The following is a 72,089-nucleotide window of genomic DNA, read 5'->3' as shown; positions in this document are numbered from 1 at the left end:
AAGGTCTATCAATGTTCATTGACTTTTGAAAATTTATTAGCTAGTTTTATTTGATAAGAAGGAATTTCATTTTTGAATATGAGTTTTTGTGTGGGTATTATATTGTAAAATTAGAATGAACTATTAAAATTGTATTAATTTTATATTTATATAGAAAGGCGAAATCAATAATTTTGTTCTTAAGGTTTTTGTATCACACACACACACACACACACACACACACACACACACACACACACACACACACACACACACACACACACACACACATGCATGCATACATATGTTTGTGTGTGTGTGTGTAGGTTTTAGTCAAGGTTTTATAGCCTATGCTTATGTAATAGAGCTTTTGGATTTTAGCCCGTAACTCTTTGTTCTTGTTTAAAAGTTTTGAAACCATAAACTCTACTATAAATATAGGTAGCACTATATACATACATACACACACACACACACACACACACACACACACACACACACACACATACATATATGTGTGTGTGTGTGTGTGTGTGTGTACACACACACACACACACACATATATAGAGAGACAGGTTTTAGTCAAGGTTTTATAGCCTATGTTTATGTAATAGAGCATTTGGATTTTAGCCCATAACTCTTTGTTCTCATTTAAAAGTTTTGAAACCATAAACTCTACCATAAATATAGGTAGCACAACATTGCATAAGAACTTGTAACTCAATATTTTAGAATTTGAATCCTTATTAAACAATGAACTAGAATATTTCTTAATGAACTCATTTTTTGAACACTTGTATCATACAAACAATAATTATAACTTGTGAGTGACAATATGTATATTGACTTATAGGTAGGAAGAGAAGTTCATCTTCACCTAAGATGTCAAGATCTTTGTTAAAATCCTTTTCTAGCTATACACAACTCTTTTTATTGGGAATTTCAACTAATATAATGAAGCTTCTTCTAAAGAAAATTATACTCAATGTGTAAGATATATATAAAAATCACCTTTAGTATAAAATTACATTAAATGTAAATCATCAAATGTAATAATATATTTTTCTTAAAAATTAATTTTAAAATATTAAATATAATATTGTTTCTATCAAGAGAACACACATTACTTAACTTATTGAAGATCTCCATTCATAAGTCAAGCTCAAAACATCATCTCAACTTAGTTTTGCACACACATTCTAATTTCCACTACCTTTTTAAATCAACACTTCAAATAATGATACCCAATTGTGATGCCTTTTTATCTTTCAGCTCAAATATTTGTTAACAAGTCTCCTTACACCCTATTTCATATGTGTATTTACATTTTACAATGTCTTCAATCATATGAGCACAACAACATCATTAATGGGGCAATACCCTATCACTTGTATTCATTTTAAGGGTGTTTAAAATTGACCATAAATATGACAATAGTTTGCCTGTATTAGGGGGTGGAGGAGATGACAATTAAGAGGGTTTATAGAGAAAAAGGGGTGTGTAATGTCTTAGGTGAGTATTGGAAGGTATATTTACATGTAGTAGGATGTGAACATCATCTCCACCTAAGATGTCAATATTATTGTTCAAATCTTTATACCATCCTATAAGAAAAAAATGTTGGGTATGTTGAGTAATAAGATAAAATTATTTCTAGAAAAAATATACTTATTATGAAATCTTCATAAAACTCATCTTTAATATAAATTAATATATAAACAAAATATTTTTGTTAGAAAGATTTAAAATATTTAATATACAAACAATTTTTATTTATTAGAAATTTTCATATGTGAGTCAACTCCAAAACACCATCTCAAATAAGAAAAAGACTATATTAGAAAATTAGATTACCAATTATATTGGAGGTTTTGTGGGGATAGGAGGTTAGCAAATCTATGCACACAAAATGAAATGCTTGAAATGTCTTGTAGTTATAATGGCATGTTGAAGTCTATGTAAGTGCAGAATATTTAGTTACAAACACATTGGAAAATGTATTCCAATTTAATTTATATTCAAGCTTTGATGTTTCTCTGTTCAGTGAATGCAATCTCAACTTCTCTACTCTCAAAGGCATTAAGGGAGTTCCAAATAAGAGATAACTCTTAAATGAGATTATCCCTTTAACAAGATTCAAAAACATTTGGAGGGTAGAATATTATATGCATTTAGTGTGTATGATCTTATGTACTCTTTTACATTCCACTCGAATGTTTACATTCTTATATTTATTGAAGACAATCTTCATCTACCTTTGTATCATAAATTATTGTTTACTTTGAGATTATAGAATTACAAAATGAGTAAAAGTAACTTCTAATTTTTTGCTTTTACATTTTTGAAGTCTACTTTGAGAATTTTTTTTCTTCTTTTTATCATTGAATTATTGTCTACCTTAAAATGATAGAATGAAAAAGTGAATTACAAATCCAGTTCCCTATGAAATGACACATTGATGCTTGATTTGTGAGATTGAGACTCAAGACCTATGCAAATAGTTTGATTTACCTCGAGAAAAGAACACAATAAGAACAAGAAGAAATGAGTGATTGACTTGGACAACCCAGATGGGAAAATATCAGATTTGATAAGAATATAAAAGCTTTACAAGGATTTTCATAAACAGAGTCATGAATAAACATTTGTGTGGATCTAAGAAGAAAATATAAATTTGAGAAAATAAAAATAAATAAATTATAAACCCTTAAAAATTTATAATTGTATAATAAGAATGAAAAGGTTTTAGTTCTTGGACAGATATTATATGATCATTTATTTAATTTTCTATACATAAATATTACTTAGTGTTATTTGATGGAACATTTTTACAATCTATAACAAATGATTAAATAATATTAATTTGTAGAATAATAAATAATTAATAGAGTATAGTCTCTTCTTAAGAACTATTCAAGGCAATAAGACCTTTTGTCTTCCACATCTACCAGACTTATCTATAATTGTTTAAGATTTTATAATATTTTTTTTCCACTTGTTTAGTTTTATGGTTGTAGTTAAGATTTTAAAATATTTTATGCACTTTTTTGGGTGTATAGACATAGGTATTTATTCATTGCATTTTAAAGCTTTTTGATGATTATCAAACATGACATTCTCCCTAAACCTTTCATAAATAACATAGTAAATATTTTCAAATCTTTTAGATCAAAGATTTGCACACATCAACTATCTGAAGTTTGTTTACATAAAAAATTCAACTAGCAGATTAATGAACACATGTTAACAAGAGGGATTTCCCTCAAACATTTTTTGAAAGGTTGGTTTTATTCTATTACTCCCTTTTTAGTGAATTAGTATTTCATTTGATGTTTAGGTTGAGCTCCTCAAGAATAAGCTAACTTATAATTCATTTCAGAAAAGTTCCCAAGATTAGATCTTATAACATCTTCTCTTCTATACGTGTTTCTGTAAATTTTCCATTATCTTTTCAAGCACCACAATTAGAAAAATAAAATTAGTAGAGAGAGCCTCTTGAACGCTTACAAAACAAACATAGAAAGAAACCACTCAAAAGAGAATCAAATGTAAGTGAAGGAAACTCCAATTTACCATGCTAAAACTACATTCACGTGTTTTTTTATCAGTCTAGAAGAAAATTTATGAGAAAGCTTATTTTAACTATGCAAGGTACTAAAGAAATTATATAATAATCATAATTAGCTCTTGGTTCCATTTGATGATTTAATATCCATGCATTAGTGTGCAATCTTGAATCATGAAAGAAAGTTTATTATATTCTCATGTTGAATCCAATTTAACTTATAATTTATTTGAAGTGTTAAAGAACGAACATCATTGTTTAGTTTTATGAAAATAATCTAAATGAATTAAATACATTAATTCTTTCATCAAAAGTTATAAGCATTGGGCATCACAAGAAAAGGTTCCATATATATTCATTATAACAACACTTATAAAGAAGGAAGTGTTATATTTAAATGGACCTTGGAGGCTTTGATAGTCATTAAAATAAATGAAGACTATTATAAAAAGCTACCAAATAAAGACTTGAAAAATCTAGAATACAATGACAAATTGTATAAAAAAGCTTACTAGGAAATTATTTCTATTCCAAAACCTAACATTTATCACAAACTAACTCAACTATACTTCAAACTATAAGCCCAACTTGATCATCAACCCTAACATTAATTCTAACCATAATTCTATGGACAATCCTTACCCTAACTCTACCCTTACATCAAATCATATTTCTAACTTCAACACCAAGCCCTAACCTTAGACATAAGTATACCTTAATACTAATCATAAAATAAAATTAACCCTATATATAATTTAAGCTTTAAGCCTAAGCCTAATTCTATCTTTAAACCCAATCTAATTTATAATCCTAACACAAATCAAATTTTTTGCATAGAATTAGGGTAAATAATTAGAGTTATGGTTGTACTTTAATTACACTTAAGGCTAGGGTGAACATTCAATTAGGCTTTTATAGTTAGTGTTTAATTAGAATTAAGAAAAAGATCTAGTTAAAACTCAATTTAGATCAGGATTACCATCTAACTATGATTGGGATTGAATTAAACTAATACCAAATATTTTTTCCTCACTAATGTTCACATGAAAAATGTGTATTAGTAAAAATATTGCAAATACATTGCTTGTTACATCTCATCTATAATCATCAGAATTAACAAAATCAACAACGCTATTTCAAAGAACAAACTCTGCATATCAATGACATGTCTCAAATATTACAAAAATATACTTGTAACCTTCATGGTGACTTACTACATAGACATTCTTACAACCTTTATAGTGACTAAATACATAGGCATTACCATATCTCACTACACCCATTAAACTAAAAAGGAACACAACTTCGATGTCGGAAACTAGAAGAAAATCATATCCCGATCATTCCATTCTTATTATTCACATTTGACAATAGAGGTCCACATCCTCCACTTCATAAAACTTTCACAGTGGAGACTTGTGATCAAACAATGTATCCAAAAATTGTCGAACTAATAGTATCTCGGCCAAACAATGTTATGATTTTTATTATAAAGATTTTGATATACAGACAAGAATATAATATTGTGTAAATGATGACATATATTAAGATATAAAGAAATGAGGCATTCCACCTTTACTAAAAATGTCAAGATTGTTATCTAAAGTAACATGATGTTACTCATTTTTACAAAGTGGAGCAAGATGTTTGATGTCAACTTTGTTCTTAATATAGTGTATATATGTAACTTGTAAATATTTAATTACAATGAATAGTGAATTGGATGAGCAAAGGTGGAAAAATTCAGAAAAAATCTTCCAAATTGCTCAAAATAATAAAGACAATTTTTTCAAAACAACTAATTGCAACTGCCACTACAAATTGATTGGAATTAGGTATAATAGTTAATATGATTAGAGTAATCTCTGTTTGGACAACCACCTTCAAATCCCATCCATTCTTCCCATTCATCGAATCCCATGTCACCCTCATCAGCATAATACTCTTCTTCTTTAGTTGCCTCCATTAAAGCAGACATCACAATCTGCACACCATCAACCAGAAAAGAATTATGAGAAAAATCACAACAATCATAGATAGGCTACAAACATAAAATAGTAAAGAAATATATTGCAAAAATTCAATGTTAAAAGTTACCTGATAGGCCTCATTGATTTTGTGAAAACTTACGCCAGAATTCTCTCCTTTACGTACATCAGGATGATACTGAAAAATAACAAAACACGCAATAAGATCATTCTCTGGAATCATAAATAGGTCTCTTAAAAAACTAACTTAAATCCATTTTGCTTCCCTCTCCCAAAATCTAAAAATCTTGTCATATAACCCCAGATAGTCTCTAATTTAGAAGAAAAACAGCTTGCAAGAAGTGACGTGAAAAACAAACGAACTGGATATTTCATTTAAGTACCTGCAGGGCAAGACGTCGGTAAGCTTTCTTGACATCCTTTTCCGTGGCATTGGCATTCAATCTGAGCAACTTATATTCCTCTCTCAATTTCCCGCAACTAACAGACGCCATTGCCCTCACATTTCTTCTGCCCAACAATTTTCTGTGTTCCCCATTTTTTCTTCCAAACAGGGAATTGAAATTCCCGCTGAATCCCACCTTTCCAACCGCAACAGCCATAATCGATTCCAACCCCAAATGCTGAGAAAAAAATAAAGATAATCTCCAATGCAGGCCTCAAAATGCACAAAAGTCCTCCCTAGTTGCAATTGCAGATAGAAAAAGAATACATCGCAGAATTTATGCGAGCAAGAATCGATTCCCCGATAAGATCCAGAGCGTAGAAAATATGAATTTGCTGAAACAATGGAGGTTTAAATAGAGCTGGAGGAGTAAAGACAAGGGGAATAGGACTATAATCAGAATTGAAATAAGCTCCAATCAGAAAAATGTGATGGATAAGGAATGAATGCGTGACGTAATGTCCGGAACCATTAAAAATTTGATAAATTCAAACCAGATGCATGCCAAGAATACGCGTTATCTGTCTCTTCATTCTTGACGCAGCTAAAACTTTATACATTGTAATTCCAAGAACAGGGATATCTTGTATTTAAGGACTCTTTCTTCATGCCACGTGTTCCACTTTTGGAGCGTTCATATCACGCGGGAGACGAGGTGTAGACTCTTTCTTCCCTTTGGAGACAGACATTGTCCACACGGTCGCCCCTACCTTCCCTATTTTTAAAATAGTGGAAAAAGAAATGGAATGTTTCAATGTTTATTTATATGTCTGTAGATTATTTAATAAGTCAAAAAAAATGGGATGTTTCAATTATATGTATATAATTGAGACATTTAATATATTATTTTTTAAATCAAAGAAACTTTGGTTAAATTATGATTGGATGAGGATTATTATTTTGTTGTTGATTACTATATGTACTTTTAATTGTAAGATGTGTATAGATAGTTTTTTTTAATGCTCTATGTGAGAAGTATGGTTAAAGGTAGGAGAGAGGGTGAGTTTCCTATGATGAACTTTATTTGGTGGGTTGGGTCTTTGATATTAAGGGGAGAGATTGATTGTTTGTAATTGGTTTTGTTGCTAATGTGGTAATTGTGTTATTGATCTCTTGTTTCTCCATAGGTCAACACCCTTGTTTTAATTGTTTCTAGTATAAAAATATAGGTCTATAAAAATAAAAAAAAAACTTCATTTAGTTTGAGCGTTGTGCATGCTTTATTATTTCCATTAACTTTTTAATTATCACTTTGAATGAAATCCAAAATATTTGACCTATTGTAATCAAATTAATTAGTCAAATATTATTAAATTTATTATGTATTCATTTTAGTTAATTAACAAATATAATAAATTGTAAGTCTCGTTGTTGTCTGGATGTTGCTTTTAAATAAATAGTTCTTTATTATGACATGTTTTAACCAAGTTTCAACATTAAGAATGTATTTACATTTTAAATACTAATCTACTAGAACTAAATTGTTTTTGTTTCCAAATAGATGTTAATATCATGTTCTCTCCTTATTTCATTCATAGATTCACAATTTGTAAATATAAGCAACCCTATAAACAACATCCAATAGTACGAGTCTACATTTCAAAATTGGTTTAAATGATCTTTTGTCAATCTTATAACATGAAAAATGTTATGCTATTTTCTACCTCAAGATTTAATATGTTCCTATCCATATTCATTTAATATAAAGAAGGATTGTGAAATTTGTTCATTTTAATGTTGACATTTCAATAAGTAATTTGCATTGTACTAGTAAAATAAATACTAATCCTCGGTTTGTTTAATTTGATTAAGAAGGATTATATATTTAATTAATTTTTATGTTTAGATTTTTTAAGTACTTTTAAAGTAATTTGATTAGTCTTGTCTCAACTCACTCCTTGCCAACTCTAACTTGGAAGTAAAAGTAAGACCAAGGAAAGGTAGGTCGAGTTGCAAGAATACCCACTGTAATACTAGGTTATGAGGAATAATTGTTTCGTATAATTCAATATGAATGGTATGTTTAGGTTTTAAGTACTACTCTATTATAATTGCAATTTCTTTCTTTTTCAAAAATATGTCAACATCACGTTCTTTCATCCTTTATCGGAGTTTGCAAATAGAAGTAGTCCACAAAAATATTCAATTGTATCAATACAATTTTGGAACTTGATTTAAGTGGCCTTTTGTTAATCTTATAACCTTTTTAAAACTTACTTTTAATATAATTTTAAAAATATTTTCTACCTTAAATTTTGTGTAATCTTTGTCCATATTCATTTAATACAGAGAAGACAATATTTTGGATCACATATTAAATTTGCATAGGCTTAACATGACCATATCTAACCTTTTTTAAAATTGTCATAACTCAATGACCCATGGAAATTTTCAACTATTTATTTTAATTCTCTATGTCATTCAATATCACAACTCCAAAGGTGTTCGTAGATATTTTCTCCAAAATACTTTAAGTTTAGATGATGTTATAATGCATGCAAATAGAGATTTTCATTAATCTCCTTTATATCAAATTTTTAAGAGAAGCATCAATATTTTAAGTGATTCTTTGATTAAGAGGAGAAGTTGAAAGAAAGAAAATCAACTCGTCAATGACTAAAAAAAAAGGATAATGTGACATATGATGGGAAGAGCAAAATATATATACATAGAAGCCTTCCCTAAACAAGAAAGATAGACGAGGTGAGAAGGTAGGAGTGAAAATCTAACCCTCCAAATGTGCAACACTTGTAAGATCACTAAACAAGTATGTGAAAAAATGTTGAATAAGAATGCACTAGGTGTTTCAAAAAATGAGGACAAACGTGCATCAATGATATGAGGTGATACAAAGGCATAACTTAATTCAATCTAGGGGTCAATAGATAACTATCAAGAAAGCTACTTTTATAACTAGTAAAAATTTGATTCTATTTACACTAATACCCCTCCTTCATACCCCTTAAGTGTAACTTAGGAAGTAATGTATGTATGATTATGAGATTTATATGCTAGACTATATCATGTACTCATGTAAATTCTTGAGGAAATAAAGAAAAGGAAAAAATCTAGTGAGAATAAAAATTGTTTCTAAAGACAAATGATACAAAAGGAATAAATGTACAATTTTGAAGAAAATAAGTGATGAAAGAACTCAAGATAACATCCCAATAAATACTTATAGAACAAGTATAATAACATTCCTCCCATAGGAGAGAAAGAAGAGGCCACAATTATAAAACAAGTATAATAAAATTCCTCTCATAGGAGAGAAAATAGAGATGGTCTTGCGACCTAACCAAGAGATGTGAATTAATGAACTCCCTCATATTAAATTATACATCCTAAAATTTTCTTGATGTGAATTTGATACTAATGCATATCATGATGAGTAGGTTCAATAAAAGTCATGTAAATATCTACAAAATTGATCATGCTAAGAGCTAATGTAGGTGACGAAAGATTAATATCTTAAGACGGTGTTAGTTCATGTATTTTTTTGGAGAGTCACCTTTATTTTGGTTTCCATTTTCTTTGGAACCATTGGATTTGATTTCCACTTTAACCCAAAATTTCCTAAGTACATAGCATGAAAAGTTGTCCTAAAGCTAATTCCTCCTTTTTTTTCTATAGGTCAAAACCTATTTCATTTAATTAAGTTTTGAACTTTTGAACTTCCTGAACTTCCAAACCTCTTTGAACTTTTGAACCCATTTGAACCTTCCAAACCACTTTGAACTTGATTCAAACCAATTCAAAATGGTTCAACACTTCAAGAGCATTCTTTTGAAAGATGAGTAGGTGGGACTCGGTAAAAGAAAGTGTCAAAGTTGAAGGAGGTTGAACATCGTGAATATGAAGGTGGACCCTACATACGTCCTGATGAGGCAAGAAAAATAAAAGATGTCTCATGGATTAATGATAAAAATGGCAATTATGATGGATTTTAGTTATCTAAAATCATTAAATGGAAATCTTTCGCAAAAAAAGGCTTAAGAAATTGAGGAGCTTTAATATGTGTCAAGGTAATTATGACGAGGTAAAAAGCAAGAAGGGTGGAAAGATGTTTATTTATGGCAATCATTGTGAAGAGCCTTATCATACTGAATTGCTAGACAAGTAAATCTTTCCAAAATGCCATCCTCTGTATTAATTAAGTATTCACATCCTTTAAACATACTTACATTTAACGATAAGTCCATTTTCAGTTTGAATACTAGCTGTGGAGATACACAGGATATAGAGTTTAGGAGGTTTAGAAGAGTTACTTCCACATGTTCAAGCTAATTTCATGACATTCCTTCACTTCAAGTTTCCAGTTCTCATCAAACTTCTCTTTGGGCTTAATTGAGAATTGTAATTTCTTCAAGAATTAGGAAAAATGAAATTTTCTCTACATGTTTTTGGTAACAATGTTAGTGTGGATTGCAAGAGTCCCTTATTAATTGATACAAATTTAAGGGGGGTCAATATAGATGATGTTTGTGATAAAATTTAGTCAAATGTGTCCAAGCTAAATTCATGGTGGAAATCATGGATAGTGGGATATTACAAGCTGCAGTTTTTCCTCAAGCCATTACCAACCCTGAACTAGTTTAGGAATGCGCTAACTACTATGACATTAAGTCTCGATGCATTCAGAGAAATTATGAAGTTTTTTTCTTTTAGTAGACTGAGACACCATCACCTCCATGTTCAAGATACCACATAAAACATTTGTTATTTTATCCTTACCCAATCCTTTGCCAAGTTCAATGAAAATTCTTAAAAAAACCATGTTGTCATAGCCCATCATTGGATTAAGAAATTCTACAAGGGAGGTTCATGACTTCCAAAAGGTTTAAATAAATATCATATGAAGCCTCACATTCATGATTTAGTGGTCTTGTTACATAGAATCAAAAGTTAACTGGAAGTATACCTTTTTGAAGACTGGATGTGTCATTTTATTGATATTATTCTGGATGGAAAACAATATCTAGATTGGGCTAGAAGTATAGCAAGTTCTATGAGGGATCGATTGAAACTAGCACAAACCATAAATAAAGACTTTTTAATATCTTCATACCTCATCTATTTCTTAGCCTGTACTCAAAATCTCACCCCCTTGCCACATGAACCTTGGAATGATGAGGTCTTCATATATAACTATTGTCCTTCCCTACAAAAGAGCCAAGTACTGATTTATTATAGAAGGGTTCATGATAGTTTCCTTGGTAAACTGTGTTCTGAATTGGCAAGAAAAGGGGAAAAAAGGGTCTCTCTAGAATCTTTGTAATTCATACAAGTATATGGTAGTCTGCTCATCTAGTTTCTTAGGTTCACATACCTTAGGGTGGGAGGATTTGACAAAGAACCTTTAAAATTTCCCAGATTTGCTCTGGATTGTTTTATTCTAGCCAAGGTTTGTCATCAATTGGCAGTAGTAATAATAAAGTTTTTACCTAAAGATAAAAAGGACAGTTTTTTTCCAGCGGGAATCAACAATCTTTAATGTAAAAATCTAGAGGATGCTATGAATATTGGAACTGATTTAGGTTCTTTTGGTTTCAGATTCTATCAAGCTATACAAGGGTTCGACAATAAAGGATTTTTTGGGAGAGTCCTAGAAGTGGGGGATCATTTCTCACCTATATTGCACTTAGAGGATTATTGGGAATATTGCTTGAATGAAAGAGAAGTTCAAAGAAGGAGCCATTCAAGGATGGTGTTATCATAGGATTTGGCCTTTAAATTAAAATTGAACCTTAAGGGAGTTCAAGAGGATGGTTCAGAAGTCATTGAACCTAAATATCATAAGCAACAAAATCGTCCCCTATCTCCTATGGATTGGTCTGAACCCAAAATTGATGACATAATGCAAACAACCAATGGTGTTATTGAATACACCAAAGCATGGATTCATCATAAGAGGAAAGAAGGAACATCCTAGTCTCAAAATCAAGATACAATCCAATAATTTCCTTCTTCCTCTAGTGCTAATACAATCTTTTCCACTAATTCTACAAGTAACAAAAATGATTCAAAGGTAGAGATCACTAAACCACTTCAAAACCAACCTGTAGTAAAAAGGACAAGGTCCAAGTCAAGTTTTGAGAAACAAGGACAGATGGTGACACCGAAGAAAATCAAAATAGATCTTGATGTAGATCAAGAATTAGGTGAAGGTTCAATGGATAATGAATAAGTTCAATATCGGACAAGGAATGAGAATTGTATGAGAAAATACCCAATCTACTTATAGTTGGAAATGCACCCAAGCTGCCTATTAATGGAGCTAATAGCAATGAATTCCAAAGGCCAAACCCCAAGGGAATGACGTCTAGAATGTCACAAGAGAGGATAGATGTCCTCTAATGCCAAGAATAGATCCGTAACTCACGCATCCAATTTCTTCTCATATTCAACTTGCCTAACAATAGCCACAAACTCTCCTTTTATTCCTACTTCATAGGGTCGACCACTTTTCACAAGCGATGTGGGATAAATAAAATAAAATATAATAAAGTAAAAGGCTAACAGTCACACAACTATACAACTACTAAAGTGAGGACATTACAATCTGCCTCCCTTGAAATTGCTTGTCCTTAAGCAATCTCAGTCTTGTTTGCTATAACACCTACTCACTCTCCCAAGTAGCATCTTCCTTTGGCAGGTCTCTCCATCTGACTAAATATTCTTTAATCACCCTATTCCATAGAGTCTTTTCCCTGGTATCCAGAATAGCCTCAGGAAATAATACAGGCTTTCCCTCCTCATCCAATGGTGGAAAATATGTAGAAGGCACAACTCTCTGACCAATGGCTTTCTTGAGCCTTGACACATGAAACACATTATGCGCCCAACTACCTTTTGGAAGCTCAATCTTGTAGGTAACCTCGTCCACCCTGCTAATTACTCTGTAGGGACCATAAAACCTAGGCTTCAACTTCTCTGCTCCGCTCTTCTTGATTGATGACTGTCTATATGGTTGTAGCCTTAAGTAAACCATATCTCCAACCTCAAAGTTGTGCTCTATCTGGTGTTGATTAGCATACAATTTCTACTTATACTGGGCTTGCTGTATATTCTCCCTAAGCACCCTCGAAATATCTTGACTATCCTGCAAGAAGTCTTTGGCTTTGGGTACTCTACTATCCCCCAAAACTAGATCCATGAAGCTAGGTGCTTCATAACCATACAGTGTCATGAATGGAGTCATCTTGATGGACATATGATAAGTGGTGTTATAATAGTACTCTCCCATATGTAGCCATTTGACCCAAGCTCTCTATTGTGCAGTCACATAGTTCCTCAAATATCCTTCCACCCATTTATTCACAATCTCTATCTACCCATCTATCTATGGATGATAACTAGTGCTAGGTGTAAGATCTGTGCCACAAAACCCAAATAATTGCTGCCAAAAAGAACTCATAAATTTATTGTCCTGATCACTGACAATGAGACTAGGTAGCCCATGTAACCTAAATATCTCTCTGAAGAAAATATCGGCCACCTGTGTTGCTATGTAGATAGATGGAATAGAAAAGAAGTGAGAAAACTTTGTCAACCAATCAACTACCACATAAATGCAATCTCTCCCTTGTACTTGTGGTAACCCGATCATGAAGTCCATAGAAATACTTTCCCATTTCCTATCTGGAATGGGAAAAGGCTATAACAATTTTACAGGACATGTGTGCTCTTCCTTATTCTACTAACAAACTACACACTCCTTGACATGCTTTTAAACGTCATCCTTGAGCCCTTTCCATGTGAACCACTCACAAATCTGCCTATAGGTCTTAAATACCCCTGAATGTCTACTTGTAGGTGCATCATGAAATGCCTTTAGTATTACCTCCCTAAACTATGATGAAGGAATCAAATATATCTTGTCCTAGAACTTGATCAATCTGTCCATCACCGCATAACGATCATCTTGTATGGTGCTTGCAATCACTCCAGAAGCCCAAGTGTCCCTCACATACTCTAATGTAATCTTATTTCTCCAATCTCCTATAATCTTAGCTAGAGAACAAGTATGAGGTCTCCTAGATAAAGCATCTGCCACCACATTCTTCTTAGCTTTGATAAAATCAATGTCAAAGTCATAAGCCCGCAACTTCGTAATCCACTTCTATTGTCTATTATTCAAATCACGTTGACTCATGAAGTATTTGATGCTGTTGTGATCAATCTTGATAAAAAACTTCCCCCAATTAGGTAGGACCAAAACTTGGCCAATGCATGCATAATAGCCAACATCTTTCGATCATAGATGGAATAGCTCCTCTCTACTCCACGAAGCTTCCAACTCTCAAAAGCAATGGGATGCTTCTTCTGCATCAAGACTGCCCCAATCCCATCACCTAATGCATCATAATGAAGCTCAAATGGCTTTGTGAAGTTCAGTATAGCTAATACTAGACATGCTGACATCACCTTCTTGAAATGATCAAAGCATCTCTGAGCTGCCCCTGTCCATGGAAAGGCCCCTTTCCTGGTAAGGTCTATCAAGGGTGTAGTGGTTTGTGAAAATCCCTTAATAAATCTCCTTTAAAACTTGCAAAGACCAAAGAACCAATTAAGTTGTGTAAGGTTCGTAGGAGTAGGCCAATCAACAATAATTCTAATATTTTCAAGATCTACTCAAACTCCATTTGCGCTGATGATATGCCTAAGTTATAGTAACTCAGTCAACCCAAACTCACACTTAGATTCCTTTGCATATAGTGACTCTCTCCAAAATGGACACCACCATCTCAAGATGTCGTAAATGCTCCTCTTGAGTCTTACTGAAGACCAAAATGCCATCAAAGAAAATCAGGACAAATCTCCTAAGTTTCCCTCTAAATACTTGATTCATGGAACTTTGGAACGTAGCAAGGGCATTGGTTAGCCTAAATGGTATACCCAAAAATTTGAAGTGGCCATATTGACATCGAAAAGTTGTCTTCTCAATGTCCTCCACCCTTATCCTGATCTTATGATACCCTGATTGTAAATCAATATTCATAAAAAAATGCACCATGCAACTCATCAATCAACTTGTCTATCGGTGGGATGGGATATCTTTTCTTACTGGTCTTCTTATTTAATGCCCTGTAATTGATGCACATGCACATCATCCCATCCTTCTTCTTTACCAATACTACTGCTAAAGCAAAGGGGCTCTTACTAGGCTTGATATGCCCCATCTCCAACAAATCCTTAATCGTCTTTTCTATCTCATCCTTGTGTTTCTTAAGATTAAAATAGGGGGTAATCATAACTGGTTTGGCTCCCTCCTTGAGTTCAATAAAATGCTCCATTCTTCTATTAGGGGGAACCCCATGTGAAATCTCACCAAAAAATTTAGCATGCCTATCAAGTATCTCTTGGATATCTAGTGGATGACTCTTCACTTGTGGTTCCTGTGAGGATAGCATAGTAAAACATTTCATCACCCACTTTACATCATCATGTTGAAAAAGTCTCTACATTCTCCTTAAGGAGATTACTCTGCAACTCCCATCTGAAAGTCCTCTAAGTATAACAATTATGCCCTTGTGCTGAAACCTCATCTCCAATTTTTACTCAACTAGCAAAGCCATCCATGTCATGTCGAGGATGACATCATATTCTCCCATGTCTACTACATATGACTCATCCTTTAATTCATAGCCATCTCCAAACTTGATGTGAAGATTAAATATCTTCTGAGTACATAATAATTTGTCACCATTAGCTACCATGACTCTGAACTCGATGTGCTCCTTGCTCTATAAACCTCTCTTGGCTACCAGTTGTGTATTTATAAAATTATGTGTAGCCCTAATGTCAATGAGTGAGATCACTTTCTGCCCTTGGATAGTACCCCTAACCTTAAATGTGATTTCCTTTTGAGCTCTCGTTAATCATGCCAATGACTTCTCATCCTCAGGAATGTTGCTCTCCTTTGTAGTGCTATCCTTGTCTAAATCAGAGTGTTGATCCTCCCTCTCTGACTTTGACTCCTCTATTAAGAAATACTCCATTTAATTTTCCTTAGCCTTGAGAGGACACTTATGAGATAAATCCCAAGGCTCTCTACATTGAAAACATAGCTTCTTCCTTCTCAACTCATTCAAGGTATCATTATCCAAGTTATTATCCCTTTTTGGCTAAGCATCCTTGTGAAAAGATTTTTTCTCCTTCTCCTTGTCCTTCTTCATATATGCATCCTTGTGTTGAAATCTGCTCCTAAAAGAAGAAGGTGCTAAGTCACGAGCCTTCTTAGTAGCCTCTTGTAATGTAGCTAGGTCATGCCCCTTGACCCAAACCCTCAAGGGATCTAAGAGTCCATCCATAAACAACACTACTAACCTCTCTAAAATATTTGTTACCAACATAGCTAACCTCTAAAATTCATGGATATACATCTCAACTGATCCCCACTGCTTGAGTTGTGCCAACTCCTTAAACTATAACTCGGGATCTTTGGTATCAAATCTCTCTATGAGTCTCTTAGTGAACTCCTCGTAAGATGTGATTTGAATATATCCCAGGGTTACCATGCCATGGTGCCACCACTCATGTGCTGGACCATCCAAATGAATAGCATACTTGATAGTCTCTTGCTTAGGCATAAGATTCAGCTAGAAGTATGTATCTACCTTCTACACTCAAGCTCATGCAATCATCTTCCCTGAAGCATCATAATAAGGTAAATAAAGTTTCCTAACTTTATTTCTCAGCTCAAAGTTTTGATTTCTCCCTCCTAATCTAGGCATGTGTCTCATCCTCAAGTCCATATAATTTTTGAGGGAAATATCCACCTGAAACTCTAGTCCACTAGCCTCCTAGTCCCTCTTGAACTAATCTTGTAACTTGATAATCTACGGTTCATTAACTAGTTGAATTGGATCTTTGGGTGGGAAGGTGGGCAGAAGAGGTCTCGAGCTCACTGTTCGAGCTAGGTGTACAACATGTCTAAAGTTATCAGCCTCATTCCCATTGTTTCCATGTCCATTATTACCATTAATGTTATTCTTAGGACCATTTTTGTTGCCTCAGCCTCCATTATTATCATTGCCCCTATTGCTATCGTTTCCCCCATTGTTATTCTTTCCATTGTTGGCATCACCTAGATTAATATTGACGCCCATCTATTTAGCCATAAGCTACAACACCATATCCATTCACCTATTTTTCCCCTATTGCATACGTTGCCCCTCCTCTAATGTACCCAGTAACCATCTGAATATTACCTCCTCCTGATCTAGACCGGTATTACTACCTCTTCCTACACTCATAATGTTGTCTTGTTCAAAGAATATCTCCTTTGTGTTTTTATGACTAGATTGTATGCCCCTCTGCACGGATGAACTAGACTGTTTGCTTTACAAGTTTGAACTCCTACTTTGTCTTGCTCTGGTATTGCGAGAATTATAAAGCCCTTGTCACATGCTCAAACATAAATGCTTAGCCATTTTAATTTTTGATTTTAGTGTTTTGACATTTTGTCAAACACTATTCCCTCTATATGGCTGTCCCAAATTCCCTCTAAGACCTCCATAGGATGGTAGGACTGATAGCTTTGATACCACTATAATGGGCACCCTAGAAATGTCCAAAAAATTGAGCCAATTGTTGATAGTGGTTTTAATGTCTTTGCATAGATTTGAAACCACATAACATGAACAAGAAGGAATTTATGAAAAACTGAAGATTGAACTACTATTGAAATAATAATAGTTTTCAAGCTAATAAAATAAAATGCATAGCAGACTTTCCAACTCACTAATCATTCCAACATTATAACATGTTATTCTAGTCATGACTTCCCAACTTGCTGCTACACTAATATGAATAGTGTCGCACTATAGTGCTGGTATAGTAAAAAATGCCTTCAATCGGTCCAAGACCCTCATAAAAAAATTCCTCCACAATGGCTAAAGTATTAGACAAGGAATAAGAATGGTATGAGCAAACACCCAATCCACCTGTAGTTGGAAATGTGCCCAAGCTACCTGTTAATGAAGCTAATAGAAATAAATTCCAAAGGCCAACCCCCAAGGGAATGATGTCTATAATGTCACAAGAGAGGATAGACATCCTCTAATGCTAAGAACTGATATGTAACTCACACATCCAATTTCTTCTCATATTCAACCCGCTTAACAATAGCCACAAGCTCTCCTTTTATTTCTACTTCATAGGGACAACCACGTTTTACAAGCAATGTGGGATAAATAAAATAAAATAAAAGGCTAAAGGTCACACAACTGGACAATTGCTAAAGTGGGGACATTACATTCAAGCTACCTTGGATAGCATTTTAGAGGTTCTGGATTCATTGAGCGCACCCATAAAATATTTGGCAAGGGTCGAACCTTCCTCAATGATACCAAATTGGTTGAATAATTTTGTTAGCAAGAAAAGAAAGTTCAAAAGCTACTATCTGGGAGAATAATCTTTCCCATCTAACACACCTCCTAGGTAGATAATTTAATTCCGGTTTGAAATAAAAATGGAGAAATCATATTATGCATGGATTTTCAACACTTGAACAGAGCATCAATGTAAGACAACCATCCCTTACCTTTGTTGTATAAAGTTCTAAATATTATAAAAGGGGTGTAGATGATGTCCATCCTGTATGGATACTCTGGTTATAATCAGATCATGATTAATCATGAAGAGTGACTAAAGACGACGTTCACCACTAAGTGGGGAACGTTTTTCTATAGAAAAATTTCCTTTGGGTTGATCAATGTTGGGGCCACATCCCAGAAGGTGATGGATGCAAATTTTGAGGGATTGGTCAACAAATGCATAATCATCTACATGGCTGATTTGACAATCTTTTCCTGGGACAGGAATGATCACCCTGCTCACCTTGCTAAGATTTGTGAGAATGTCGATAATTCGGTATCTACCTAAACCCCAAGAAATGCATATTGAGGGTTACTGAAGGAAAGTTAATAGGAAATATTGTCTTTGAGAAGGGTATCACTATTGACCTTGAGAGAGTGGAGGCTCTATTAAGTTTACCGATGGTTGGCAACAAGAAAGAAATGAGATATTTCTTCAAGAAGATAAACTTTGTTTGACGCTTCATCACATGATTTGCTGAAGTAGTAAGACCCTTAAACGACGTGATGAAGAAGGACAAAAAAATCAAGTGGAGTGTGGAGGCAAAGAAGGATTTCAAACAAATAAAATAAGCAATCACTGAGGCACCATTCTTGGGAAGTCCTTATTATGGCCTCATATTTTATATTTATTCCTTTGCATCCACACACTCTTATTGAAGTTTTAACCTAAAAGGTTGAAGGAGAAGGGAAACCTATTTCTTTCATGAGCTCTCCCTTTAATAATGTCAAAGTGCAGTAGTCCACCTTAAAAAAAAAAAGCATTTGCCCTTGTCTATGTAGTAAATGAATTTCAACACTATATACTTAGTAGCAAAGTGCATGCAATTGTTTCGGACCAAGCTGTCAAATCTCTTCTCATGTAGAGTGAACTTGGTGAAAGACACGAGAATGGATGGCTATCTTCCAAGAGTAAAACTTAGAAATGCAGCCCATGAAGTTGGTTTGTGGGAAAGGTTTTTCAAAAGCTAAGGCCTCAACTGATCCCCAATTGGAATGTCTAACCTACAACACTGAAACTTAAACTCATGACCTATGGTACATTGGTTTAGTAAATCTCCTACTCCACAACAAGTTTTTAGAGGGACTCCTAGCCCATAAACACCAAACACTTTGGTTTAAGAGTGCACATTTCAACACCAAGAGTAGGACCCTATTCCGTAGAAACTTTGAGGGCATATGTCTTAGGTTCCTTGACCAGGGGCAAACAAAGAAAATAATAGAAGGATTTCATGGATAGTTCAGAACCGAACATGGTTCATCTGACACCACAGCCCACCAGATCCTCTGGGATGTGTATTATTGGCCTTGTTTGTTCCATGATGTCCATAACCATGTGATAAAATATCACACTTTCCAAACTGTTGCTTCTAGGGAGTGGAATCCTACAATGCCTCTTTAACCCATTTTTGAGGCCAGACCTTTCACCCAATGGGTATTTGATTTCATTAGGGAGAATTCATCTATTGGACACCAACATGTATTGACTACTATAGACTATTGCACTCGATAGTCCAAAGCTATCCCTTCCAAAAATAATATGATGAATGTGGTCATTCATATCAGGGAAGAGAACATCAATATGAGGTTTGGAATTTCCTTCACCCTTGTATGCAATAACAACACGATGTTTGCCTCTACCCAACTTTTAGAGTGAGCCTTTGAAAGGAACGTTACCTTGAAATATTCAAGCAACTACTATTTACAAGGTAATAGAAGGGAACACTTGACCAACAAGAACCTTCTAGAGGTTACTAAACATCTGCTGGAGAGAAATCCCCGGGATTGACACAACAAGCTTTGATTTTCTCTTTGGGCGAACCACATTTGAAATAAGGCCGCCTTTGGGACTTCTCTATTTTACCTAGTCTATGGCCAAAATTTGGTGTTTCCCATGAATATGCATATTCTAGTCCTACAATTCATGAGGGAGTTCGATGAGTGGGATAATATTGTGGAAGTCCTTCTTAATATCATTCTCCTCGAAGAATAGAAGGATGCAACCCTCGAGAATTTTACCAAACACTAAGTAGTTGTCAAAAAATGGTTTGAAAAAAGAGCCCAATTCAAGGCTTTTTAGATTTCAGACCTAGTTCTTCTATTGGATAAGACCCATGAGAAGAAAGGTAAACATATAAAGTCCCAATGGCTCTCACTTGGAACTTATGAGATCACAGAGATCTATGGGACTAATACCTATCATCTCAACACATTTAGAGAACCAATTCCATTGCCCATCAATAGATAATTTCTCAAAAACTATTTTGAGTATAGTATAAGGTTGTTCATTTTCCCTTTTTGTTGTAACATATGTACAATTTATTGTAAATAACTTTTTCTGGTGTATCTCTGCGCACACCCTGTAAATTCTTGTTTGTCCCCCTTTTTTTGTTTTTTTGGTCTTGCCTCATTGGCCCTTGTAAATAAGTTGACTCAGGTCTAGGTTTCTTGTTGTCAATTTTTTGGTCTTTTTTTGTTTTGAGGGACCGTGATTTTTGTTCCTCCCAATAGGTGTGTATGCTTCACATAACAGTCTTTAGCTGAACTTTCCTATGGCATTCTATTTTTTTTTAACCCAATTGTTAGAATCTCTATACTCTATTGTTACTAGTAGAATACTTCAAGTGTTAGCTCATGATATGATCAACCTTCATTGAACCCAGAAACTCTGCTCTTGTCTACAACTAAATGGTCAACTAAGTTGGCAATAAAAGGGAAGATAAGAATCACTATAAGGATATAACAAATAAATCAACCTTTCTTGGAATTGATGAAAATTTAAAGCTAAGTGATATCATGGGAAATGGGTATCTGTTTCTTTGCACAATAAAAAAGTATTTAAGGATGGTATGGTGAAATAAGCACCCCACCATAAACAAATTAAATTTTCCATCCAGGGAAAGGAGTACCACCTCCCATGTCTTGAAAATATTAGATCAAAGAGAAGGAAGGAAAGAGATCCCCAATTCCCAAACAATGCACAATATCCAATAATAACAAAACAAACAGATTCTAGAATGAGCTTAGTTTCTCTATTTTCCTTAGGAATTGAAATGATATACCCCCTTCAAAGTACACACTCCACTGTTAGACATTAGTAAAGTTTAATAGTTATGGTGAGTTAAGATGTTCAGGTCTAGAGTTCACACTTAAAGGAATTGATTTCATAGCAATAAGGCACTAGTTATAAAGGATAAGTATTGGAATTCCCAAACATAATGCATTTGCCCAGTTGAGTCACCATTTGTTATGTCCTGCATACACGTCCCTACATTTTATGAGCAAAAAGTTGGGTCTACTCTTTTTGCTTTTGGCTTACGTCATTTGGGGTAGGTTCCTTTGTTTGGTTTCATTTTTTGGTGTTCTAGTTTCCATATCCCTGTTCAAGATATGGTAACCTTGTGTGTGGAAGAAGGAAGTGAGGATTCTCAGCCTCAAGGCAGGAAGTCCTTGATGGTTGATGTTAATTTCTGATGATCAAAAGGGGCCTTATGTATGTTTACTTAGTTTCATTTCAAGCCATACTGGATGTGGAATCTATCCAAAGGTTTTGCAATGAAGTACTTTTTTTGGATTTTCACAAAATATGCAGAAATAAAATGGGATAGGGTTTAGGGATTCTATTTCACTTCTAAGGGAAGTGATGGCAATAGATGGTATTCCAGTGGACAAATTCCTCAATTTACCAAGCTTTGCTTCACCAAGTTATACTACAACTACGCATGAACTAGTGCAATCTTCAAGGGTTATGCAAAAAGATTTTCAAGCCACCACATACATCATCATAAAGAATAATGCACATGAATGATAGAAGGTTAAACATATGCATGAAAGGGGTTCCGACTAACTTTGCATAAAGATTTAGAATTACTAAAACATCAAAAGTATGAACCAAAAGAATTCATTATTACAACATCATCTTCTCTATTGAAATCACAACACTTTAACTAAAGTAAACTTAATCTAAGTGAGGGAATTTAAGAGAACAAACAAGCACAAAGACACATCAAGTATTCACCAAGCTTCAATGAAAAATCTATTATCTCAGTAGCTCATAGCAAAAATCTTAGAAAATCCTCCTTTATAAATGAGGAGTGAGGCCTTTATATAGGTCCTCGATTACAATAGATGGCTTAGATGATCACAATAATCGATGGCCCAGATTGTGCCACATCAACCCTAATTAGGGTTAGGGAAAAGAAAAGGAATCTACATTAATGCAATAAGGAATCTACTACTATAGTGGCTAATGAATGTCCACTATTTGTGCTTATTTGGTAGGAACTAAGGTGCAATGAATGACCACTAAGAACACCCACTATGCATTAAATGCATATATCATTGATTCCCCCACTTGAAGGCATGGAATCAATCTAACATTGTCTCCAACTCTTTTGTATTGATGCTTGGTTCCGACTCTTGCTTGAATTCCAAAACTGCAATTCTTTTCGCCTTTCCTAAACTTTCCTCCCAATCTAGTAGTAAGTCTCGTGGTGTGCATGGTATTCAAGAAGATGGAAAAGTTCTCAAGATCATCTCTTATAAAAACATTCAATTGGAATAACTCCTCTAACTTGAATTTCAAATTATTCATTGTCATTTCATCCTCTACCAATCTCTGTGATAACGAGGATGCAATTGTGTTGGTTACCCTTGTTGGAATGAGTTAATAAGAAACAAAATACTCGAGGGGGCGGGGTGGGGGGGTGGGTTGGTGAATCAAGATCTTATACTTTTGTCTTCAAAACCAATTTAATGAATTCACACTTGATTCATCTCATATAATAGATCTACCATTAAAACTGTAATGCTACAACATAAATAATTCATTACATCCATGAAAGATTTCAACACATATCACAATGATTTGGTAACCCAAAAACACTTCCATGTGAAGGTAAAACTAGAGTGGGGATGAAATCCATAAATCTTCATTGTTTTAACAATAAAGTTAAACCCATAAATCTTCATTGTTGCAACAATAGAGTTAACTTGTTAGGGTTATAATATCTGGTCATAAGATATGATCTACCCTGTGAGGGGTATGCCTTATTAAAAGCTTTAGAGATTATTAGGTCTCACCTTGTTAAAGGATTTTACACTCACAATGAAGTAAGGACTCTATTAGGAGGTTTACATAGGTTTGTTAAAACCACCCCATTAAGAGATTTACCCTGTCTCAATTAACAATAACTAATTTAGTACCCAACCCTCAGTTTTCTCTGTAAGCTGGTCTTGGGTCTCCTCTTTGCTATATCTCTAATATGATCTCCTAATCTGATAACTCTGTTCAGACCTTCATTGCTCCGATTGCTCTTCATCTGATATGATTCTAAACTTAGTCTTCTCTTCTTCACCTGTGCATACACCTAGTCATTCCTTCATAATCGCATAAGGGATACGCTTCTAGATTCTCGAGTTAGAATCCTCCTTAAATAGATATTCTATGAAGGTTCTAGATCTTGCTCTTCCGATTGGAGGGTAGTTGAAAAGGTAAAATTATGAAAAAGCACACATTAAATGAAATTTTTCTCATCCAAATGAATTTCTAGCTTGAAACTCCCCTAAGTATCTTAGGGAAATGAACACTTTATATGCATACTTCATGGAATAGGCCAAATCAGGGCTTTCAAAAAAATGGAAAATTGTCCTTTCACTAAAGGCGAAGTGCACCTGAAATAGGTTCTTTCTGACAACATTAACCACTTTTCTTTTTCTTCATTTTAGGAAGCCTTAGGACTATCTTCTTTGAGTGGCATGATATGGAATCCGTATCAACATATTCCATCTTCTTACCACCAAAAATTTACTTCATCTTCCTCTATCAGAGAAGTAGTTCACGGGCTACTCCTCTAGACGAGGGAGCAATCACAAAGGTGAAACTTTGACTTAGTGCTAAGTCTAATTCCTTTCTTCATTTTTAGGAAAATTTAGGGACTCCTTTTCCTTAAACAACGTGTTGTTATTAGTTCTCTCCAAATTCCTTTAAGACTATGCTTTTGGATTCCACTTTTCTTCATGTGTCAGAAACTCCCTTGGAAGGCTTCTTCTCGAGGGAAGAGTAGTCGAATAGGTGATTTTTCGGTTTGAGCATACTCAGGAAACTTTTGATGATCCAATTTTGAATTTCACGCATGCAGGGTTGGGGAAGAAGCTGGAGCGAATTCCCACAAAATTTTGCATAATGAAGGCAAGGTTGAAAAATGATGAGAAACAAATATCCTAAGGAGCAACCTAGACTTGGGACACTAAAAATTATATGCACCAACCTAAAAGGGAAACAAAAATAAGGGCAATTATTAGTTATCTTGAAACTACATTCAATATTATTTCTTAGATTTAAGGTTTACTAAAGGTTAGGATTTATTTAAGGTTATAATTATAGTTTAGTTAGGATTATAGCTATAGGGTTCAACTACAGTCATTGTAGGTTCTAATTAAAGTAGTGTTTAGTGTTGATGTTCATTAAGGATTAGGTATAGAGTTCAATTTTGGTATTATAATTAGAACAATTTGAGGTTAGGGCTCAAATAGAGTTATAATGAGAGCCCAATAGATAGCATTAGCAAGTTAGAAGGTTTAATTAGGGTTTGATTAAGTTATGGACACGAGCCAATGTCATTTTGAAAGACAATATATAGTTGTCTTCATAAATGTGATGAGTGCCTCTTGCAAACTTTTAAATATTGTAGATTGATTTGTTAATATTTAATATTTAATTTAATTTAATTTTTTTGAAATAGATATTTTATTGAAAGACCTTCACAAATAAAATCAAAGTGTCATGACTTGTATAGAATTTAGATATGTTAGAATATAATGTTGCCTTGTTCTTCAAACCCCATGATATGAATATAAATCATTTATAGTGCAAACTTTGTTATATAAGATTCTTTAACTTAAATGTGTTACCATTAATTTGTTAATATTTAATATTTAATTTAATTATTAATTTTCAAAGTAATTTTGAAATAGATAGTTTATTTAAGGACCTTAACAAGTAAAAAAGTGTCATGACTTATATCGAATTTAAGATACAATTACATTTCTATGTTTCATATAATATATATATATATAAAATACAACTGAGGTGTTTCCCTCTATAAAATTAGAGCAATTACTCAAAAAAATAAAGGCAATTGCTATGGTGAAATAATTGCACAACTCTTGTTAAGAAATATACAATTAATTGCACCTGTATATTACTATATATTGATCTTGATCAGGTGTAATAGTTAATATGATTGGAATAATTTCTAGTTGCGCAACCACCTTCAAAACCCATTCATTCTTCCCATTCATCAAATCCCATGTAACCTTCATCAGCATAATACTCTTCTTCTTTTGTTGCCTCCATCAAAGTAGACATCACAATCTGCAGTATGTTACAAACAGAAAAAATTACAAGATTGTAAAAAAAATCATATATACATCACAAAAATTAGTATTAAGAGTTACTTGATATGTCTCATTGATCTTGTGAAAAGTTACACCACAATTCTCTCCTTTATAGACATCAAGATGATACTGAAAAATAACAAAACACACAATATAAGATCAATTTTTGAACAATCCTCTCCTTTACAAACATCAGGATGATAATCAAACAAACACAAAAACACAAAGGATCCTGCAACCTTGTCTAAAAATAAGATCGCAAACAAACACCCTTACTTATGTTTTGAATGAAAATAATGTGTCTTCCATACACTGCTCAGAAAACACTAGGCGCCACACAAACCCTAAAGCACAATGTAAATGTACATGACTTTTCCCAAAAAATTCCTTTCAATCCTCAAAATTGTCCTTTTAAAACCTATAGTAAGGGAGTCCTAAATAATGTTTAAAACACCATCCTAAAATCTATTTACATAATTTTGTTGAGAATAGACAGTTAAGCTTAAAATTTTCATAATTTTTTTCCTCGAGGAAATTTAAAATCATATTCTCTGATCCCTTATTAGAATAAGAGAACTGTATGAAACAAGTAAGACATTCACTATAAAGTAATCAATGATTCTTCCAAGTTTGTGTACACAATCTCAAACAAACACACTTTTCTTACGGTTTGAATGAAAACCTTTTAATCTTCCATACATGTCTCAAAAAACTAGTAGATACTAGCCACACAAACCCTAAGACACATTAAAAATAGGCATACAAGTTTCTCCAAAAATCTCGTTCTGATACTCAATATTATACTTCAAATATCTATAATGTTTGAGACTCGAATCATGATACAAACTCCACCCTGCAAATCTTTTCACATAATTTTGCTGAGATTAAACAATTTATCTTGAAATTTTTAGAATCTTTTTCGTGAATAAAATTTACAATCATATTCCATGAACCTTTATCAGAATGGGGGATCTCTATGATTTATCCCCGGAATAAACAAGCATGACATGAGATCACACACTTTTGCTTCCCTCCTCCCAAAATCTAAAAACATTGTCCTAAAACCCACTTACCCTATTCTTTCAATAAAAACAGAATGCAAGAACTAACTGAAAAGTTAGTACTTGCAGGGCAAGCCGTCGGAAAGCTTTCTTGACCTCCTTTCAGTCTAAGCAATTTATACTCCAGTCCAAGCTTCCCACAGCTAACAGACGCCATCGCCTTCACATTTCTTTTGGGTGACAATATTCCGTCTTCCCCATCTTTCCTTCCAAACATAGCATTCGAAAATCCATTGACGCCCACAACCCTTCTAGCCGCGACAACCATGATCGATTCCAAACCCAATTACAAAAACTAAAAACCAAATCTCCCAAAATTTTGCACCCTGATTATCAAAGATAATCTCCAATGCAGGCCTCAAAATGCACAAAATTCCTCCAAAGTGCTGCGGGGAAAATGGGCGAATCAATACCTCTAATGGGTTGCAATTGCTAATTGAAAATAATATATCCCAAAATTTATGCGAGCAAGAATCAGTTCCCCAACAAGAGCTCTGAAAGAGCTATAGTCCCTATCTTTGGACGAAAGTGAAGAGTGATTATTTTTTATGTTGTCGAAGTGCAGGGATTCAATGCAAAAGGGGGTTCATGAATGATTTTGAAACTTGAAACCTCTATCTGAATCTACACCACCCATAAGTGTTGATTCCTAAACTTGAAACTTCGAGCTTCACCTCAAAAAAATGATCAGTGGTATGTGTGACAGTCAGAGATATCACCAAATTTGAAAAGTGTTGGTTTTTCATTGTAGGCTTTATCTTGTACCAATATGACCTATTAGTCCACAAAGTTAGAAGATGTGAAAATTTTAGTGCATATTCATTTACAACACCATGCTAAATTATTTATAAAACTCATTTGTTATTGTATATGTAATATTTTAATATATTATAATTTATAATTTTAACATATCAATTTATTATTTTATAATTTAAAAATATAAAATTTGAATAGATATTATTTAAGGATAATATTGTTATAATGTATTTAAATATTAAATATAATTCATTTTTATTATTTTTTTTATTATTCGTTGAAATAATCAATAAAAAGATTTTCATAATATAAACTTATAGATTATTATACTTGATAATTTTATTTTTTTATTTTAAAAAATATATCATATTAAAAATACAAAGTAATGTGCTGTGGAAATTATCTCCTACTTATCAATTGATGAGCTTAAGGGGCTTTCTAATGAATGGTTCGTAACGCACAACACTTGGTGAAGGTTTTGCAAATGGGGTTGCAAGCTTTGGGTTTAACTATGGAGGAAACTCTGTAGTTAAGTGCGCTCAGGCTGGAGTAGTACTGGGATGGGTGACCTCCCGGGAAGTCCCGATGCTTCACCCCTGTGAGCATCACCTAGATCCAATGAGTGCTAAGTGCTTCATTTATTCTCATGAGAGATGGATTCATGTTGAATCACTACTCATGATACATGGGTCATCGAGTTTGAATCAAAATCACACAGTTAAATCCTGATATTCATATCACAATAAATACAATGTTTTTAAACCTCTATTCGACAATGCAAAACTCTTTAAACTAAAAGATTAAACTCTTTGAAAATAAATTAAAAGTTTGAAACATTAAAATTTGTTTGACTTTTACTACTAGTTGTGAAAAAAGCCAATCAGAAAAAATGTGATGGATAAGGATGAAAACGTGACGCGATGTGTGTGGTGGATTGAAAATTTAATAAATTCAAACGAATAAATGGCACGAATATGCTTGGCACAACTTGTTATCTGGCTGTTTGATTTACTCTTATTCGGGTGTGCGGGACACTGTTTTGTCTTATTCCGTGTGCATGCATGATGAACAAAACGGTTTTTATGCATTCAAATAATTTCCAAGAATATGGATAAGTTGTATTGTAAGAACCCGTTCTTTGTGCTTATCCACTTTTCAATGCCACGTGTGACGCGGTGAAGACTCCATTGTTTGGAGAAGTTATTGATATTTGTCCCTTGAATGTCTTCAGAAACACGTGGCAATGTGGAGAGCTTATAGCACTTGCATCTAAAATTAGTGAATTCGACTTCATATAGAAAGACCAAATCAACAAATTTCTTGTAAACATTGTGTATCATTTTCAAATCCAAGATATATATAGGTATCTAGACATGGTTGTATGGTAGAGATGGAACAATTTGTTTTTTTTGGTTAGGTACTCCTTTTTTTCTATTAGAGCAAAGTTTCTAATGTAGGAAGGAGTTCATGAGAAAGTAAGAGTATTCTAACAACAAAGATGTGAATCGTATTAATTTTGAGGGAGCTATTGACACACTACCAATTGTATGAGGTACGTTGCCAACCTTAATGTTTTACACACTGAGGAGAAAATTAAGTTCGGAAAAAATAAGTCAATTTTGACTATTTAACACTTTTAGTCTTAGAATGGAACTTAGTGTGTGATGTTTAAGCCATTCAAAGTTGTGTTGATATCTATTTTTGTACATTGAATTTTATGCTCTCCATTATTATATCAAAACCTATAATATACTATTTTAAAAGATTAATTTACATAAGTGTCATATAGAAATTTTTTAATAATATAATTAATATTTTAGTTTTGAGTTCATATTATAAGATTAACACAAAATATTCCTTAAAGGAACAAGTACTTTGTATTATGGCAATAAGATTTTATGAATAGTGGTGTTTATTAAGGGATAAGCTAATCTCCAGACAAAATGCACTAAAGACAAAACAAAGTCAAACTCTTTTTTTTTTTTAAAGATTAACGAAAACGTGGTGATTTTGTTGTTGTTTTCAACTACAAACTATGGAGATCATGAAGATCAAATGTTGAAATTTTTAGAAAAATCCATGTTGTTTTTTATTTTTTGAAAATTGATCAACTGTACAGTTTGTAGGGAGCATAGCCGTGTCCATTTATTAACATGTAGATATGAGGTGGAGAACTCCATCCCCACCTAAGATGTTATAACCATGTCCAAACTCCTACCTTTTCATGTAGATAAATATTTTTGTTGGTTTGTTAAATGTTGGGCTAATGCTTCTTACATGATTAATTATAGTCAATTTAAGATCTAACAAAGTCATCTTTAATGTAAAGTAATAGATGTAAAACAAATTTATAAATATATGTATGTAATCATTAATTTTAAAATATTAAATGTTATATTTTTCAATGAAATGAGTACTATTCAATCCATTGACAGTCTCTACACAAACCCAAACCATCATCTTGATTTAATTTTTTAGACAAGCCTTATAATTTACAATACCTTTTCATTTAACACTTGAATAATGGTTCTCTATTGTGATGGACTTGATCTTTTCAATTCAATTGGTGTGTTTGGATTCTATGCTTTCTACTAAAATTGTCCTTTATATATATATATATATATATATATATTAAAGATGGCAACATCATGCCCTTTCATGCTAACTCATTTGTCTACTCACATTTTATATACGAAAGTACTAAAACATTATTCAACCATATCAATTTGTTTTTCAAACATGATTTGAGTAAACCTTTTGTCGATCTTATAACCCTTTTTTACTTGTGTTTTGACATGAAAAAAGTTTTGATGTTTTCTACCATAAGTTTCATTAAATCTTTGTCCAAGTTCTTTTAATATAAGGAGGAAGATATTTTTGGTCACATAGGATTACTTATTTTTTCTATTAGCTATAGAGAGATCAAAAGAAATATACAATTCATCGAGAGTCAAAAAGGAGGTAGAGCCTCACACCAAAACCAAAGAGGCAATAATACAAGTATGATAGATCATATGCAACAAGAGCCCAAAAAAGAGAACATCAGAACTAGTGCAGAATATCAGAGTAGTTATCCACCCACGCGGTCCAACTGAGTGCTCCTTCCATCCAAACGATATTTTTCCACTCCTAGATCTGGGACAACATAAAGATCTCCTCCTGAGTGGTGTTATGATTCTTTTTAATAGCTTGGTTCATCTTCTGGCACGTATGCTCAAACACTCGCAAATTATCTAGAGTCCTCCTTCGTTGAAACCAGTGTTTAAGCTCGTCAAAGAAGAACGTAGCTTGACCATCCTTGAGGACCCTTCGTAGTTTGTCTTTTTCAATAATCATGGTGGTTTGGACCTACAAGAATATTTTAAAATGTGTGAGTTTATGATAAAACTCAGTAAGAACCCTTGGCTTACCTTGGTATTTTTCCTCATTCTTGCATTTCTAGATCTGCCAAAGAATGTTAGAAGACAACATATTCTAGAAAAAAATAGCATCTTTACTAAAGCCCTTTGATGTGACCCATAACAATTTCAATAATATTCACATTAAAGGGATAGTATATACCAAAAAGATTCCAAATTTCTTTAGCAAAAAGGCAATCAAATAAAATATGTCTACCAGTATTAGGCAGCCTGCAAATATTACATAAATCAGAATACTGATTATCTCTTTTAATAGGAAGTCTATCAATTAACGTAAACCATTTAAAACATTGGATCTTAGGCTCAACATGACTTTTCCAAATATAATCCAGTAATTTATTCCAAATTTTATTATCAAAAGAATAGTACCAAATTTTATTCAAATGAACAATAATATCCTCATTATGATCAATGACGTTGTATATGTTCTTAGTTTTAAGCTTGTCTAAAACAGTTCCATTTGGCCATTTACATTTAAGGTGCCTATAAGAGTCCACATGAAAAACAAAAGGGAGCTCATTAGAAGCTTGCACAATTAAATTATAAGTCTTCTTTTGAGACTGAGGCAAATTAAATTTACTCTTAAGATCCTCCCAAGGAATAAGAATATCATGCTCAAAGATATCGGCAAATTGAATAATACTAGATTTAGCCCAAGATTTGGCAGAACATCCTTGGTAGAGGGCTAAAGGCTTATTGTTTATACTCAAATTTCACCAAATGGATCTCTCACCATGAAGTTGATTATCATTATAAGAATCCTTATTGGTGATAAACCTTCGAACATGGTCCTAGGCACGCCAAATAGACTTAAAGATGGCAAAACTTTGAACAATAACTGAAAATTTACCAACAATAAGGTCACAGAAAGGGAGGTTCTTCCAAGATCTAGCCTCCTTGGGAAAACTTGTCTCAATGTTGTGTCTCACAAGCACTTTCCAAGGGCTATCACCTTCCAAAGGCTGAAAGATCCACTTGGCGGAAAGAGCTATACCTTGAAGCTTGAGGTCTTTTAACCCCAACCCACCTAGGGACTTATCAGTATGGCACCAGTCCTATTTAACAACATGATACTTTCTTTTGCCCTTGCCATCAGACCAAAGAAAATGCCTAATGGCCTTTTGAATTTCAAGAATTTGGTAATTGTTGAACATCCAAGCAGAAGAGTAATAAATACTATAAGAAGATAAAAGCTTTTGACAAACTTGAATTCTCCCAACAAGAGATCAGGATCTATTATACCATTTATTAAGCTTATTCTCAATCTTGGCCTTCACCCAAGCCCACATGTCCTTAAGAGAAGGAGGGACAGAATAGGGAATACCAAGATACTTAATAATAGTTTTGGGGCCTCCCCATTGATAATTGTGTTGAAGGAACCAGTTAGGAGGCTGATCATCCCAACCCAAGCAAATAGATTTAGCCTGGGAGATCCTAGCACCTGAGATAGTACAGATATCCAACTCAACTTGCAGATTCTTAAAGTTGTCATTAGTGAGTTCAAAAAAGACAGCAGTGTCATCTACAAAGTGGCTATTTATAAGCTCATCATTAATAGGAAGATACAGACCTCTAACTTCTGGAGACAGGGTATTATTTCTAAGAATATAGTATAAAGATTCAACAATAATAACAAAGAGAGCAGGAGTCAAAGGGCAACCTTGCCTGATTACTTATTTGGATGTTTATCTCATGTTTATTTAAAAGCCCGCCAAATACAATCACTCATGGAGTTTTTACTCTTTAACTCTAATATTAGTTGTATAATTTATATGTTACAACTCTAAAGGTGTTTAAGAAATAATTTTCATGATCCACTCGTTAACGCATTTTGACTCATTGATGCATTTTGACTCAGTCAACTTAGTTTTCTATTTTGGTTACTGCACGAGTTTTGTGCATACATCATGATGATATATTGTCAAATAACTCTAATGATGTTTATTTTCACTTTGATGAAGTGAAGTCACTATTGATGATCACTTTCTTATATATATGACAAGATATCATGTGTATTGCTATACAAAGTCTCATGATTTTGATTATGGTGGTATTTGGTGTTATCAATTATAATGATAATTGATTTAATTGATATATCTTATTGCTCATATGTTGTATTTCCTTAGTATTTTGGGATATTGACTCGTGGCTATGATCGCAAGTTACGTTTCTTTCTTTCTTTTTGGGCGTATCATACTATGTTTAAAATTGTATTGTGGTGGGCCAAGGTTTAATTAGAGCTTGTTTTAGTTATGGATACAAGCCAATTGTCATTACCCCATACACTAGTATATGTTAAAGACTTCAACCAGAAAAAGTGCAATGTCTTGCTCAGAAAAATGGCCCATAATGCCACCTGATTTTACATTCCTCTAACACATCATCTCTCTCCACTTCCACCCCAATATATTCCTCTAACACATCATCTTTCTCTCCACTTCCACCCCATCACAGTGTCCCCAATCCCCAACCGCAATGGTTGATTATATGCCTCACTCATTTAATTGTCTTCATAAATGTGAGTAATTATTTAAAACTTTATTTAGTAAATAAAATACTATAGATTGATTTGTTCATATTTAATTTTTATTTTAATTATTAATTTTCAAATTAATTTTTAAATAGATATTATATTGAAAGACCTTATCAAGTAAAATCAAAGTCCTCTTTAGTTTTAATAATCTATTGTAGGCCAATATACCACTTATGACAAATCTAGAAACTTTATGAATTTGTGATTAATTGATTATGCATTAAATAAAATTTCCATGGCTTGTATAGAATTTAGATATATTAGAATATGATGTTGCCTCCTTGTTCAAACCCCATGATATGATTATAGATCATTTATAGTACAAACTTTGTTATATAGGATTCTTTATCTTAATATGCTACCATATGTTTGAGATTATCACCTTAACACCAATCATACCATATTATATTTTTAATATAAATAATAATTAGACTACTCAAATTCTTTAATAATATCTTATATTATTAAATTATTTATGATAAGAATCTTTTATAATATATAAAAGATGAAAATATATTATTATCTTCATTCTATAATATTATGTGACAACTCTGAAAAGTGGAATAAATACAATTAAAAAATAAGACCAGAGCATAATTTTCTTGTTGAGGTGGAATAATTACATTTCTCTGTTTCATATAAAAAATACAACTGAGGTGTTTCCCTCTAAAATTAAAGCAATTGCTCAAAAAAATAAAGGCAATTGCTATGGGGAAATAATTACATTACTCTGTTTAGATATAGACAGCTAATTGCTGCTGTAGATTACTATACATTGAATTGATCTTGATCAGGTGTAATAGTTAATATGATTGGAATAATCTCTGGTTGCACAACCACCTTCAAATCCCATCCATTCTTCCCATTCATCAAATCCCATGTAACCTTCATCAGCATAATACTCTTCTTCTTTTGTTACCTCCATCAAAGTAGACATCACAATCTGCAGTATCAAAAAATAATGAGAAAAATGTAACAATCACATGTTACAAACAGAAAATACTATAAGATTACCAAAAAAAACATCATATATAATCACAAAATTCAGTATTAAGGGTTACCTGATATGCCTCATTGATCTTGTGAAAAGTTGCACCACAATTCTCTCCTTTACAGACATCAGGATGATACTGAAAAATAACAAACACACAATAAGAGATCAATTTCTGAAAGTATAATCTAACTCAAAAACTCACATAGGATCCTGCAACCTTGTTTTAAAAAAAAAATATCAAACAGACACACCAACGATAATCAAAGAATCCTGCAACCTTGCCTTAAAAATAAGATTGGAAACAGACGCCCTTTATGTATGTTTTGAATAAAATTACTTCGTCTTCCATACACCTTTCCAAAACAATTCCTTTCAATCCTTAGTATTTTCCTTTTAAAACCTATAGTAGGTGAGTCCTAATCATGTTCAAAATACCTTCCTGAAAATCTGTATACATAATTTTGCTGAGAATAGACAGTTAATCTTGAAATTTTCATAATTGTTTTCCTCAACAAAATTTAAAATCATAATCTCTGATCCCTTATCAGTATAAGGAAACAATATGAAATAAGTTAAATATTCACTATACAATAATCAAAGATTCTTCCGACTTTGTATTACAATACACAATCTCCTTATGGTTTGAATGAAAACCTCTTAAACTTCCATAAATCGCTCAGAAAACTAGTAGATACCAGCCACACAAACCCTAAGACGGATTTAAAATAGGCATATGACTTTCCCCAAATATCTCGTTACGATCCTCGATATTATACTTCAAATATCTAAAACGTTTCAGACCCGAATCATGATAAAAACTTCAGCCTACAAAACTTCTCACTTAATTTTGCTGAGATTAAACAGTTAAGCTTGAAATTTTCAAAATAATTTTCCTCAACAAAATTTAAAATCATAGCCCATGATCCTTTATCAGAATGGGGGATCTCTATGATTTATCCTCAGAATCGACAAGCAAGAAATGGGATCACACACTTTTGCTTCCCTCCTAAAATCTAAAAACTCTGCCCTATAAATCCATATTCCCTGCTATTTCCATCAAAACAGAATGCAAGATCTAAAATGAAAACAAACTGAACATTTAAGTACCTGCAGGGCAAGCCGTCGGTAAGCTTTCTTGACATCCTTTTCGCCGGCATCGGGTTTCAATCTGAGCAATTTATACTCCTGTCTGAGCTTGCCACAGCTAACAGACGCCATTGCCCTAACATTTCTTCTGGGCCACAATTTTCTGTCTTCCACATCTTTCCTTCCAAACAAGGCATTCGAATTTCCATTGACGCCCACAAACCTTCCAGCCGCGACAGCCATAATCGATTTCAAACCCAATTACAAAAACAAAAAAACCAAATCTCCCAAATCTTTACACCCTGATTATCAAAGATAATCTCCAATGTAGGCCTCAAAATGCACAAAGTTCCTCCAAAGTGCTGCGGAGAAAATGGGCGAATCAATATCTCCAGAGGCTTGCAATTGCAAATAGAAAAGAATATTTCCCAGAATTTATGCGAGCAAGAATCAGATCCCCAATAAAAACCAGAGCATAGAAAACATGAGTATGCTGAAACAATGGGGCATTAAATAAAGTTCGGGAACGAGAAAAGACAAGGCGAGTAGAACTTTACTACTAGTTGTGAAAAGAGCCAATCAGAAAAAATGTGATGGATAAGGATGAAAACGTGACGTCATGTCCCAAACGACAGTGTGATGGATTCGGAAATTTAATAAATTCAAACGAATAGATGCCACGAATATGCTTGGCACAACTTGCTGTCTGGCTGGTTGATTTATTCTTATTCCGGTGTGCGGAACAGTGTTTTGTTTTATTCCGTGTGCATTCACGATGAACAAAATCGTGTTTATGCATTCAAGTAATTTCTAAGAATATGGATAAGTTTTATTTTAAGAACCCGTTCTTTGTGCTTATCCATTTTCCAATGCCACGTGTGCAACAGCGACGTATGACGCGGTGAAGACTCCTCCTTTGGTTCGAGAAGTCATTGATCGTTGTCCCTTGAGTGTCTTAAGAAACACGTGGCAATATGGGAACCTAGAACTTAACATCTAAAATTAGTGAATTTGACTTCATATAAATATATCAAATCAACAAAGTTCTTTTAAACACTTCGTATAATTTTTAAATCTAAGATAATATAGACATTGTTGTATGGTAGAGATGGAATTGGAACAAATCATTTAGGAGTTACTCCTCTCCATTTTCTATTGGAGCACAAGATGAGAAAGTGGGAATATTCTAGCATGAGAGATGTGGAGTCTGCTAATCTCAAGGTAGAGTTACCCACACACTACCAATTCTTGTCTAAGTGGTGCGTGTATGTACATTGGATTTCATGCATTTATGCCCCACACTATAATAACAAAACCTATAATATAATACTTTGAAATTGAATCCACCATAAAAGATTAATTTACATAAGTGTCATATGAATACATAAAAATATTATTATATTTATATAAGATTTTAGTTTTGAATCTACATTAAAATATTAACAAAAAATATTATTTAAAGAAACAAATAATTTGCATCAATGCTAGTAAGATTTTATGAATGGTGGTGTTTATTAACATGTAGATAGGAGGGGAAGTACTCCATCCTTATTGAGATGTTATAACTATAATCACTTAAATATGGTCATCTAGACTATTAGCCCCTTTTTTCAACATTTTGGCTAAATTATTTAATCATTTGCCTAAGCCAAATTGCTAAAATCAAATTTTTTGATTATAACTTATGGTTTTGACTATAATATCCTAAGTCCATATTTGATTAAAAGAACATGTCCCCTTTTAATAAAATAAAAGACCCCATTCTTCTAACCCACTCAATGTGCATACATAAAGTCCTTTTTGTAATTTCAAATTAAAATAAAAGGCTTTTGTCTCAAATGAAAAATCAACTCATTTTCATTGGTTGACTTGCTCTTGCACATGGATCATGTCAAAAGTCAACCCCCACCCTTGATCATCCATTCCTTGATCTCAATCTCAACTGTTCGTACACATTTAGAAGAAAGAGCTCTCTCCTTCTCAAAGGATACTGTTTTTTAGTATTGTTAAGTTGCAGGTTTCTTGACAGGTTTTCTTGAACACTTGTGGAGAACTTCTTGCTTCTTGTCCTGTTCTTGCATTCTTTGTCTTAGCACTAGATTCATATAGAATAGTTTGATTCCTTTTTTCTAAGATAGCTCACATATAATGGTTGTAACACATTCATCTTGTTTACCTTAGTTGCATTCTTGCACTCATGTTAGCATAGTTCATTCTTGCATTGCATGTTTGAGGATTCTCTTGGACACTTGCATTCTTGTTCATCTCAAGAACCTTCCATTGCATGGTTTACTAGCAAGGGTTGTGTCTCTAAGGCTCAATTGAGAGCTCTTCATATGCTTAAAAACATAGCTTTGCACTCCATGGACATGGAGCTCTAAGCCAACATTCAAGTATTCCAATTCATGGGACATCTTGGATAGAAGAGTTTAGAGGAGAGCACTTTCTAAGCGTACATTTTTGGCGCCCACCGTGGGGTAGAACATTATGGTTTTGCCTCCTAATCTACACTTTTTCTTGCATTTTTCACTTGATGTTTAATCTTTTTATTTTTTGCAGTTGTGATTATCGGGCGATACTTTCTCAGTATTGTATGATATTTCTTTGTATTGTTGTGCGATACTTTTCCAACAAAAGTATCACGCACCCATATAGAACTCTATAACACTAGTATACAAGAAACTATTGCTTGGCTATAGGGAAAAATATCACACAAAATATAACCATCACACTCCTATACTGAAAAGTATTGTACGATATTCTGTTAATAGAAATATATTGCCTACCCTTAAACTTGTTGTGTCTGGGTTCTTTAATCAATTTTTTTGGTCCTTGGCATTCTGTTTTTAAGGTTATTTAGGTCTATTATTGTCTCACAAAGGTTTATTGTAGGTTTTTACTTTGTTTTTGAGACTAACCTTTGTGCTTGTAGGTTTTGCCCTAAACACTTGAAAATTGCCTTAAAAGAATGCATGCCAAAGCTTCAAATGCAAAAATGGTACTAAAGGTTGTTTGTAGAGCTGCCTAAAAGCATAAAGACAAACAAGTGCTTGTATTTCCCTTATTTTTGTGTGCGACAATATTACTAGTTGTTTATCTTTCATAGGCACATAAAACTTGCAATTGGGATCTCTTGGTGGTAGGAAAGTATGCTCTTCACTCTTGTGGTGAATAAAAAATCTTGACCCCTTTGTATTTTGAAAGCAAGAGGCTTAATTGAGCTTCTTGGCATGTTTGGGGGAAACAATTGGGATAGGGGAGTATGCTCTTCACCCTTGCGATAAATCAGAAATCTTGACCCCTAAGAGTGGAGCCAATCTATTTTAGTCTAGAATCCTTTAAAGGGCTTGCTCTTGAGCAATCAAGAGGAAAGACCCAAGTGGGGATAAGCAAACCCGACTATTTCAACCCACTATAAACTCAAGGCTATCAAGGACAGAAAACCTCAGTAGACGTAGTGCTTGTCTTTGCTTAGTGTGAGTACTTGTGGGATTGGGACCATGAGTAAAATGCTAAGCAAGAACGCTTAAGGTGCTCTTGTGGCTACGAGGTTTGTTACTTGCCGCAAGGCAAGGTGTCCCTCAATTGGGTGCAAGAGGAGTACTATGAATAGAAGCCCTTTCTAAACACTCTAGGTTAAAAGTTACCTTATTTTTCCACTCAACATCTTTGTGCAAGGATTGATCCTAGTGGATTACTCGGATTGCCCCAAGATTTTTACACTCACCATTTGTGTCCCCTTGGTTATGCTAATGACATCTCTATGACAAAGCCAATATCTCTTGTGGGCAACCACTTGGTGTGAGGTGAAGAGGCATTAAGGGTGGGCCAAGTTGTTGAGTAATGAACCATGACTCTCAAGTAGATCTTTCTTGATGTGTTCTTGAATGTGTTGGACTAGTGGGAACATTTTAAACATACACATGATACTAGTCCTTATTAGATTTTTGGCTCTAAAACTTCCCAAGTGCTTGTATTGGCAAGGTTTCTTTATCCCTTGTCCAATTTCTTGAAGACATATGTTTGTATCTCAATGGCTATCAAAACTTGTTAATTTGTTGTTAAAATTACAACTAAACACTGTTAAAACGATATGTTCGGTTAGAAAACTCAACCAAATCAAGTATTTTGGGAAAAAACACTTCAAAACTGGTCTTTTCTATCAGTATTGGTGGACAAAAATATCATACAATACTTTTTGTTTTTAAAAGGTATCGCATGGCCTCTTACAAAGTGTAGTACTCCTTGTAAAGTGTATTATGACCTCTTGGAAAGTGTAGTATGGGACGAAAGTGTAGCAAAACTTCTTGTAAAGTGTAGTATGGCATTTTATGTTGTCAAACTATTGCCTGGCTTATTGTATTATCTCGTCTGCTTGCTAAACTTGGTTTTTCTTGCTCCAAACTTCTTTTTGGGTTGTCTAGGGTGTCTATACTTGGTTTACCATGGTTTGTTGGGTCTAAAATCTATATTTTAGTATGTTTTGCTAAAATGGCTACCTTGGTCTCTTGATTACATTGCTTGATTGGGAGAGTCGTTCACTTGTCTTTACCTATATATCCACTTGGCTATTTGCCTTCTTGCCTAGCTCTTGACTTGAGTAACTCATGTTGTAAGTTTCTTGGATTCTTTTGTTTGTTAAGTTTCTCTTTCATGGCTACCTCTCTTTGACAAGTTAACACTCTACTCCTCTAGTTTGAACATCAAGTTATCTTGTGTCATGTTATTATCTTCTTCTAGTCTCTTTCATGCTTGGCTTTTCATCTACAACCATGAGATTTAAATCATGTTCTATCAAATCTCAACCAAGCTTCCATGACAAGCCTATCTTTGATGAATATGATGAAGACATGGATGCATGCAAACACTTCTTAGCACTAAGCTCATCACATTGCCTAAGTCTAGCTCATATGGGAATCCATTCTTAGATATCTATTGTGCTTATCATCGACATAATGAGCATATCAAAGTTGCTCATGAGTCTATTGATGACCTTTGCCATATTGTTCACTTTAAATATGTTGATATCCCTATTCATTATCCCTTTGCATCTCCTAAATTTTTCCTTGATCCTTATCCATCAAAGATAAAGCCTTCAAACCTTCCATCTATATTGGGACATTTTCCACTTCTAGCTCATCACCTACTTACCCTATCATACCTCAAGATTAAAAAAGATACACATCCTTGGACACTTCACATCAATCTATCCATCTAAAATCGTCATATCAACCTTATTCAACCATAAGTCCCAAGTCTTTTGGATGCATTTTGGATGTTCAACATAAGAAATACAATAATCCATTTAAAAATGAAAATCACTATGTCCCATCTAATCGACATGTGAATGCTAAGAAATAAAAAACATTCAAGAGACCACAAAGTTCTACTACCCAAAGAGCTAAATAAAATAAAATATGGGTTCCTAAATCCATTATTGAAGAAATACACTCTAAAACTTCCAAAGGAAAAGAAAAATATAAAGCTATATGGATTCCCAAGTCTCTTTTGAAGGACTTGAATATTGAAAATACTTTAAAGTTGACATTTAAGCTTCGAAAGGCTTCCACTCCATCTTCTTCTAAACATCTTCCTCAAACTATTTCAAAGCCTTCTACTCCATCTTCCTCCAAAATTGCTCTGCTACCTAAGACATCTAAACCTCAAGCTATTTCATCCATCATTCCAACACCCTTCAAGGTATGTGTCAATGTCAATCTTGCCCAATATTTCAGATACCCTCATGAAATCCTCTAAAGCTTACACTTACTTGTTATCCATACTCACCTTTCAAGGCATGAACTCTTATCCTCCATATACCTTTTCTATAATCTCCTTTCCATCACCCTATTAGCATCTTTGAGCATATCTTTCTATGGTTTTGGATTATAATGACTTATCCTTCCAATAGAAGCACTATCCAAGTTCAAGAAGCTTGAACTTTTTCCAAAGAATCTATAAAAAAAGAAAAAGAAAATGTGCCTTGGTGAAAACCACTTCTTGTGGCACATTGGATAATAGGCATCATGCGTAATTCTTTCATCATCTATCTATCCCCTCTTCCTCTTTGATCTTGACAATGTTGAGCTATCCTTGCATATTAGCAATCCTATCCATTAGCTTCCCTATTGTGCTTTCTCACCCACTCATATCCGACATATCTAGCTTCATTCTTATTGCTCTATCCCATCACTATCCTATCTAGTTTACCCCTTGGTCTTGATCACAATAAATAAAAACATGGTTCTCATGGGCCTCTTGACATGTCTACTCTTTTAGACTACACACTTTCATGCTATCTTTCTTATTTTCTTCAACTGCTCATCCTACATGCTATCTCCTTTCATGGCTTTATTTAGCTGTCCGAAACATACTTCATATGGCTATCTTTCCCTAGCTTGGGTACTCTTGAGAAGCCAGTCCTTGAGGATCAATTTCACTTGCTTCATTCATCCTTTCTTATCCATCTTATCTATCATCTTGCCACGTCATCCTTCCCTTCACCTTGCTAGACATTGGAACAAAATGATGTGATCTTGCTTGAGAACTAGTGATCTCTAAAGCATTCTAAAAAATTATGTATGATGTTGAAAAATTTCTAAAAATCATAGTATGTCCTAAAAAGATGACCATCTTAGCGAAAACCTAGAAATAAGTGCTTTGATGTATCACCCAAAAAAATTGAAAAAAAGTCCTGAAATTTTTTGCCAAGTGATGAAAACCTGGAAATAGGCGCTACTTGAGACCCTCACACCTATGTCTATTAGTCTCACTCATTCACTCCACAACACATTTCCTCACTTGGAATTCTCTCTTGTCCTCATCTCGGGGGCATGATTTCTTAGCTTATTAGGGTCTTCTTGTGTGTTAGGGTTTCTTCGGAAACTCATGCAATTTTTTTTGTCAACACTACGCCCCTTGATATCGACTGTTTCTCAACATTTTTTGGATACTTTAGCTATGGTCTACGATGTTATGATATTTCTCACTATTAGATGCGAGTCCTAAAGAAATGGCCATGTGACATACACAAACACACACCTAAACTCTACACTAATTGAGACTTGTTCGAACTTATTTTCATTATGTTTTGTCTATGAAAATTTCTTTGTTGAGTGTTCCCTCCCTAATTGTCTTTCGAGGATGTCATGGACTAGAAGAATGGGGGCCTTTTTTACTTATTTTTTGCTTGTGGGTATTCTTTGTTAGTCTAAGGTGTTGAGAGCCTTTGCGCTCGTCCTACTTGACACTTTGGGCTTGCAATGTATCATCCTTGTCTATTTTTGGAAGATTGCAGTTGGGTGTTATCCTGATACTTATGCCTTGATATAGGTGTAATATTTCTATATTAAACTTAGGGAATCTAACCGCATTAGTCATTTTTACTTACATGTCTTTGATGCTTAGGTTGGATTCCCACATACCTATCCAATATAGATCATACTCATATCATCATAGTTATACTAATGAGCATTATATGATCTTCTGATGTTTCGTAATAAATGCTCAATGATGAAATTAGAGTCTAAATGTTTTTTGTCGCTTGCGAGTAAACCATTTTGCATACTAGTTTATGTCATAGGCTCATTCTAGCTTAGTCTTTCATGTTGCATATGGAGAGAGCTCTGTCTTCATCTTTCATAGATATGTTAGTTAACTGTGTTCACCTTTTCTCACCTCCTCTCGATCATGTCTTTCACTTCTTATCAGCCATATCAACTTAATGCTTCTTTGATTCCTACCATTACACCTATCTACCCTTTTGGATCCTTTATATAACATTTTGACCTAATTTTTCAAAGTCTTAGATTTTTGTGATAAATTGCACCCTCACTAATTTTGACATCCTGGATCCATTTTCGAGATTGAAATTAAAATTTGAGTTCATCTCAATAGTCAAAATCGCATTTTAAAATTATGCATTCTTCTATACAATTAGCTGACCTTTTGAGGTCTAACCTTTGAATATTTGTTGGGGTGTCTTCATTTCTCCATGTCTTCATCATTTCTACACTTTGTACCAATTCAATTCACATCTTTCACTCCTAAATCATATTCCTACTTGATTTGACTTGATTTGCATACTTTATCCCTCTTGGTTAACTTTAGTCAAACTGGGGCATTATATCATTTCCTTATAGTCACTCTTTGGTTCTAATCACGTATCTTTCATCATGAATTTTTCTATATCTCAATTTTCTCATATCTAGCTCATTTTTTGTATTCCCTTTACCTCATTTCGATTTCGATCCTGAGGGGCAGAAATACTCTATCATTGCTTACTACAACTATCTATCTCTTAGGAGCATATGTTTGATCTTTTCATTTGCTTTCTATTTATCTACTTTGCTTGGTGTTAGTACTCTTCTTGACTTCTAATATCATCTCTCTCCTAGTGTCAAGTTCTATTGCTATCAGATTGTACATTCAGGACATGCTATCTCATTCTGCATTTCGTTCTTCGAAATCAAATATGTTTGTATATTGCTACCTACTTGGCTGCTGTATTCTTTGATGTCATGTGTTCCCAGATAGATCACACATTACTCACAGAGGGGAAAATGTAATCACCTAAAAATGATCATCTAGACTATTAGCCCACTTTCTTAGTATTTTGGCTAAATTATTTGATCAATTTCTTAAGCCAAATTGCTAAAATCAATTTATTTGATTACAACCTATGGTTTTGACTATAATATCCTAATTCCATATTTTATTAAAAAAATATGTCCCTTTTTAATTAAATAAAATACTCTGTTCTTCTAACCCACTCAATGTACACACATAAAGTCCTTTTCCTATTTTCAAATTAAAAGAAAAGGCTTTTGTCTCACATGAAAAGTCAACTCATTTTCATTAGTTGACTTCTTCTTGCACATGGATCATGCCAAAATTCAACCTCCACCCTTGATCATCCATTCCTTGATCTCAATCTCAGCCATTCATACACCTTTAAAAGAAAGAGCTCTCTCCTTCTCAAAGGATCCTATTTTCTAGTATTTTTATGTTGCAGGTTTCTTGACAGGATTTCTTGAACACTTGTGGAGAACTTCTTTCTTCTTGTCTCATTCTGAAATCCTTTATCTTAGCACTAGATTCATATAGAATAGCTTGAAAATTTAAAATCAGAATCTTTGATCCCTTATCAGAATAAGAGAATTGTATGAAACAAATTAAACATTCACTATACATTGATCAAAGATTCTTCCAAGTTTGTGTTACAATACACAATCTCAAATAAACACACTTTTCTTATGGTTTGAATAAAAACCTCTTAATCTTCCATACATCTCTAAGAAAATTAGTAGATATCAACCACACAAACCCTAAGGCATATTTAAAATAAGCATATGAATTTCCCTATATATCTCGTTGCAATTTTCAATATTATACTTCAAATATCTATAATGTTTAAGACTTGAATCATGATAAAAAAGAATCCATCCCCACCTAAGATGTTATAACCATGTCCAAACTCTTACCTCTTCATGTAGATAAATATTTTTGTTGGTGTGTTGAATGTTGGGCTAATGCTTCTTACATAATTAACTAGTAGTTGCATACATTTGTGCATGCAACAAGGAGTCGATAGGAAATTTGATTTCCACCCTATAAAACTTTGTGTCATATTAAAAAAAATTGTGATAAGAAAAAGTTGGTAGAAAACATTACAATATATACCAGTGAATTTACTTTTTGATGTCAGTCACAATTTTATTTTATAATATTTTACTATTTTAAAGTCTACAACTGCGTTTCCCAATTCTTTGTCTAGATCATTAATCAAAATAAAGAAATACGAGTTACAACTAATTTTAAAAATAGTTTGAACAATACCCATTAAAAAACAAGGAGACACAAGTGTCAAAGTTCCTACCTATGGTGTGCTGTTTTGGTACGGTTTTGCATATGTTAACCAATTATTTTTGTGTTGAGGCAAAACACCAAGAATAATTAATCTACTCATTTAATTGAGACTTAAACATCTAACCTCTGAATTCACGAAGCTTCAACCACAATACTATTATGATTTATGTTCCATTTATCATTTATTGCATACACATTTAACCTCCTAATTGCTAAGTTTAAATAAACAAAAAAATACAATTAAAATTCTAGTAATAAGTTTTAAATGTACTATTGAGAGTCAACTTATACTTCATAATCATTTAAATTTGTAATTTTAGTCATAAACAATTGCAAACTTTACTTAAAATTTTATTAACTTTATTAATACCCATAACTAATAGCCATTACAAATCTATTCTCTATTTTTCATTACTATCAGACGTACAAAAATAGTTTTTAAAAAAAGTAAAGAAAAATAATGGCCCACTCATCGTCCAACAATTTTTAATGGCCAACTCCATAGAGTTAAAACAAAAACCAAAAACAAAAAGTTAGTATGATTCTATGGAGCTACCTTCTAGATAAAGTGAGCTCCGACTACCTTGTAGCTTAAATGGGCTCCACTTACACATGGTGTTGTTTTACCTAATTTTGAAGACATATTAATTAATTATAGATAAGGAAGTGAAAGTGAATTAAAAATTTAAAATATTTCACTCATAATTATCTTATTTTTTCTTTTTCAACACAATTTTAATTTAAAAATATGTATTAAAATCTAGCATTCTAATTACTTATATAGATATATGGTTAAAATTTTTATAAGTTAAAAAAATAAATCATTATTTGCGCTATTTCTTACTTATTAATTATTTCAAATAATTTCTTAAATGAAACAAAAATTATAGTATACCACCTGTACTTTCAACTCAAATGGCAGGAAAATGGTCTTGAGAAACTTTAAACTTGGACTGCAAAAATGGGAATTGTGAGAGAAACTATCCAGCCCAAAGTCTTGAAGGGTAATGATGGCATAATTCATCTGGAGGAACTTATTGATTTTGTCACGGTGATTCTCAATGATAATGCCAGGGAGGTGGAGATGAATCTTTTCAATAATGCCCGAAACAACATGGTGGACAACTTCTAGTCTATCAAGTGGATTTTCCATGAAACTTAGGAGATAAAGAATAGGTTGTAGGGTCTAGAAAGGAAGGAAGGGGAAGACAGGATTGACATAATCAATAAGCTGGATAACATGGTAACCAAGGTGGAAAAAAAATGGAAAGAATGGAGAGCTCTCTCCGCAGCACTGCAAACTAGAGCTTCAACATTATCAAAGCCTTAACTGATAATATCAAACATCTACATTCTATAACGGAGGTTAGCACAGGGGTCAAAGATGACATGGAAAATAAGGACAATAGGGTAACAAAAGATGATGTCAACCCCCTTGTTGAGAGCCTGAGCAATATAATGAGATCAAACAAGAAGAAGAGGGACAAAGATGAATCTCTTGATACCATACAGTTGATGAGTGAAGTGACTGAGACAATGAAAATGCTAGAGCTCAAGGCTGTTAAGCTGGTAAAAAATATGATGCCCTGATTGGTTCCCTTGGCTTTTTTGGTTTTTCATTTACTAGCCTTGCCTGTTCTTTCAGAGGTCTTTCAGAGGCAGTGTTCTATTTTGTCAAGTTATCCTAGCCTTCTTTGGCCTGTTGTTTCTTGTTGATTTTCATCATGATCAGAACTTAATGTCAGCTTATTTTGTTTACTATTGGGTTTCAAGCACCCGTTAAAACCCATTTTACTTAATAAAAGAAAATTATAATATTCTACCAAAAGTCAACTATTTAGTTTTTAAAGTCAAATATTTTGATCCATAATATATATCATTAGTGAATTTTGATAAAACATTAAAAGAATTATAACAAAATTAAATATTTAACCTAAAAATATATACACATATATTGTAATACTTATTTATAAATAAAATTTATCCTACCAAAAATTAAAAGATGTTTTGCAATTTGACATTATAAACATTATAAATCTCATCACTTGATATACTAAAAGATTTTTCTTATCATTAAAATTAACTATTTAATCTAAAAATGATGTTCAATATTTGTTAGCTTTTATACAAATATATTACAATATTTATTAACAAATAAAATTTATCATAAAATACTTCAAAATGTCTTATATTATAAACTATAATATAAACTATTATAGTTTATAATGTTTATCTTTGATGATAAGGTTGATATAAAAAATGAAAAAACTTAATTCGAGGATATTGGTGTCTTGTCTATATATTTTAACTTTATAGAATGAAAGAATATATAACCATCTCCAATTTTAATGTTAGAGTATCATTCTACATTTATATGCCTATTAAACAAGAGTCACGTAGTAGCTAGTACTTACCATTGTATAAATATTTATTACAATCATATATCTTATATATAAGATGTATGAGTTGAAAAGTAATTTAAACCAATCTTAGCTAATTTAAAAAAAAAAACTATTGAATAATGATCCAAATTAATAATTATCTCAAATAAAATGATTTGAACTATATAATTGGCTATATAGAAATAGAGAACAATCATAACAATAGCATCATAATTTTAACTTATTAATTGACTATGGTATAATGTTGTAAAGAATTAAAACATAGAATTATAGATGAAAATAATTGGAGAAAAGAAAAAAATAAATGCACTTATACAAATAAAATCTAACTAAAATCTTAATAAAAATGTGAGCAATCAATCTATATAAAAAAAATGATTCAATTTATTTTTTCAAATGTTTTTGAAATAAAAAGCGACCAAAAACAAGGGGGTCAGCACTTACAACCAAAATGCTGGTAACCAACACATCACCAACAGAGAACAATAGAGTACACTACTGCAGTAGAAACATACTAAAGTTCAACTTAACGACAAAAATACTATGCAACTAACCAAAATACTACTATATTAACAGAAGTAACTAAACTATAGTAAAAGTCTATAATGTTTGCTATACTACTTAGTTCATCAAAAAACTATTGGCACATCTAGGCCAACCCAAGTCTGAGCAATAGCCAAAAACCAACAAATCAAGTAACAATAGATTAACATAAAACAACTTGGATCCAAAGATCCTCTAAACCTAACAAACTTAATTCTTAGTTTTTTCCTTTCCCTTCCCATCCAGTAGAACCTAAGCCCAGTCATCAACAAGGAATTTAAAAAGGAGCTTATGATCCTCCATGTCCATTCCTATTTCTTCTTTCTCTTGTGCCAGCAGTTGGAGGGTGCTGGTAGTAATGTGGGTGACCTTTAGAGAAAATTTAGAGAAGGTGACAAACCCTTCTTCTATAGTTTTAACCCTTTTGTCCAATTTGGCATACTCCTCCAATTGCTCCTCAATGTCCTTATTTTCCATTCCCACCTTTTTTGCTTCCTCTTTAGCTTTTTCCACCTGGGTATTATCCTGCAAAACCCTTGGGTTAGTAAAAGCCTTAGATTTTTCCTTGACCGAGGAGGAAATGGTAATGGGGGAGGTGTCCACTTTACTACTATCTTCATAGAAAGTAATGGGTTGTAGGGTGAAGCTGGCCGAAACATGGGTAGTCTCCGTGGTAACAACATTTCTAGCTGACACTTGAGTATTTTCAGCAGACATCTGGGCATTATCAATAGAATTGTCTGTAGAGTTAACACTTTTATCTACCTCCTCCTTCCCTTTATTTCTTTTGGAATCAGAGTTATCCTCTTCCTTCTTCTCTTTTTCATTATTTTCTGAGCTCTCCTCTTCCACCTCCTCAACCCTGAATCTGTTAGATTTTTGCTTACACCTTGACTGGGATTGGGAAATTCTTCTTAATATTCTCCCACCCTTTCCACATGTCTCCTCCTTTGATTCCTCCTCTTCCACCTCCATAGGTTTTTCCACTTTAATCTTTTTACTACCCTTTTGTTCCATAGCCACATCAGGTTTCTTCTTTTTCTTATTTTCCTGGCTAGGGGAGGGTCATGGGGTGTGAATTCTAGTTCCAGTACTAGTACTCAGTGGTGAATTCTACCGGTGGCATTGGTTATCAACTACCACCACCCTAGGGGGGGCAAAGGGCAAGGTGGAATTGTTATAGGTGAAAAATTAGGCCTTGGTGGATAATGGTGAAATTAAGCCCCTTATTCCTCTTCTCCCTAACATCATTGACCATATCCTCTAGAGAATGTAGTAGAAAGAACGGGATAGAAATAAAATCTCTAATTCTAAAATGATTCAATAAGAGAAAATGATAGTAGTAGTAAACACCAAACCTACCCTCCAGATTAAGGTATTTCATGAGAACTAGGTAAACATCATCCCATGGGGCTAGCATCTTATCCCTCTTAAAACCTCCTCTGTATCGCACTGGTTCCTCACCCTCCACAAAAAAATTGCTCATACTGACCTTGCCAACAGTTTTAGTGAACTTTCTCCCATTTTTCCCTTTCATTGAAAGACTAGTAGCCATTGTGATAACTTTCTCATTCACTTGAAATGTGATTCCATTAATGGTCACTTTGCGGTCGTTCCACCTATTGATGAACTGGAGTACACAATTCTCATCATACCCCACCATCGACTGCATGTAAGGCAGAAAACCCCCATCCTTTGGCAAGAACCAAGTAGCCATCCTATCTTTGAAGTTCTCAATTTTCATGGGCTCTAGCCTATTCAAATCTCCACCCATATCTTCCCCGTCAATTTCCAGTTCCTCCACCTCAGTGATGCACATTTGAACCTCCTTGTTTGCGAGATCACTGCGAATACTATCAACCCTAAGATTTTTAGCAATGAGCGAACGGGTTTTACAAACCCATGCTCGATAAGCTTCAAAATCTCAAGTGTATTCATTATGGGAATCATCCTTGTTTATCATCATAATTTTAACACCTTGAAAATCTTTGACAATCTGAATAATGATATCATTCGTACTTTCAAGGGGGAAGTAATTTGAATTTTGCAATGTGTTACCATAATGATGAAATGAAACTCTTCTTAAATTGCATTCATTCATTTCTCCATTTATATGATCACATGTTCTCCTCATTTCCATAAAACCTTTATTAAATTTAGTGCACTTCGAATCCCCAAGGAAAGGATTGCCAAATTTGGCCCCAACCTTAAATTTTATAGCCATAATTAAATGATACTCCCCCTTCTTTCCTTGTGTATCAAGGACTTAATATCCTCGTTTAGATTTTCCATATTTCTCCAGCATGTGACTGCTGTTAATTTAAACCCCATGGTAGTGCCGCATTGGCCACCTTATTTCCTTCCCTGTAGATGTGCTGTAGGTGGACATTGTCCATCCCTTCTAACATAAGCCTAATATCCATAATGATAGTGTATCACCTAGTTTAGTAGTGCAAATTGAAAACTAACTATTAAATGAAAGCTTTAACCATACTAAACATGGAAAACACTTAAGATAGGACCAAAGAAGACAAACTTGAGGAAAGTAGACCAAAGATGGTAAACTCCTCAAATGCTTCTCATGATGATGAAGCTATGTCCTCAATTTAAGGTATGTATGCTCACAAGTTATGCTCAAGCTTAGATGGATGGATGGAGTGATTCAGGCAAGGTTTCAACAATGGAGTCATGGAGTGATTCCAGCATTATAATGGTATTTTGGTAGTTTATGAGCTCTCAAAATAGCATTATAACTTTGCATGGAGGATGGATTGATTTTAGTGAAGGAGGAGGGTTCAATTTATAGGCCAAGGGTTGGAGGAATGGAGGGCCAAGATGTCAAGATGATGAGATGGTGAGGGATGGTTAGGATGCACTCAAAAAGGAGCACATGGATTGTGCTAGTTTAGCACCAATGGGGAGGTGACACTTGTCACAAGGAGGATGAGTGTGAGAGGATAGGATAAGGGTTGGTCAAAGGCTTGATGAGGGTGGTTGAGTATGTAAGAGTCATGAGTGAAGGTGTAAGAGCCATTAAGAGGAGTGTAAGAGATATTTGAGGGGCATTTCTGTTGGAGGGTGAGGGGAAGATATTTGTTGACTTTAGCTTGGGTTAGCAAGTATTAACCCATGTTTAAGATTGTGCACATGATTAGAAGAGGTTTAAGATTAGCTTAGAAGGGGGGTTAGGCGGTGAGTGATTTGGCTTTGATGGGATGTGTTAGTTAGGTGGCTAAGTGAGTTTAGTATGGGTGAATGTGTTGGATTAGGGGTTAGGATAAGGTTTAGGAAGGCTTTTGGATTTTAGATATTTTATTAAATGTTTTATTTAATAAAATGGGAGTATGGAATTAAATTGAATAGATTTGATGATTTATTCAATTTAATAGGGGAGGAGGGATTTAATTGATAAATTGAATTTGGGTGAACATTTGATTTTATCAATTGGACTATAGTTAGTTAAATTAATTAATTAACTAGGGGATGACGATTAATTAATTAAATAGTAAATATTTAATCAATAATGTCCTAGGAGATGACTAAATATGATTACTTATTGATGTAATCAGATTTAGGTGTCTACAGATAGTCTGAATATTCCATCCCGATTGGGACGTTCCATTAACCAGATCAATAATTAATTTGGAGTCCCCCACTATGGTTATTTCCTTAAGTTGCATTTCACTAATCATCTGAAGACCCCAAAGCAAAGCCATTGCCTCAGCCAGATTATTACTTCCACTCCCTATCTTCCCATTGTAGACTAATAACACGTCTCCATTCCCATCTCGCAGAACTCCACCTGCCACTCCTATACCTCCTTTAGCAGCACCATTGAAATTTAGTTTGAATTGAGTAAGGGTAGCTGGTTTCCATCTCATTTGCTATCTCTTTAACATTTTTGAGTTATCAAAAAGGTAAAAATCCTCCTGAATACCCAATTTTTCAAAAATTTGACTTTCTTGCCTACCTGGTTCTTCCTTTGGTATCTTACATTTGGCAACCCTAATATTTTCCTTAAGTAATATCTCCATTATTCCAAAAACCACCTCCACTGGTTTTTTCTCCTCCCAAAATATTCTATTATTTCTTTCTTTCCATATATGCCGACAAATATATGGTGGAACAATTTTCCATAGAAAGACAAATTTTGGGTGGTAGAAGGGACATCACTAGTTCTCCACAAATTGACATAAGTTGTCTTTCATAACCCAATTCAAACCAAATCTCTCCCACACCATAGCCCATAACTTTAAGGCATACTGGCATTCAAGGAATAGGTGAGAGATACTCTCCTCCTTATCCTTGTAGAGATAGCATTGGTTTGTTATATAAAAGCCCCTTCTTTTCAGATTGTCTATAGTTAAAATTTTTCCATGTTGAACTGTCCACCAGAAGAAATTAATTTTAGGGAGAAGGTTACTAATCCAAACATTACTCCATGATGGTGGACAGAGGTCCTTGTTAAAGAGGTTCTTGTAGGTCGATTTGACTGTAAAGTTACCACTTGAAGTTAAGTCCCAAACTCTAATATCCTCCTAAGTCTGAATTAGGGGTCTTTGTGCTCTTATTAGCTCTTCCAACTCCTTGAGAAGTTGAATATCCTCTTGGGAGTAAGTATCTTTATATAATTTCTTCCACTTCCTCTAATGGTCAATATAGTCCTCCACCTTTCTTCCCATGTCTTCCTTAAGTAACTCCATTAGTCTTTTAAATTTGTTGAAGACCAACGGTTTCCCTCCCATCCAATTGTCTTCCCAGAATCTGATGCTATGACCATTCCCCACTATCCACCTTGTTCCTTCCCTCAATAAGCCTCTAGTCTTAACAATATTCATGCATATTTTAGAGCCTCTTGGAAGATCATTATCGAAAAGATTCCAATTGAAAAGGGAATTTGACAAATATTTAGCTTTCATAATATTACCCCAATCAATATTATCCTCTCCCAATCTCTAGCCAATCTTGATAAGGAGGGCCTCATTAAGGTCACAAAAGTCTTGTTACTACCAACCCTACTTTCTCCTTTGGCTTGCACACCTCTTCCCAATTGACCAAGCTCAATTTATTTTTCTCCTCTGTTCTTGACCAGAGGAAATTCCTTTGTATTCTCTCAATCCTATCAGCCATATTTTGGTTGATTTTGAAAAGGGACAGGAAGTAAATAGGAATGCCCTGGAGAGCTGCCGAGAGCAATTGTAATTTGCCAGTGTTGCTTAAAATTTTCCCTTTCCATCCTGTAAATTTCTTCTGAATTCTTTCTACTATAGTGTTCTAGAATTCATTAGTCACCTCTTTAGTGGTTAGCAATAGGCCAAGATAGGTATCCAAGAGGTTGGCAGACTAGCAACCCAAAATGTTCCTTACCCTCCTTTGTAATGAGGCATCAGTATTAAAGAAATATATCTTACTCTTGTGGTAATTAACTTGCTGACCTGGAGTTTCTTCATAATTGCGAAGAATAGTCTTCCAAGCTTCAGCCTCCATAATCGAAGATTCTTCAAAAAAGTATGTGTCATCTACAAATTGCTGTAGAACTTCAGTAGCACCAGTAATTGTAGGTTTAACCCCTTTGACACAATTAGTATTAACTAGTTTAGAGAAAGACCTCCCTAAGACCTTAGCAATCATAATGAAAAGGTAGGGAGAAAGAGGGTCATCCTATCGTAGACCCTTCTCCACTCCAAAATTTCCCTAGGGGGAACCATTTAGAAGAATAGAGTACTGAACTGAGCCAACCATCATCTTAATTAGATTTAAAACCTTGTCATTAACCCCACTCTTTCAAGTACATCATAGAGAAAATCCCACTTAACCTTATCATAAGCCTTAGATATATCCAATTTGAAAGCCATTCTAGGTCTTTTATTTTTTTTTTCCATTGAATGAATGATCTCATGTGTGGTTATCACCGCATCTAGGATTTGTTTCCCTAGAACAAAACCTTTCTATGGAGTGCCAATTATTTTGTCCAAGAAAGGCTTTATTCTGTTAACCAGGACTTTAGCAAATATCTTATAAAAAATATTAAATAGACTTATAGGTCTAAAATCCAGAAGGCTCAAGGGAGTTAGAGTTTTAGGGACTAAAGAAATAAAAGTCTTATTGATCCTCTTTAGCATTTTCCCAGTTCTAAAAAAATCTCTGGTAGCCCAAACTAGTTCAGATTTAACAACCTCCCAAAAATTCTGGAGGGAAATCGTCCGGACTTGGGGCTTTATAAGATTTCATAGAAAACACTACACATTTCACCTCCTCCTTCGTAATGTTTCCTAGAATTTGATTGTTTTCCACCACACCTAGCACCTGAGGGATCATATTATTCAAGCTTCTTTTGATAACTGGATTTCCTGCTTTATTGTCCTTAATGTAAGCCTTGCTAAAGTATTCCACCACATGTCTTCCCATCTCCTCCTGATCCTTATAAATTCTTCCCCCTTCACCTTCTAGCTTGCTAATTGTGTTTCTTCTTTTATGGTTAGAGGCTGAACTATGGAAAAAAGTAGTGTTTTTATCACCCTCAGTTAACCATTGGACTCTTGATCTTTGCTTCCAAAATATTTCCTCCCTCAAAATAATATCCTTCCACTTTTTTCTATATTCCCCTTCTTCCTGAGTAGCACTTTCTAGGTTAATTCTTGTAGCAATCTCCCCTTAGAGTTTTTTAAGTTTTTCCTCCACTTTGCCTTTGACTTTAAACAAGTCTCCAAAAGAACTCATAGCCCAACCCTTAGCATTTCTCCTTATATTATCTAGTTTTTGGGTTAGTCTATACATTACAGTATCGTCTATCCTTATATTTCACCATTCTTGAACTCTATCCTTGAATTCTAGGTGAGTCTTCCACATTATTTCATATCTAAAAGGTTTTGGCCCATTTTTTAAACCATCCTCCCATTGGAAGATTAAGGCGGAGTGATCAGAAGCAGTTCTAGTGAGGTTCTCCAAAAGGGAATTGCCTAGTCGATTCCAGTTGCCTGTCACCATTAGCCTATCCAGTCTAACCTAGATAAGGTCTCCCCCCTTTCTATTATTGGTCCAAGTAAATGGATTCCCTCTCAGTTCCACATCAATAAAGTCCATTCTGTTCATAAAATCATGGAGATCTTGCAAGCTTTCAAGGCATTCCCTGTTACCACCAAATTTCTTCGAATGTTAAAGGGGGATATTAAAGTCTCCCATAAACATTACTTGCTTATCCTTCATTGTTTCTAAGATCTTAACTAGCTTATCATACATTTACTTTCTCCCTACCTTGCTATTAGAAGCATAGATATTGATGAGCCACCAATGTTGAATACTAGTTTTGAAATCAGTAATTATGAAATTTCTATCTTTCCAAACCTCAACTCCTATCATAGAGTATGGGTTCCACAGAGTAGAAATACCCCCCAAGGCTCCTTTAGCATCCATATGCATGTAAGTAGCACTTGGCCAAACATGGCTAACAATACTATCAAAATTAGCACTAGACTTTTTAGTTTCTTGTATTAACACACAATCTACATTTTCTTGAAATATGCACTGTTTTAGAGCATATTGCTTCTGGGGATTATTTAACCCCCTTAAATTCCAAAAGAGGAATTTCATTTCTTATCTCTAGTTATAGTCTCTAGTGTAAGTTGATTACCACTAGCCACATCCCTTGCTGCTTGTTTTGTCTTGGTTGCTCTACTAGACGGTCTTCCTGTCGTCCCACATGCCCCCACATCTAGTTTTTTCTCCCCCTTCTCTTCTTTTTCTAAACCTCCCATTCCCCATTATCCCCCTCCTATGGTGAGGTGGGGCTAAGCTCCTTTTCAGCCTTGTCGATGCTTGCCATTACTTTAGCTGTAATCTCTGCTAGGGAGGCTTTAACCATCCTTAAGGGGGTACAATTCCTGGGTATCACATTCTGTGGCCATAAGTTCCTGCAGGCTCTCACCTCCCTGTTTTGTTGGGGAGCAAGGAAGAGGGTGGCAAATCACAATTTCGCCTTCCTCCAACAAATCTCCTTCCTTAAGTCCCCCCTTGGATGAACTCAATAGTTCCTCCAACTCCCGTCTAAAGGGGTAATCTTCCAATTTCTTCTTATCCTCCAAAGCTTCCTCCTCCCCCATATCCATATGCTCCCTTGGTCCTTTGCCTGGGGTGGAAAGTATTGGGTCATCCTTCATAATATCAATAGTTTCCTCCTCTAGTCTTGGGACTTCCAATGGTTCACCCACAACTTCCATAACAATACCTAGTGAACCCTCTTTTTGTTTATCCTTCTTCATTTGGGCCTTACAGTCAACTATAAGGTGTCCAAATTGACCACATTTCTGACAGAACAAGCCTGTATTCTCATATTCAATGGGTTGGACTTTCTCTCCCCATTTGGTCTTAAGAGTAACCACAGTCAAGAGTGCTCTATTCAAGGCTACATTCACACAGAATCTAGCATAAACCAGTCGTGATTTTTGTAGAGTCATTTTGTCTGTAGTGACAAAGTGACCAAAAGAATTCCCCACCCACCTTAGGATCTTCTCATCCCAAAATTCAAGGGGCAATCCAGGTAATCTAACCCTAACTGGAGCTAGCTTATTTAAATCTGCACTAGCATCAAAGCCCGGATGCCACTTTGTTAAGGTGAGACAAATTTTCCCATAATACCATGTCCCTAAAAGTATGAGGTTGATATCCTCTTCTGTCATGAATTTAAAATAGAAGACGCCACTAGGCATTGCTAAAATTCCCACACTACCCCTAACTTTCCATTTCTGACTCACCCATTTACGAACCATCTCAATTGTGGGTCTAAAGGTGATGAATCTACCTACAACACAATGTTTTAGGCCAGAGGTCACGCTTTCCACCAAACTATCAGGGAGGGAGATCATAGGACCATCTATACCATGGGCAATCTTGGGATCCTTCGTAGAGACATTAGCCATCGAGGAACCCACAAGCATGTTCTTCCATCCACTTAGTGTCCCATCTGCCAACTTCTGACCACCATCTAGAGGACAATCAATAGGACCACCACTACCCAAAGCAACAGTCTCAGAAAAAGTTTTCCCTATATCTCCCATGGATCCACATCCATCCATCGTGTCCTCCAAATCCTTGCACAATGCAAGCACCATTTTTAGATTTGGGCAAGGTGGAGGATCCAGAGGCTTAGGACCTGCCATGGAATTCAAAATTCAAATTCAAAACTGGGTGGTAACAGGTCAACCAATTGTAGAGTGTCAATTCTTTATGACACTACCATCTTTCTTTCAATTGTTTGTTTTGTTATAATTTCATAATATGAATTAATAAGTATGGAAAAACTAAAATAAATAGAAATGTTACTTTTATATATTTACAAATAAATTAGAGATATTTTAGTATTTAAAAAGTAAAAAAATATTCTAAATATATCTTGATTTTAAATCTACATGTGTAAGAAAATAAATAGAAATGTTTCTTAAATATGTAGATTAATTTATGTATTTTAATTTCACAATTAAAATAACATTCTATTCATTTAATGTGTACTATTTCAGTAAGATAATATTATTTTACTAATAGTTTTGGTTGCGAGGATGGGAGAGGGCTCTGCAACTGGTTCCATAGAGCCCTCATTGAATTCTCCTATGTAGGCATTAATGGCCTCATCCTTATTGGGGGCCAAGAAAATGAAGCATTTAAGGCACCTTATTCTAGTTGCCTTTAACAAAGGAAATCACAAGGAGTAGAATGAAAATAATATTGCCTGCAACCAAAATTCACAAGTTCATGCACCAAGTCTCCATGGAGAGAAAAGGAAAAGCCCAAAAGGTACAAGAAATGGAGGAGGAAGAGTTTCATTCAAGTAGGCTCTCCAAGGCATTCCTACAATCCTAGTTGGTGCCAAACTCATCAAGAGTCCCTTCGCCATCAACGCTTCCACCCCTCCAGACTGCCAAGGAGAGGGAGGTAAGATTTGTTCTTCATCCTATTTCATTGATAGGCATAACGACCAGATGGTAGCAGAGTTGGACAAAGAAAAATTTAGGTTAAAGAACACGACTTTTTTTTTTGCTACCATGGATCCTTTTAAATTGCTTGTTGGGAACTATCTTAATGAATGGTTTCATAGGGTTTGGAGTATGAAACTAGGGCATCATTTTTCATTCTATCATATGGTTCAAAAAGGTCTTTTCATTGTTATTTTTTGTAACCATGAGTCTTAAAAAGTGGTTATGGATAAGCAATTCTAGAAAGTGAGAAATGGTGAATTGAGGGCATTGCCTTGGTCATTGGATTTCATTAATGAAGAAATTTTGGCTTTAGCTAGCCCTAGATGGATTGCGGTTAGTAACCTTCCTCCTTTTACTTGGAATTTCTTGTCCCAACTGTTAGAGCCGATTGGAAAAGTCTTGAAAATTGATCATTCCAATTCTCTAATCCCTAATGTGGATATTAGAGCCCTCATCTCCATTCTTTCAAGTGTGGATGCCCCTGAAAAATTATGCTTAGACATGACTCCTTCTCCCATTTAGTGCCCTATTGTTTACATGGGATGCCTTAATGCCTACTATCTTTGTAGGAGAGAAGGGAATAAGAGGAAGGATTGTCCTCTTTTAGCTGTTAAATTGAGCTCTTCTAGGACTCCTGCTCCTTCTCTCCCTCCGCCTCCCAAGCTTAAATTTGCCATTTCCTTTTTTCATATTGATTCTATTCAAACTCCCATTGACCTACATGCATCTTCATGGTTGGAGGATTCTAATAAGATTATGGCCTCCTTAGAGGTCCTTAGGGACCAATTTGGTAAGGACCCAGTTCCAAATAATGGTCTACAAACTCAGGATCCTTTGGATACCTTGAAATTCCTTCCAGAAGCTCAAGATCTAGATTTTGGACTCAAATTTGAGCCTAAAGGTGATAATAATGGGAGACTCAATGCCTAACAATTGGCATTAAGATCTTTGAAGGGTAAGGCTTGTAAGTTCAATAAGAATAGACCCTCCTCTGGGGTTAGGCTTTTTCCCTCCCTGACCAGTAGTAGAGTTGAGATTGCCCCCCCTCTTACAACTACTCCTAGTTGTGAAGTTGGCTCTGACTATCCTATTTTTCTTGATGAGGTTGCCCCTACCATTCGCAATATAGATTGCTTGAAAAATGAAGAGAGACTTCATAATTATTCCCTCATTGTAATCCCAGCTAAACCTATCAGACCAATGTTGGGTTTGGTGGGAGATCCTCTAAATAGTTTGGATAATAAGGTCCCAAAATTCAAACCTATATTAGTACAAGAGAGGTGTAAGCCAGAGTAGGGGCTCCCAAAGGCTACCTCTAAAGTCAGAGAGGGGAAATACACTAATATGGACAACATCACCAAGGAAGAGGTTTTTATATTCAATGCGGATAAGAGGAAGGATATTGGAGAAGGAAAAGGGGTAGACCTCCTAATACAGGTGGTAATACCAAAGCCTTTAAAAAGGCCAAATCCAAAATGCCTAAATGCTTTAAGGGTTTTAGACTCCAATGGACACTGATAAGTAAAATTTTGATATGGATAAGCTAAATTTAGCTTCTTTGAATGTCGAAGGTTTGGAGACTTCAAATAAGAAGTATGTGGTCAAGAGATTCCTGAGATGGGCCAATGATATTGACATCCTTTTTTTTACAAGAGATCAAGGTCATAGGATTTAATTTGGATATTGCTTTGAGATGTATTTGGAAAGATGTTGCTACCTTCTCTACCAACCACTCTAAGGGGAAGTGGCTTATTGCCCTTGACAGGATTTTTGCTATGCAGGACTTTGACAGTAATGTCAAAGCGAGGTTTGCTCTCACCAACCTAGAGTTCTTTGGGGCCACCTGGTGGACTATTGAGGAAAAGAAGTTGGGCATTAACATGGGTAGTGTCACTTGGGAGATTTTCTTAGAGAGCTTCCGTGAGCGATTCCTACCAGAGGAATGGAAGCAGCATAGAGCAGATGAGTTCCATAACCTGAGACAGTACACTATGACTGTTATAGAGTATGAGCGCAAGTTCTTTGAGCTCATGCCCTTTTCAGGATTCAGTGACAACCCAGCGCAGTTGGCACAACATTTCATTAGAGGTTTGAACAACCGTTTAATTGGGGGTGTTAAGGTGTTTGAACCTAAAACCCTCAAGGATGCAGTACATTGAGCCGTCCTTGTAGAGCAGAGTGTGAACTTAGGACATGGGGGTTTTGTAGGAGCACCTTCAGCATCAGGATTGAAGGGTGGTCAGGGAGTAGGTGGCAATAGGAAACCTCCTTCTGGGGGTAATCAGCCACAGGAAGGTATTTATCCTCCAGCTCAGAATGGTGGCAGTGGTTCCAATACTAGGAACTATCATAACGCTCAGCGCAACAAGCACATCCAGTATGACCAACCATCTCAGAGTGTTCAGTCTTATCCTAGTGGGGGTAGTTTCCTCCAGTCTAGTGCACCTAGACCTCAGAGGAGCTTCAATGGAGAGTGTTTCTCATGTGGACAACGCGGACACAAGTCGTCTCGTTGCCCTCAAGGAAAACCACAGTTCTTAGGCCAAGGACCCGCAGCTTCAGAACCTACAGTTGGTGGCATGGATAGAGCCCAGAGAGTGTACTCAATGGAGTCTTATCCTCCTACAGGGGGAAAGGGTCCAATGGGACCCGCATAGTGAGTCCTTAGCTTTTCTTTGTTGTAGGCTTCTAGGAGTAAGCCTAAGTCTAGGGGGGGTGGATGTAGTGCTTGCCCCTAAGTCGCATTTCTGTCATCCTTGCCAAACTCTTTTAGGCCAATTTATGTTTGATGATTAGTATTATTATTTTAGAGATTATCAGATGTTGTTTTACACTCAATTTTTTATATGATGAGATTACTTGGTACTCTATATTTCATGCATGTATGATGATTATTCAATGGTTTCAGTTATCGATGATGATTAGTTAGATGGTTTATTATTCCATGTGCTTCTTATGAATACTTACCCCATACTGCATGTGTATGGTGTGCGTGTTTGTTTTATTTATGTATGGTGTTTCTGATGTGGTTAAGGAAGGGAGTCGTAGTCACCTGCTAGTCGGGATCTACACGATGCACCACTTCCTGCCATTGTCTGTTTAGCTTAGAATATTGTGTTCGTACATGCGTGGATTTTATGCAGGTTGCAGGTATCAGGTATCGACTTCCCTGAATTGCCAGGATGAGCGTACCCTATCGCATTGTCTCAATGGTAAGAGAGGGGAGATAAACTCTTGAGTCCAATTCCTAAACCCTTTAGCCAATTGTCCTAATTGATAATTAGGACAAGTATCTGAGTTAAGTACCCTCCGAATGCATCAAATGATGTAATTTCGGGTTTATAACCCTTTTTGTTTTGATTTAGTATGTGTTTTTCTATGTTGGGTTTTCGCATGTTGTTATATGAGTCCTTGATGTGTTTTCTATTAATTAAAGTCTAATTAAAAAGATTAATTAAAGATTTAATTTAATGGAGAATTAATATGATATCTTTAATATTTAATTAATTAAGAAATTAATTAAATAAAAGAATTAAATTTAAAGGTTAAAGTTCAAAGATAAATTTAGAACAGGATAATATTTATTTAATTTAATAATAATATATTTGGAGTTCATTTTTAAATAAATGCTAAATATTATTGTTATTTAAATTAATTAAATATGTTATCAATTAAGTTCTAAAATAAATTAAAAGTTGAAAAATATTAAATTTTTAAGAATTCTAGATCGCATGATCTAAGCACGAGTTTAAATATGAGAATTAAATTAAAAGATTAAATTATAGAAATTAATAATGTTATTTTAATTTCTTAAAAGTGCACATAAGATTAAAGTAATAAATTAATTTAAAATAGAAGTCAAGTAGAATATTAAATAAAGTTATTTAATAAATCAACTTAATGTGCATGAAAGTTGAATGCAAAATAAAAGAAAAGATAATAAAGGTTAATTTGGAGTTAACTCAGTTGTGCAAAGAGTCTTCGCGGGTGAACGCACAATTAGTGCCCCGATTTGAGGAGAAAATTGCTTATCACAACTTTGGGGGTTCATTCCTGGAAGGAGGATTTGGGGACACGAATTTGGACAGGAATTTTTGGGAGACTACTTTTGGAAGCGAATTTCAGAAGGCTGATACCAAGAAAGTTTTCCAGAGGAAGGTTATTGAGAGAAGCAAATTCTCTTACAGTTCCTGGAGATTGCATAATAGCATCAGGATCAGGTAGGGTCTTGTGTTTTTTATTATCAATTTATTACGCATTTATCCTTTCCTGTCTTCTTCGTGTCTGGGGTTTGTAAATCTGAATTCTCTGTGATGAATGTTTTAAACATTGCAATATTGGAATTTATTAGATGCTTGTTTATAAACTTCTGTATACATGAGATTTAAATGGGAAAGGGTTGAATCTAATACAAAATTCTAGATTAGAAGTTCGGATGGTTGATTATATTTCTATACCAATATATAAAAAAGAGGCAATTCTTTAATATATTTATATATTAATATATTAAAGAGGAATTGAGTTAGTATATTTATAAATTTATATATATTTGTTTATATATATATTTATATTTAAGCGAAATTAAATCTCAATTAAAAAAAGAAGAAGGAAATTGTTTAAAACAAATTCGTTGTTTTTAAAATGAAATTATATAAAACTAAAAATATAAATTTAGTGGGGGGGAGGGATTTACCCCATGCCCACCCCCACGGTCGGCCTAGCCGACAGTACCTGCATCGCAGGTACAATGTACCTACTATCGCAGGCCCTGCGACTGTAGGTACAATGTACCTGCTATCGCAAGCCCTGCGACTGTAGGTACAATGTACCTGCTATCGCAGGCCCTGCGTTTGTAGGACTGCGACAGTCCGTCGACTGGAATAGCCGACGGTTTATATTGCACTTTTTGTTTTATAAATATTTTTTTTTAAATTCATTTAAAAAAAAAAATTATATTGTTATTTACAATAACAATGTTTATTATTAATTAAAATTTTTAATTAATAAAATTATAATATATTTTAATTAATAATAGTTTTTAATAAATAAATATTAAATGCATTTAACATAGTTTCTAAATATTAATTTATTAATAATTTTGGTTTAATATTAATAAATTAACAATTAATGAATAGATTAAGATAAGTAAGTAGAATAAGCAATTATTGATTAATTTAATTAAAATTAGTTTAATTAAAGTTAATTAATAATGAATATTATTTGACTAAATTATAGATTTGGATTATTGATTTAATGGAAGTTATTATAGAAATGGGTTAATCGTAAGGGGTAGTTATGAAAACTTAGTTACTTGAATTCAACATTAAACTGAAACATAAACCTTACCTTAACTCAATAATATACTTTCAAATCCAATCTCTGAGACTTTGATGTTTTTTATGTGTTCTCTGTGTTTTGGGGTTGGTTTAGCGTTGACCAGTTTAGGTTGTTACCAGAGGCTCGGGGTTGTGAATATGATGTCATGATGATTTGGTCTTGATCTTTCTTAACCCGACCATGGTAATGTGATGAAGTGCTCTATGACATGATTGTGTTTACTATTTGTTATTGCTTTCCAGTTTCCTTGTGTGAAACTGAGATGTATGTATTTGAGATACCTGACTTAACCATTTTCGAGTCTCGATCAGTTATATTGATAACCATTTTTGAGTCTCGATCAGTTATACTTGGATTGCTTTTCGGTCACTTGAGAGGACTGAAGTGTTTGTTATGTTCTTGATGATGTCATGTTTTGACTTGACCATTTTGGAGTCTTTGATCAGTATTGTAATTTACTATTGGGATACTTTCTGGTTGTTCATTGGAGAACCATTGGATTTTGTGATTTATCATTGATGCCTTCAGTTGCTGATAGAGAACTGTCATGATCATATGATTATTATTGGATGCTTATCTGTTGCTCATGAAGAACTGATGTAATTTTGTGGCTTATCTTTTATGATGTTTTTCAGTTGCCTGTATAGGATTGAGGTGATTTTATTATGATTCTTTGATTTATGATTTCATGAGCCTAGGGTAGGTTATCTATGTGTAGTGTCGGGAAGTGGCTTGCAATGGGGATCGAGGCCCTAAGAGGCTGCCTGGAGTAACCCATTGTAAGTTGTTTTAATAAGTGAAAACATTTACACTAAATAAGGGAAAATGAACCTAATAAGATAATTTTATGTTCTCTCCCATGCCTTGAGTGCTAGTATAGACTAGGATGGGGTAGAGAGAACACTTGGTTACGACCTTGCATTCCATAGTATGCCTCGTCAGTACGAGAGGATACTAGTGGCCGCAGGGATCAGTAGGGACCCGAGATTCCTAAGGGATTGCTCAGGTAACTTCTACATGACTTTTGCGATGACACTTTCCCGCTTGCATATTAGGTTTCCTACGTGTCTTTGTGGTGCCTCTAGGTCTAGATGTCTATCTATGTTGGAACCCTTGAGTTAGTATACTTTTAGGATTTCCAGACTTAGAGAGTACTTGTGTTTTGTGTTTTGATACCTTGTTTGGGACTTGAGACTATCTCCTCAGCGCGGTGGGAGTGGACCATTTAGGTTCCACGCGGTCGAGTGGTAGTGTTTTTACTCTTACCATTGAGATCCGTTCCGTGGTCACCGTGGCTGGAGTTTTCGTGATTGGCATTTACCTTCACTATGTTCTTGGATTATTATGATGGATGGTTAGATTTTATGATAGATGTTTTATCATTTTGGATGTATGGATGTATCATGTATGGTGAATAGTTTCATATATTTTTACGGTACTTTGTATCATGAATTTGAGGATGTCGTATCTTTATCTTTACATATGTATATTCTTTTAAGCCTTTCATACCCTGTGACTTGTACAGTGGATGATTGAGCATTCCGAATTAATTTGCCAAGAGGCATTCGGATCAAATGTATATTATGGACATGGGACTTTCTGATTATTCTTTCATATGTATGTGATAGTTGTTAGACTTAGAATTAGTTAAATTTAAATGTGACTCAACGTCTTGGGATCCTTAAGAAATGTAACTTGCAAAGTATGGTTATCGATGATTACATGTTATTGCTTCCACTACTATGTGTTTGATGTGTATGTTATACATTCTTACTTTAAAAAAAAAATGTTTAGCAAACTTAGTGAAACTTTAGGTTAATTCTTTCGGGTCCCTTGGCGGGGCGTTACACTTGACTTTTCTAATTTGTTTTGACCATGTTCTTTTAGGCATATGTTATGATTATGTTTGATGATGATATATATGTTCATGTATTGAATTTTAGTTATTGAATGATGTTAGTTAGACAAATGATTTTTATGCGATTTCTATGGATACTTACCCCATACTTGCATGTGTATGGTGTGCATGTATGTTTTCTTTATGTTTGAAATTTCTGATGTGGTTGACGAAGGGAGTCATAGTCACCTACTAGTCTAGATCTACATGATGAACCACTTTCTAGCCATTGCCTATTTAGTTTAGAATATTGTATTTGTACATGGATTTTATTTAGATTGTAGGTACTGAGTATTAACTTCCCTAAATTGCCAAGATGAGAGTACCCTATCGCAATATTTCAATGGTATAAGTGGGGAGATAACTCTTGAGTCCAAATTGTAAACCCTAAGCCAATTGTCCTAGAAAATAGGACAAGTATTTGAGTTAGTTTACCTGTCTGAATTCGTCAAGTGACGTGAATTTGTGATTTCAACCCTAGAATTTGATTTTTGTCTCGTGTCTTTAGTTGAGTTGTCGTATTTGGTTTTGTGGGTCTGTTGTGATTTTCTATTATAATTAAATCAAATTAAAAGATAATTTAATGATTTAATTTAATGGAAATTTTATAAAGAAATTCAATATTTAATTATATTTAATTAATTGAGAAATTAATTAAATAAAAGAATTAAATTTAAAAGATTTAGTTAAAGTTCTATTTTTGATGTATTTATATTTATTTAATTTAATAATAATTACTTAGGAGTTTTATTTTTTAGCCGATAGGCTATTTGTCGGAACTTTGTTCCCAAAAATTAAATTTTTGACAGAAAAGTTGGCAGTTGGCCAAAAAAGTTGTCAGTTTGGTAAAAAATTGTAAATCTTTGCCGTTAATTATTTATCGATCATTTTTTTTAATCTCACTCCACTTTTAACTCTTGTTTTAATATTTATTAGTTGTTATCTTCACTTTTAACTATTGTTTTTCTTTTTTGTTTATTTTTAAAAAAAATTACTTATGATCTCCACATTAGCTTATGTTGTGATCTCTATTTATTTAACTTTTTATTTTTAAAATTAATTTAGATTATAGTTTTTAAATTATTTTTTTATAGTAGTTTAGGTTTTTGTTTGAAGCTTGTATTATTTATTATTCATTTTATTATTATTAGATTAATTATAATTATTTGTTAATTTCAAGTAGATTCAAACTCAAGACCTCCCCAATGAGAGGCTCGTAATTTACCATTGCGTTGTAGGTTCTTGCCTATTAATAGAATATATATTTGTTAGAGACATTGCTATTTATTCTTCTTCTTTTTTGTATTTCTTTTATTAATTTTTCATAATAGATTTTTTGATGGGGGTTTTTGTAAATTTTTTTTCATATTTGATAAATTAAATTTAAATAAATAATATTTATTAATCTATTTAAAATAACATTATTGTTTATGTACTTAAGTTTAAAATTAACAGCAATGCTAACATCATATTATGTACTTAAGTTTAAAATATTTATTTTAAAAGTCTAATTTAAGAAGTTGGATAAAAATAGAATTAAAAGATTAAAGATTTAATATTGTTTTATTATGATTATTTAATTAATAATTATTAAATTAGAGTTGCATTTAAATAATGCGCTTTAATTATTTTTATTAATTTAAATAATAAAATATGCTTTAAATAGTGCTTACACTAATTAATAAGTGAAGGAAAAGAAAATATAAAAGAATATTTTAATTAAAAAGTTCTTTAAATGTGCATGAAAGAATTAAATTGAAAAGATTTGATTAAAGTTCTAATTTAGGCATATTTATATTAATTTAATTTAATAATAATTTATTTAGGAGTTTTATTTTCATAAAGTCTAAATAATATTATTAGTTAAATTAATAAATATTATATTAAAAAAGTCGCATGATTTAATAAGGGAGAGAAAGCTTTAATTTAATAAAGTGTATTTTAATTAAATTGCATAAAGTGTGTGTATGAAAATTAAAATATAGTTATTAAAGACGAAGGATTTTCACATGATTGCATGATCAAAGCCTTAATTTGGGGGAAAAAATCTTTATTAAGGAAATTAGAGGTCATTTCTAGATACACAGGCTTGGAGGAGCCAATTTTTGAAAATAGGGTTTTCAAAGGAAAAGGAAGATCCTTTCGTGTTTGTGCATTCACTGTCTTAGCATCAGATTTAGGTAGGATCTTTTGGGTTTGTGCAGTAGTTGTTCGTTCTTTGAATTCCTACATTCTTCGTGTCTGTTGTGTTTCTGTTTTCAGAAGTTCTTTGGGTTGAAACTCTTGTTTGAGAAAATTGATTTCCATAATAGAATTGTATGTGATTTAATCTGATTTTTTAAAGTAATTATTAAACTTTAGGGTTTTCAAAACCTAATGAATTATGAAATTCACTTTTGTATGCACTTTATGTAATGTATGAATTATTGGTGTTGGAGTTTTTGGGTTTGTCTTAGCTTTGGCCAGTCACGATGTTTACTAGAGGCTTGCGGATTTCTTTTATGATGTCATGATGATGTTTGTATACGATCTTTTATACTCAACCATGGTAATGTGTCTTGTATGCTCTATGAGGTGTTTTGATGCACTGATTGTTATTGCTTTCTAATGTTCTTGTGTGAAACTAAGGTGAATGGTGTGACCTATCTGATATAACCTTCGAGTCTTCGATTAGCTGTATTTGGATTGCTTTTTAGTTGCTTGTATAGGACTAAGGTGTTTGTATGATTTGTTCTTAGTGATGTCATGTTATGACATGAATTGGTTTATATATACTTGATTTTGGGATCAGTCCTGTTAGGATGATCGTATTGGTGGAATCCATGATTATGATCAGTGTTTTTTTTCAATACTTGTTAGTTGCTTGTTTAAGAACTGATGTATGGTATGCAGTCTTTTGTGATCTTTAAATTTTACTAAGCTTAGGGTAGGTTATCTATATGTCACGTTGGGAAGTGGCTTGCAATGGAGGTTGGGGCCCAAAGTGGGTGCTAGGGTAACCCATTGTAGATTATTTAATAAGTGATAACATTTCATTAAATGGGTTTAAAATGAATTAACAAGATATTGGTACCACAGAAAGTCACTAAGGGGCTAGAGGATTAAAAGACTAGTCGGGTAACCTTAAGGTTGACTCATTAGTATGCCTTGTCAGTATGGAAGGATACTAGTGCCACATAGAGTCACTAGGGGGGCGGAGGATTAAAAGACTAGCTGAGTAACCCTAGAGTTGGTTCATGCAATGATACTTGCCCACTTGCATAGTAGATTTCCTACCTGTCTGTGTTGCCTCTGGGATTAGTTGATACTTGTGTCTAGGCACCTTTGAGTTAGATTTCTTTCAGATGATTCCTTGAACCTAGATGTTGGATTTGATTGTTGAGTTTGCTATCCTGTTTGGGACTGGAGACTATCTCCTCAGCACAATGGGAGTGGGCCATTTAGTTTCCATGAGGTTAGGTGGTAGTGCTTTTTCTTATACCATTGAGATGCAACCGTTGGATACCGCTACTAGATGTGTTTGTGCAGATGTTCCTTTTTATTTGTTCTTATTTTTCTATGATGGATGGTTGTACTATTGTTTTGAATTTGATTTCATATGATCTTATGAGATGATTTAATTTATTTCATGATGTATATTATTTCAGCCTTTCATACCCTGTGACTTGTACAATGGATGATTGTGCATTATGTTTATTGCCAAGTGGCATCATATATAATTGTATATTATTTAAATGGATTCATATTGATATATTATTATTTGATGTGGATTTATTATTATATTTATTATTAATTAAATTTAAATGTTATTCAACATCATGGGACCTTTAAGAATTGTAATTTGTTTTATGGTATGTGTTTATGTGAATGTTAATTGTTTATGCTATTCTATTACTGTTGTTGTATCTTTATCTTTAAAAAAAAATGCTTGAAAAAACTTAGTAAAACTTTAGGTTAACTTCTTTTGGGTCACATAGCAGGGTGTTACATTTGTCAAAGGCAGATATATTTCAAAAAATCTTATCACATACTAGGAAATGATGGATCAAGAAAAACACTTAGGGAAAATTGTTGGTATGATGTTGATTGATTATGACAAAGCCTATGATAGGGTGGAATGGAGATTCATCTTTATGAAGCTAGAAGCTTTAGGCTTTCCAGCTACCTTTAGGAATATGGTGGTATTCTCTTGAAGGATGTTAATGTGATAATTGAGGTGAAGGGGTTGAGATTAGATTGTTTTGATTTGTCTAGATCCATTAGACAGGGTTGCCCCCTTGCCCCTGCTCTATTTTTTATTGCTGCAGAAGCTGTATATTTCTTGTTAAGAGATACTTCAATTTCTCCTAAGGTTGCTGGCCCCATGCTTCCAAATGGAAATGAGCTTCTTAATGTACAATTTGTAGATGACATAGCTATATCGTTTCAGATTGATGAGTGTAACATGATACACTTGATGGCTAAATTGGATATGTTCTTGTTGCCTCGAGTAGCAAGATATCAGTTGCTAAATCTATAATCATAGGATGGGATTCCAACCCTCTAAAATGGTGCCTCAAATATGGCCTCAAGTGGGGAGGTCCTAACTAGGTAGTAAGATATCTTGGTATTCCTTTCTCCATTAACGCTAGCATCAATGACATGTGGAATTGGGTTAAGGAGAAAATCAGTGGAAAGCTTCAAGTGGAATAACTTCTATTTATCATTGGCAGGTAGGGTGTATGTTTTTCAGAAGATCCTCTCATCATACTCTATTTACTTCTTGTTAGCTTGGTTGTTTAATGTTAATCAGTTTGAATATCTACAAAACTTTATCTAGGATTTTGTTTGGTCAGATGGAAAGGGGAATGGAAAGTCTTATGCAATGAGATGGGATTGGTGCACTAAAAGCAAGGAGCTAGGGGGGCTTGGTCTAAAAGATCTTAGACTTAAAGGCTTGTCTCTAGCAGTGAAGTGGATTGCAAAAGCTACTCAGGGGGATGAACCTTGGAAAATTCTCATCAAGCATAATGTGGCTAGAGGATATCCATGTGGTGCCAAGTTTTGGAATAATTTGAATATTTTGAACTTTCTTGCTCTCGAGTGTAAGACTGCAGTAGGGGGTTCTCATGTCTTTAAGGAAATCTAGAAAAGCTGGGGCAAAGTAAGACCACTGTTGGGGACCACTCAGAGTACATAATTAGGCAATATTTGGTGTGGTAACTATTCTATTTGGTGGAACTTGAAAATAAATTCTAAGCCACTAGCCTTGGTTCAGGGGTGCTCAATAAAAAAATGGGCCAAAGCTAGGGTTAAAACTTTTAGAGACATCTTGAGTGGAGACTTTCTTATGGGCTTGACTTTGTTTAAGGCCGAATTTTCCTTGTGTGGTTCCCAGAAGAAAACCTACTCTATTATAGCTAGTGCTCTTGATGCTGATGGGGTTAGAAGGAGTTGTTGTTCTCCTGAGTTGTGTACATTCCAGCTGAGATGACTTGATGCTTTTCCCTTGCACCTAGTTAAATCCAAGCTTGTTTACTTCTCCCTCTCCTCTAGTAATGTTTTTCTTGACCACCTTAATACCGGCTGGAAGCTATCCCTTGCTTATAATGATTGGAAAAGTGCTCTCATTCAAATGTTGTCCAGGCCTATCAAACCCAAAGTTATTTTCTTTATTTGGAGACTAATGTTGCATAGACTACCTTTCTCTAAGCCTAGAGGGGAGCCTAACTATTGTTCTGTTTTCTCCCAACCTGAATCTATTACTCATGTTTTTTTTCTAGTGCCCCTTTGCTCAAGCTGTTTGGCATATATTTGGGTTTATATTGAATGAGAATGTATATCTTGAGAATATTATTTTTGGCAAAATCTGTTGTGGTAGTAAGCATCTTAACGTGTTCTGGACTATCCTTTCTTCTTTCATTCTCTGGTATCTTTAGAAAGTTAGGAACAATAACATTTTTCAAGGTAAAGAAAGGATACTTAATGAGTCTCTAAGGAGACTCATAAGGGGTGACATTGCTATGTAGGTTACAACCATCTTCAAGCTAAAGGAGGATCAGTTCTGGAAGTTTTTGTAAGAAGGAGAAGGAGTTTTTACCAAGAAGGACCTAAAATATGGTTTCACTGCCACGAAAGAAAAAGGTAAATATGACAGTGCTATGGAAGATGATTTCAATATCCCTCTAGCATAGTTGTTGCAGAAAATCTAAAGGAATGGTAATTGGAGGACACGAGGACTAGGAGTAGAGGGATCGAGCATGTATTTTATGC

General features: G+C 34.0%; 2 protein-coding genes and 1 pseudogene across 2 annotated transcripts; all 3 read right to left on the bottom strand.

The window, feature by feature from the left end:
• Positions 1–5,190: 5,190 nt before the first annotated feature.
• On the bottom strand, positions 5,191–6,481 carry LOC149568685 (chaperone protein dnaJ 8, chloroplastic-like). Its single transcript, XM_089817598.1, has 3 exons — positions 5,916–6,481; positions 5,642–5,710; positions 5,191–5,528 (listed from the first exon to the last, which is right to left on the bottom strand). Exons 1-3 carry the CDS (start codon positions 6,132–6,134, stop codon positions 5,376–5,378), a joined length of 441 nt encoding a protein of 146 aa, XP_089673724.1. The 5' UTR covers positions 6,135–6,481; the 3' UTR covers positions 5,191–5,375.
• A 19,317-nt stretch (positions 6,482–25,798) lies between these two features.
• LOC149568684 (chaperone protein dnaJ 8, chloroplastic-like) lies at positions 25,799–27,552 on the bottom strand (annotated as a pseudogene).
• A 6,788-nt stretch (positions 27,553–34,340) lies between these two features.
• On the bottom strand, positions 34,341–36,351 carry LOC149568683 (chaperone protein dnaJ 8, chloroplastic-like). The gene is made up of 3 exons (XM_089821573.1): positions 35,845–36,351; positions 34,805–34,873; positions 34,341–34,686 (listed from the first exon to the last, which is right to left on the bottom strand). The coding sequence occupies exons 1-3, from the start codon at positions 36,064–36,066 to the stop codon at positions 34,534–34,536; spliced, it is 444 nt and encodes a 147-aa protein (XP_089677699.1). The 5' UTR covers positions 36,067–36,351; the 3' UTR covers positions 34,341–34,533.
• Positions 36,352–72,089: the final 35,738 nt, after the last annotated feature.

Source organism: Cupressus sempervirens, chromosome 3, assembly GCF_028749045.1.
Source record: "Cupressus sempervirens isolate cs-2001-9-10 chromosome 3, ASM2874904v1, whole genome shotgun sequence".
NCBI classification, from domain to species: Eukaryota; Viridiplantae; Streptophyta; class Pinopsida; order Cupressales; family Cupressaceae; genus Cupressus; species Cupressus sempervirens.
The sequence above is the reverse complement of the archived record's forward strand: the minus strand, read 5'-3'. Positions and strand labels throughout refer to the sequence as shown.

Excerpts from the sequence above, each read along its gene's own strand:
- LOC149568685 (XM_089817598.1), bottom strand. The coding sequence starts at position 6,134 with ATGGCTGTTGCGGTTGGAAAGGTGGGATTCAGCGGGAATTTCAATTCC. Across the intron at positions 5,711-5,915 it reads ACCGACGTCTTGCCCTGCAG|TATCATCCTGATGTACGTAA; the intron begins GTACTTAAATGA and ends GTTATTTTTCAG. Across the intron at positions 5,529-5,641 it reads AAATCAATGAGGCCTATCAG|ATTGTGATGTCTGCTTTAAT; the intron begins GTAACTTTTAAC and ends GATGGTGTGCAG.
- LOC149568683 (XM_089821573.1), bottom strand. The coding sequence starts at position 36,066 with ATGGCTGTCGCGGCTGGAAGGTTTGTGGGCGTCAATGGAAATTCGAAT. Across the intron at positions 34,874-35,844 it reads ACCGACGGCTTGCCCTGCAG|TATCATCCTGATGTCTGTAA; the intron begins GTACTTAAATGT and ends GTTATTTTTCAG. Across the intron at positions 34,687-34,804 it reads AGATCAATGAGGCATATCAG|ATTGTGATGTCTACTTTGAT; the intron begins GTAACCCTTAAT and ends TTGATACTGCAG.